This window comes from Rosa chinensis, chromosome 5 (genome assembly GCF_002994745.2).
Source record: "Rosa chinensis cultivar Old Blush chromosome 5, RchiOBHm-V2, whole genome shotgun sequence".
NCBI classification, from domain to species: Eukaryota; Viridiplantae; Streptophyta; class Magnoliopsida; order Rosales; family Rosaceae; genus Rosa; species Rosa chinensis.
The window spans coordinates 29,879,030-29,941,758 of NC_037092.1; the positions used below are offsets into that span (position 1 = coordinate 29,879,030).

The 62,729-nt window shown below is 39.3% G+C and overlaps 3 protein-coding genes across 3 annotated transcripts; 1 reads left to right on the plus strand and 2 right to left on the minus strand.

Annotated features, from left to right (window-relative positions):
• Positions 1-45,483: 45,483 nt before the first annotated feature.
• LOC112166924 (G-type lectin S-receptor-like serine/threonine-protein kinase At1g11410) lies at positions 45,484-47,669 on the minus strand. Its single transcript, XM_040506122.1, has 6 exons — positions 47,408-47,669; positions 47,011-47,213; positions 46,697-46,907; positions 46,362-46,599; positions 46,051-46,201; positions 45,484-45,957 (listed from the first exon to the last, which is right to left on the minus strand). The coding sequence occupies exons 1-6, from the start codon at positions 47,418-47,420 to the stop codon at positions 45,655-45,657; spliced, it is 1,119 nt and encodes a 372-aa protein (XP_040362056.1). The 5' UTR covers positions 47,421-47,669; the 3' UTR covers positions 45,484-45,654.
• A 1,249-nt stretch (positions 47,670-48,918) lies between these two features.
• On the minus strand, positions 48,919-50,352 carry LOC112203605 (G-type lectin S-receptor-like serine/threonine-protein kinase RKS1). Its single transcript, XM_024344544.1, has 2 exons — positions 49,086-50,352; positions 48,919-48,971 (listed from the first exon to the last, which is right to left on the minus strand). The coding sequence occupies exons 1-2, from the start codon at positions 50,350-50,352 to the stop codon at positions 48,919-48,921; spliced, it is 1,320 nt and encodes a 439-aa protein (XP_024200312.1).
• A 5,760-nt stretch (positions 50,353-56,112) lies between these two features.
• On the plus strand, positions 56,113-56,745 carry LOC112203606. The gene has a single exon (XM_024344545.1). The coding sequence runs from the start codon at positions 56,113-56,115 to the stop codon at positions 56,743-56,745; it is 633 nt and encodes a 210-aa protein (XP_024200313.1).
• The last annotated feature ends 5,984 nt before the right edge of the window (positions 56,746-62,729 follow it).

Below are 62,729 nucleotides of genomic sequence, written 5' to 3' on the forward strand. Positions count from 1 at the left end.
AAAGACCTTGGGTGAACAGATTATTGTCTCGACCTGGAGCTCGAGCACAGTGTAGATGAAAAATTTGATCCATCAACCAAATTACAATCCAGAACATGTTAAGACACTTTAATGAGGATAAAAGCAAGCACACCTATGGTCGTCTGAAGTCTAGAAAGAACCGTATCATCTTGCAGAAGATAACGAAGAGATATTGGTGCCAGAAGTCCCATATCTAAGTGCAATGGGCGCATTATTGTACTTGGCTTAATGCCCTAGACAGGACATCTCATTCGATGTGAACTTGTTAGCTAGATATAGCTCTGCGCCAACACACCGCCATCGAAATGGTATAAAAGACATTTTTCGCTACCTTAGAGGTACGGCGGATATGGGCTTATCCTATCCCTATGCATCAAGGAATGGATCAAACCCCCTTGATCCTCAGAATGATGCTCGCCTTGTTGGATATGCTGATATAAACTATCTATCAGACCCGCACAAGGCATGTTCCCAAACTGTTTATGTCTTTACCATTGGGAATACTGCAATTTCTTAGAGGTCTATGAAATAGACGTTTGTTGCTACCTCTTTGAATCATGCTAAGATACTACTAGCTCTTCAAGAAGCAATTTGTGAATGTACAGGGCTAAGAGTCGTTACAAAGCATGTTCGAAGCACATGTGGACTGTATTCCACCACTGATGAACCAACCATTATCTACGAGGATAATACTGCTTACATAGAGCAGATAAAGACAAGTTTCATCAAAGGAGACAACACCAAACATATTGTACCGAAGTTCTCCATCAATCAGCAACAACAAGAGCATCAGAAGATTGAAGTTAAGCAGATTTGATCTGAAGACAATCATGCAGACCTCTTCACTAAGTCACTACCAAAGTATACATTCCAGAAGCATGTTCAAGATATTGGTCTACGTAAACTATTTGAATTACCTAACTTGTAATTTTCAAGGGGAGTTGAAATCAGGGGGAGTATCCTGAAGCATACCCACCTGACCATGTGTACTCTTTTTGTCCTTCGTCCAGGGTTTTTTTGTCCCATTGGGTTTTGTTACCTGGCAAGGTTTTAACGAGGCACATCTTTAGCATGGTCACCCCAATTATAGTACATCCTGAAGATGATTTGATTTGACATATATGCATTTGCTCATCTTTTCCCTTCGACCACGGGTTTTTCCCATTGGGTTTACCGGGCAAGGTTTTGGTGTAGCAACTCTAATGCATCCCTCTCGTAGACATACTATCTACTTATACTGCTGATAAGAAGACTTCACCTATCTCTATTGTGATACGACTACTCCACATTCACGTGCGTTGTGCTATTTTTCTCCTTCGACCAAGCTGTTTTTCTCCCACAGGGTTTTTTGTTACTTGGCAAGATTTTTGACGAGGCAACTTAGAAGCACTCAGCCTAGGCAACACTATTGACAGGAAATATCCAAGGGGGAGTGCTGTAAATAATTATGGCTAATATAATGTAAATAGATGGAGAGTCATATATGCATTTCACTATATATTAGTGATTGATAGGATTGTGAATAGGAGTAAGTGACGTTGCTATTAAACGTTGCCTATTTGTATACATCATGTACTCCTATATAAACCCCCTCATGGTGAGATGAATGGATACAATCGGATTCTCTGTGTCCAAACTCTCTCTCTCTCTCTCTCTCAAAATTTTTTCTGTTTTACAACAATGAGGAAATAGTAGGCTAATAAAACCGAAACTTTGGGGAAAAAAAAATCAACTACAAAAAACTGAGGGCACTAGTATTTGAGGGAAAAACAAATTCTCACCTGGATATTCCCCGTAGTTACAGCCTTTGCCATGTCTGTGAAGACGAAATTTCCCATTGAAACACTCAAACATAATAATTATCACTTACAAGCAATAGAATCATTCGAGCACCATGACCCCCGTAGACTCAGAAGTAAAGGTGAAAAGCTATGAACGCAATGTACATGTATATCATGTATATATGCAAGTGCATCATCTGTAAATGATATAGTCAATTTCCTAACCACATGTAAATGAAAATTTTCCTTTCAATTTTCAGAAACTACATCAAATAAAAGAACACGAACAATCGGGCAAGAATTGTGCTAAAACAACAACTGACTCCTCAAAATTTGAACTTTAAAGAGTGAAGGTGTTCCCAATGTTAGAAAAAAGGGAAGAAGAACCAAAACCAAAACAAAAACAAAAACAGAAACATAACTTTTCCTATTTGTTAAGTAGAAGAAAAAGGCTGTCACCTGCTATGGCATTTACAAACGTCTTAATTTGAGAGTTGCTGCTTCCATCATTCTTTGCTAATGGTGCAAAATCTTGGCCAACATGTTGAGGTGTAGAATGGCCCTTCAGCGCTCCGATGGGCACCACATATCTACCTTAGAGATAGAAATTTTGAGGAATAATTGAGCTAGATTGTATTAGTGCATCCACACATTGAATCTATACTAACATATAAAATCAAGAACACCACTTCAAAAACATATGTAATTACAGAATGGATGTATGTATTTCCCAACTAACGGAATTGATCAATATGTCAACAACTTTAGAAATCAGTCTTAGGAGTGCAGACCTGTTCGCATCCTAATATAGGATTTCAGTAGAACTTGAATCCTAATTGAAATTGCAGATCTTTGATGACGTTATGATTTATTCAATTTGCCAAACCATCCAAAGTAAAATCATCACAAATAACATAAGATCTGTTGATGCAGTAAAACCCTCTAAAGAGGTAAACAACTGCGGGCACTATGTTGGTGAAAAACCCACTATATGAATATGAAAGTACATAAAGATCTTACACAACTCATCTACTAGAACCAATCTAGTGGGCAGTGGTGTCTCCTCGTCTTTGCTACTTCCAAATCAGCGACCTTGTTCTCCTTTGTCAATCTTGAGATGACACAACTCTCACCTCGGTTGTCAATCACCTCAAGTCACAAATCATGCATGAACTACCAACACACATGAAGCATAAAAATAGAAAACTTTTTGACAGAAAAAGCTTGAGATTTGATAACCCTTCAAAAGCTAAACAAGGAACAGCTTATGAAGGATTCTCACATGAAACTTTAGCTCAATGCTTTCTGAAGATGAAGATAGAAAATTCTCAAGAAGGCAACGACCAAATATTCTGATATGTTCCATGCCTTGAACAACCCTAAGAGAAACATATATATAGGAGAGGACGAGCTAGGGTTTCTGATGTACATGGGCTTCATGACTTCCTTTAAAAAGCATGGATTAAAATAGAATCATCATTTAGAAAAGCCCATAAACCAATTTAAGAAAGTTTGAATGCTTTTGATTAAACCATCTGAAACAACGCAGATCAGTACAATAGGATTGTAAAGAGCATTGCATCCTATAATAGGATTCAAAGGCAAGTTCAGTCCTAACCACTTTACAAGTATGTACATGTATGCAAGACATACTTGATTGATGAGAGTTTTGCATGAAGCTCGAAGCATTCCATTCTTCTAAGGATCCAAGAGTAGAAAGTTATTACATGAAAACATGACTCTTGATTGTTGTGCTTAGGAAATGACAATCAATTAAACATTGCACTAACAATCTCCCCCTTTGGCATTTCCTAGGCAAAACAACATATACATTTAACCATACACAATAGTTGATCCTATGCTACTATGACCCAAGAAATATGAACTTCCAAGTTGCAATCTGCACACAAGAAACATAACACTCATGAATAACATGTATGGTTGAAGTAGTGTAAGCATGAAACATTAAACTTCCAATCTCTCCCCCTTTTTGCCAGGAAAGGACAAAGGGACCAAAGATTTCACTCCCCCTAAATTCAATACCCATGCATTGGTAGCAGCGGAAACAAACATTAATCAAGGGGCTAGGAATAACATGTCAAACTATCCTGCAATAGAAGTGAACCTTCAAACACTTTTGAATATTAGTATGTTATGACAAAGAAGATAAAGAAGAATAGTGTATATGTTTGAACCAAGGTAACTTGCACTTTGTAGCAGACACAATTGAGAAGAACCAAGCAGATATGATGCATGAGACAGACCATTACCACACACAGGGCAATCAAGCAGAGCTTTTCCAAGATAACATCAACATGAACACTTCTCAAGAGCATCAACCAGCATATTTGAAAGAGAGCAGGTCTCAGTAACGAAACACTATTTATTTCAAAACCAAATTGAGTTAGGGTACTAAAAGTGCTATGCTGAAAAGTGAACTCAGATCATCAGAGACTTTAGAGAGAGTATCACGAAGAGGCACAATATATATAAATGGAGACATGATCTATGAGGGCGCATTGAGCATTAAGCAACTGATATACCATTTTTTTTTGTTGCCACCCCCTACTTTCCTTTTATTTATTTATTTTTTAATTTTTTAATTTTAATAGAAAGATCATGAGTCAAACTATCCCTGTTTCGACCTGAAACACACTAGCTTTACAAGGCAGGTGTCCCATCTACATTTGGAGATAGCCTGACTTGCCTAGACCACCACCATTTCGACCTGAAACACTCTAGCTTTACAAGGTAGGTGTCCCATCTACATTTGGTGGTAGACTGGATGTCTCCTTAAAGAACCACTGGTGCCATTACAAGAGTGATAACTCGGTCTGCATACCCCACTCAACATCTTAGGTGTACAAGTGCAAGAAACAAAGCAAGGCTTCAGTTGCTGTAAACACAAGAAGGAAGGGAAAAGAATAGGGTTTAATTTTGGACCTTTAAACACTCAAAAAGCAAGAAAAGATCACTACAGGAGAAGGCCAAGTGATGTAACTAAATCTCAGTTCATGAGTTGCTCTTGAGGTGATAATGTACTACAATGCACATGTTAGGATTGCAACAGAACACGCATCCTAAACTAGGATTAAAATAAACCTGGAATCCTAAATGCATAAATTGCAAAAAATATGTAGATAGTCAAGTAACTCAAAACTAAATGAGGACAATAGTAATCAAATCTATACTACATGCAAACACACAGCTGCTACAAGCACAAGTTAAAAATTGGGAACCAACTTAGATCACAAATTCTAATGAATCGCTTGAGATTGTCAATACATACTTAATCCAAGGGCATTGAAAGTTGGCATTCATTTAACATGAACTCAAGTGCAAGAGAACTTCTTTCAGCACCATTGAAAACACCACATGATATGTTCATATTATTAACCTTACCTGTCAACTTATCAAGGCATATTGAGTTGTTGATGCCAAAGTTCTAGACTAATGTTTTTGTTTTAAACTTCGGCAACCTAGCTTTCTTTGGAAATTGAGCATCCAACCATTCATGAATTAATCCTGCAACTCAACACTCTCAAACAAAAATACCCGTGAGGCATGGTATGGTATGATATAAAATCAAAGCATACACTTCAGTTTTTCCCTTTTTTTTATAAATAAAGTCCCTACAAAAACAAAACCCAAAAAGAGAAAAGAACATCCTTATAGAAAATTGCAGAAATAAACACAAGCTACTAAGATCTTAGGATTAAAAAGCATATTCAGTCCTAACATACCAGAACATATTAGCAATAAGAAAACTAATGTAAACAAAAAGACACTACTCCCCCTATATATGTGCTTATGATGGAAAAATCATGCTATTGGCAACCAAGAATATATTTTTCACAAGCACATATTGGAGGAGTTCACTTACCTGTATGTGGAAGCTTAGAAAGATGAGGCTCTTTTCGTATCCAGACTTGCTTCATCTTGGGCATAGGTGAGAATGGAACTGAAACAAATCTTGCTATCTTGCTTCCTTCTTTCAAAAGAAATTCAAGCTTTTCTTGAAGATATTCTTTCTTTTTGTTCATGAGTGGCTTCTTGTTGTCATTCCAAGAATTTTTTCTTAGTTGATTGCACCTTGGTCTTATATGTCCTCGCTTTCCACAATGATGACACACAGGCACAAAATTCTTCAACCTTGGTCTTGGTTCATCAAGCACAGGGAAAGTAGATTGTGATGAGGAATGATCAGAGCTTTTTACAAACTTGGTGACATGCTCTCCTTTGGATGAACTTTCAGCATCATATCCCAGGCCATGTTTATCTCCAAATTTTTTACCAATCAATAGAATTTTTTCCAACTTTTCACCACTTGAAGAATTACATCTAGCCTTAGTTTTCATTTGCTCAAGCTCATATAATAGACAAGCCTTTTCAGTGTTAAGCTCCTCAACTTTGTCACGTCTCTCTTGGTACTTTTGTTGAAGGGACTGAAAGTCCTCCACAAGAGACTTTCTTACTGCACCACCTGCCTCCAATTGGGATTGAAATCCAGCTTCAGTCCTACTGACATCAGTCTTCAAGTTCTCAACTTCATTACTCAACTCTAAATTTCTTTTCTTTAATTCTTTTGAAGCCTCAGACAACATGATATATTGTTGCATTACTTCCTCAAGATCAAATTCTTCAACTTCAGACTCATCACCAATAGTCGTTAATCCTACCAAGGCCACCACTTCAGAATCACTACCAAGCATAGAGTCATCTTCACTGTCACTCCAAGTAACATTCATTGCTTTATTCCGTTTATTCTTGGACTTCTTCAAGGTATTTGCACACTCAGATGCAATGTGACCAAACCCTTCACATGCAAAACACTTTGGAGCATTGTTGTTTCTTTTTTCATGAGCTCTTTCAAACCTTAAAACCTTATTACCCGGCTTTTCATTTATTCTTGTATTCTTGAAGCTTGAGTCAGACCTTGATTCACTTCTTTTGGATTTCCTATCCTTGATAAATTTTCTGAATTTTCTTGTGACAAGATCAATTTCATCTTCATCAGCATCCTCTTCATTTGTTGACTCATCTTCAATGTCTTTCTTCACTTTAAGAGCTATGCTTTTGCTTTTCATTTCATCAGGGAGTTCCATCTCATATCTGGTTAAGTTTCCAATCAATTCTTACAGATTATAGGTATTCAGGTCCTTCAACTCTTGAATGGCTATCTTCTTGGAATGATATTTCATAGGAAGAGACCTGAGTATTTTCTTGACTATTCTGTGCTGAGGTATGGGATCTCCTAAGTTGAAACAACCATTCACAACAACATTGAGCCTAGCATAGAAATCAACAAACTTGTCATCATCACCCATCTTCATATTTTCAAATCGTTGTATAAGTTGCTGAAGCTTGGATTCTCGAATAGCAGTAGTGCCTTCATGAGTAACTTGGATAATATCCCATGCTTGCTTTGCAGAGTAACAATGAGAAATAAGCTAAAATTTATCAGAGGATACCACTATGAAGATAGAGTTTAATGCTTTCTGATTATTTGTACTCTTGGAGTTCTCATCTATAGTCCATTCACTCATCGGCTTCTTAACTTTGGCTTCAACAGTAGAACTGCCCTCTCCAATCCCTTTTGTGTCAACTTTTTCAGTCTTAGTTGGAAACTCCTAACCACTTTCGATAACAGCCCATACAGCTACATCCTTTTCCCACAAAAAAGCTTTCATCTTAGCCTTCCATGCCACATAGTTTGTTTTGTCATCAAGAAATGGAGGGTGACTTGTTGACCCAGCAGCACGATCACTTGTGCCTTCCATTCTGTTCCTAACCAGGATCACGCTAAGTTTCTCTAGCGTCCTGCTCTGAAACCAATTGTAATTACAGAATGGATGTATGTATTTCCCAACTAACGGAATTGATCAATATGTCAACAACTTTAGAAATCAGTCTTAGGAGTGCAGACTTGTTCGGATCCTAATATAGGATTGTAGTAGAACTTGAATCCTAATTGAAATTGAAGATCTTTGATGACGTTATGATTTATTCAATTTCCCAAACCATGCAAAGTAAAATCATCACAAATAACACAAGATCAATTGATGCATTAAAATCCTCTAAAGAGGTATACAACTGCGGGCACTATGCCGGTGAAGAATCCACTATATGAATATGAAAGTACATAAAGATCTTACACGTACAACTCATCTACTAGAACCAATCTAGTGGGCAGCGGTGTCTCCTCGTCTTTGCTACTTCCAAATCAACAACCTTGTTCTCCTTTGTCAATCTTGAGATGGCACAACTCTCACCTCGGTTGTCAATCACCTCAAGGCACAAATCATGCATGAACTACCAACACACATGAAGCATAAAACTAGAAAACTTTTTTGACAGAAAAAGCTGGAGATTTGATAACCCTTCAAAAGCTAAACAAGGAACAGCTTATGAAGGATTCTCACATGAAACATTAGCTCAATACTTTCTAAAGATAAAGGTAGAAAACTCTCAAGAAGGCAACGACCAAATATTCTGATATTTTCCATGCCTTGAACAACCCTAAGAGAAACATATATATAGGAGATGACGAGCTAGGGTTTCTGATGTACATGGGCTTCATGCCTTCCTTTAAAAAGCATGGATTAAAATAGAATCATCATTTAGAAAAGCCCATAAACCAATTTAAGAAAGTTTGAATGCTTTTGATTAAACCATCTGAAACAACGCAGGTCAGTACAATAGGATTGTAAAGAGGATCGCATCCTATAATAGGATTCAAAGGCAAGTTCAGTCCTAACCACTTTACAAGCATGCACATGTATGCAAGACATACCTGATTGATGAGAGTTGTGCATGAAGCTCGAAGCATTCCATTCTTCTAAGGATCCAAGATAGAGTAGAAAGTTATTACATGAAAACATGACTCTTGGTTGTTGTGCTTAGGAAATGCCAATCAATTAAACATTGCACTAACAACATACAACAACAAAATTCAACCTTAACTTCTACAAAAACGCTTCTTTTATGTTATTGGAAAGCGATCCTAAGAATAGCTAAACAAACATAACATATTCTCAGCTGAATATCACACGCAGAATCATAATCTACTGACCATGACTAGTTTTCCAGCTATGCTTGCAGCTTGAAGTAGTGAAAGTATTATTAATGCTGTAACTGCAGCAATGGTTGATAGCCAAATTCATCTATAGAATTATCACATAAAACAAAAATGAAGTATTAAGAGATATTATTATTTCAGCTTTATTTCTTATTAGTGGCTTGAAGCAGAGAACAGAACAGGTCACAACCAGTAAATATAACCATTGGAAGAAACTAAAAGTTGAAGATTTGCTTTATCTCGACTTGGGAGTTTGGATTTTCTTTACAGAGTAGCAGAGAAAGAAAGCTGTGGCAACCAGTGGAACACTGTTAATTGTTAACCAAGACAACCCCGTCAATGGTCAATGGTGAAAGCATCCAGGCTTACTACACATATTGGATTCATGGGAGACTGCAGCATATACAAAGACCTTGAGGGACAGTGCAAGAGAGAACTTGAAGCCCAATAGTGGTTTTGATTATTTGATGTACTAAATTTGAGTGCCTAATTTTTTTTTTTTTTTGAAAAGTAATTTCATTGAATCAGATAACGATTACATCGTTTCGAATGGCATCCCTTATAAATTCGGGAGCTAGAGTAAGCCAAACTTGACTGTCACTAGTTCTTGCTGCCTGGGTTGCTAAGGTATGGGCAACTACATTAGCTTCACGTCGGACATGAGTAACACTAAAACCCCTGTTACCTTGCAGCAGTTGCCTGACCTCTTCAATCAATATATTCATAGTGGATAGATCTTGAGAAGGTGAGGTGATAGCTTTAACCAAAAGTGAGCAGTCGCTTTCGAAAGTTACCTCTTCATGGTGCAAAGACCGGGCTAAGAGAATACTATCCCGGAGAGCCAGCAATTCCGTGTGAAAAGGTGAAGTGAGTAGCCCATATGGCTTCATCTGTCCCGCTATGAAACTACCCCCATCATTACGCAGCACATAACTCACTCTACCTTGTCTAGAGGAGGCTTGATATGCTCCGTCACAGTTCATCTTGTACCTACCTATAATTGGAGTAACCCAACGTGCAGGTGGTTGATTTCTTCTTTGTGTACTAGCATTATACTTTTTAAAATCAGCAGGGGAAGAAAGAAATTTCATTTTCTTAAACCGGGAATTAAATTAAAGTCTGTAAGTTTTTCATTACTGATGTTAAAATTGCAATTACGTACACCATATACAAACTGAGTTTTCATACATCATGGAACAGGCTGTGTGTGGTTCCTTTGTTTGAAACTGTAAAGGACTTGAGAGGAGCTGGCTCAATGATCAGGAAATTATTGTCCATTGATTGGTACAGGGAGCACATCATCAAGAACCATAATGGGCATCAAGAGGTATCTATAGAAGCACATTTTGAATTCCACTGAATCTCATGGAGCTTACAAAGTTATATTGAACAGGTGATGGTTTGATACTCTGATTCTGGAAAAGATGCAGGGCGTTTTACTGCTGCCTGGGAACTTTACAAAGCTCAAGAGGATGTTGTAGCTGCATGCAATAAGTATGATATTAAACTAACCCTGTTTCATGGGAGAGGAGGAAGTATTGGTCGTGGAGGGGCCCTGCATATCTTGCCATTCAATCCCAGCCGCCTGGCTCTGTGATGGTAACCTTTTTGTTTTGCACTCACCAATCTGCTCCATCCTAATTTGATTGTTTTCGTGGTTTTGAAATGTTCGAAAAGGAGAAGTATTCACCAATTCACAAGTTAACAGCTCCTTATGTCTTGAACTTGCACGTTATTGATATGCTAGTGTAGTCAAATCATGTATCTCTTGGTTGAATTATGTAATATTCTTTCTGTAGGTTCTGAATTTGTGTAGCCTTATCTTACATGGTTAAACAAAAATGGCAAGTTTTCTGCTCAACAACCTAAATCTATAGTGCTTTCAAAATCTTTCAGGGTACTATGATCAACTGAGCAAGGAGAAATGGTACAGGCAAAAATTTGGGCTGCCGAAGATTGCTATCAGACAGCTAGAGATATACATGCACAACAGCTGTGCTGCTTGCAATGTTGCGTCCACCACACCCTTCTCGAGAACAAAAGTGGGGTAACCTCATGGAGGAGATCTTAAAGATCAGTTGTCAGAATTACAGGAGTGATCTACAAAAATCCAGAATTTCTTACTGCCTGGAGGCTACACCTCAGGCTGAGCTTGGCTTCCTCAACATAGGAAGCCGCCCCTCAAGAAGAAAGAGCTCTACTGGAATTGGACATATTCGGGCAATTCCATGGGTGTTTGCATGGACTCAAACCAGATTTGTTCTTCCAGCTTGGCTTGGAGTTGAACCAGGTTTGAGGGGGGTTTGTGGGAAGGGACACACTGAAGACTTGAAAGCAGAACATTATGAGGTCCATCCATTGAGTATTGAAACCCAATTTTATCATAATCTTCTTCAGGAAATCCCATTCCAATTTGTCATAAGCCTTACTTATATCAAGTTTTAGAGCCATAAAACCTTCTTTTCCTCTACGCAGCCTGTGCATATAGTGAGCTAGCTCTGAAGCCATGAGAGTGCTGTCTTGAATCAAACGATCCGGGACAAACACACTGTTGTGGGGAAATAATGTGTGAGAGAAAAACTTTAAGCCTGTTAGCTAGCACCTTGGAGGCTATTTTATAAGTAGCATTGCAGAGGGCTATTGGTCGCAGTTGGAACATGTGCTTAATCTCTTTCACCTTTGGGATGAGCTCCACATGCATAAACATCAAATCATGAGGCATCTCTTGATTAATCAGAAAGAAAATCACTGCCCTACTCACCTCTGAACCAACTAAGTCCCAATACTTCTGGAAGAAGAAAGGTGATATATGTACCATCTGGGCCAGGAGCCTTAAAAGGGTGCATCTGAAGGAGAGCAATCTTAACCTTCTCGACATTGTAGGGAGCCAACGGTGACTGGTTCATATTGTCCGTAACTCGAGGATTCAAGGTCTGTAGCACTAAATTTTGTGCATCAATATCTGGTTCCTGACGAGCAAAGATATGTTCAAAGTACCTCATCACCACATTTTCAACATCCTCTGGAGTCTCCTGCCAAATGCCATTACTATCAAACAACCCTTTTATTTTATTTTTCTGTTTTCGATTTGAAGCACGCCGATGAAAAATCATAAGAGTTTCTATCACCCTCTTTGAGCTAGATTGCCCTGGATCGCTGCCTCCAGAAAGTTTCGTCCATAGTCATCAGTTCATTCAGTCTTCGAGATAGCCGAAGCTTCTCGGCTTGGTCATCTTGATTGAATGGCTTCTGCAGCAATACATCTAATTGTCTACAGACATCCTCCGATTCCTCCCTTTGACCTTTGAATGTGGTACGATCCCACACTAGAAGAAAGTTACTTATATCCTTAATTTTAAGGCATAATTACACCATAAGATCACCATCCTGAGGCACCGCCCACGCTTCCTCCACCGCCTGTGTAAATGATTCTTGAGAGCACCACATTTTCTCAAAACGGAGCCGTCTTCTCCTATGATCATTAACCGGTTGCTCTTTTCTGACTTCCAGAAGCAAAGGAACATGGTCAGACCTATTAGGATGTAGGTTGACAACTCTCAAGAAGCCAAAAGCAGATAACCAAGCCGGAGTACTGACACCCCGGTCTAGACGCTCCTTTGTGTGAGCATCACTCCATGTATACAAACCCCCTGCAGCCCCTAGATCCGCTAGGTTACAATCCAACAAAGCTTGACGAAAAGCGTCCATCTGTTGCAAGCTACGAATCCTCCCACCAGACTTCTCCCTTGACCCTAGAATCTCATTGAAATCTCCCGCCACAACCCACTTCTCCAATTGATTGCGAGCCAAAGAGCAGAGGAGATCTCAGGAAATATGACGTTGACCTGTCTCCAGGTGATCATAAAAGCCCGTGAAACACCATTGGATGTCTTCTGATCCTATCACGTCTACATCAATGAACAAGTATTCAACTATTTTTACGGACACCTTCAAAGAGTCATCCCAGAGAAGAGCCAAGCCTCCAAACAGATCAACACGATCAAAATGGGCAATATTGGGCAACCCCACTACCCTAGGTAGCGAAAGATGTGTTCCTTGGTACAATGGGTTTCACTCAGAAACACAACATGCCTTTGGTGCTTCTGATGAGAAGTTTAAGAGCATGGTGAGTCCTTCGATTCACTATTTCTTGGCAATTCCAGATCAGGATGTTCATGGTCGCAAGAAGACGGAAAGTCTTCTCCCTCTCCGCCATAAGCGGCGTATACAGAAACCCTAAAAACTAGGCGGTAACGTAGGTTTCAAAGTTTCGCATTTTTTTTTCACCTATCATTAGATTTAAATTCAAGGGTTTATACTAAATGAAAGTATTTTAATCTGAACCTTCAGTATCTAAATGCAATGGTAGAGTCAAAATGCTTCATCACCTCATTATAACTAGGTGAACAGTGCTATATTGTTTTTTATTCTAATTTATCACCTAATTATAACGAAGTTCATGTAGCTATAGTGTTTTTTTTTTTTTTATTTCTAATTGTGTTTAAACATGGACCTTTTTTTTTTTTTTTATTTTTTTCGATAATCGAGCCAGTAGGGCAAATTTAATTCATCAAAAGCCAAAATAGGCCGTTACATACCATTCTGCTGCCATTTAGACAGACAAGAAGACAGTGGTAGTACCCACAATGGTACGTAGCAAATAGACCTACTCATTGTACAATCGATACGTAGACATAGCGGGAATCCCCCTTTGGTACTACGCCGTAGGCGCTAGAGAGATCCAGCCCGCCCAACCTAATTCTTTAACCAATAAACCTAGTTGCCTAGAGACCTCAATTGGTATACAACTAGATCCACTGAGACTTAGTAGACAGGACCAGACCAAATGCAAAGACTAGATGCACAAAGGTGCCTAGACTGTCCCTGAAAACGGAACACTACTGTAAATAGACAAAACTAAAAACATAGAAAATGGCTTAGGGCTAAAACAACCCTAGCCTAAATAGAAGGCCCACTTAGGGCAGCCCCAAAGAGAAGAGCCCAACTCAAGGTCCAGCAAGTCAGGGTTGACCCAAGCCCATACCACCCGTCCACCATGCCTGCAGCCGCCTGTGCAACTCCGCCCAAGGGTCCTGTCACCACAAACCCGCGCTGCCCAAGAGCCCCGCCACGATGCTAACTGCACCACTAGCCATGCCGTCGATCTCCACCAAGCGAGCACTTCCCTGAGCCCCGTGAGCCACAGTCGATGCACCAGCCCCAAGATCCACACGCCACCCCATCGTCCAGCCGCATCCAGATCCACGCCGATGGGTCTCGCCGTCCCTACACAGAAGCCATAGACGCCCAGAAAGGCCTTCCAAACCTTCCATCAAAGCCAACTTCCCAAACCCCAAGCCAAACGCCTCCTCTTCCGATCGCAGCCCCGGGCTTTGAAGTACCCATCCGGCAGTCAGCCAAGAGACGACGCGGCGAAACCGGTGCTATCCATGGCCGCCGCCGGACAGGGAACAGTTTGTCGGGGAGGTTGTGCTCTCACTTGTGGCGCTAGGTTTTTCTCTCCAGTTGAAAAATTACTTGTTTTAACATGGACCTTTTTGTTGAAAACTCAAAAAGGAAAAAAATCAAGAAAAGAATAGGGGTTATGACCACTTACACAATTTTAGCTTAAAAATTGCTCACTTACTCCACTAAGAGTTTTTTAACCCCATTTACCCAATATAACATCTGTTGACATTTTTACCCCTATAATTAAATTGAAACTCATCCCTCTCTTCTCAGACTCTCTCTCTCCACCCCACCAATCTCAACCTCCAGTCTCTCTCTCTCTCTCTCTCTCTCTCTACCTCCTGTTGACTGCATCGCCTAGCGGATTTCGCCAAACCGCTTCATCATCCTTCTGCCACCGTCGTGCCATGGATCACCACCCCCGCTAAACAACGCCTTCTCCAGCTCAGATCCAAGAAAACCAACCCAGATCGGGTTCGTCCAACTGAGATCCACCGACCGCGCCGCCACTGACCTCGCTGAGTTCTTGTTCTCCTCTAGATCTTGCATTAGTATAACTTGGGTTGCTTCTTCACTTGCCACATACACCAACACTCCAGGGGCCTTGTATTTACTTGGGAGGAAGTTGCATCAGAAATAGAGAGCGGCGAAGATGGTGATTGGACACCAAGATCTTTTATGGGTGCCCAAATTAACTTCTTCTTTTTTTTTTTGCTACCCACAACATTTCTTTATTTTTTATGGTAAACTGTGAACTATGAGAATGGAATGAAATTTTGCCAGTAGTGATTGCTTTTTTTTAAATTATGATTTGGTTGGTAATAATAACATTATTGGAAGACAATAATAAGATTACTGAGTGGCAATAAAATATTTATTGGGGCAATAATAAGATTATTTATTTGGATAAACCTCCAAAAGCTTTCAAAATTCAAAACACCTTTATTTTTCACTAATTATTGATCCACAATAATCTTGTTATTGAGGAGCAATAATATGTTTATTAGGGACAATAACATGATTATTGGGGGGGGGGGCAATAGTATGATTATTGGGTATTATTGGGGGGTAATAAAATCAAACGCCGGAATCCGGTCACCAAATCGGTAGCCAGATTCTGGAGTCCGGTCACTGGTTGCCGGATTCCCATCACCAGAATCGTCGGCCGGCCACTGGTCACCTGAGTCCAGCAAGGTGGAGGATGACTTCTCCCTCTAAGTGAGAAAGAAGAAGAGGGCAAAAAAGTCCCAAAAATAAATAAAAAAGAATAAAAAAGAATTAATTGGGTATTAGGGAAATAATCTCTTAGAGTGTTTTGGGTAAACAGGGTTAAAAAATTGTTAGTGGAGCAAGTGGGCAATTTTTAAGCTGAAATTGGGTACATGATCATTTCTGGACACAAAAGCTACAAACCAAACCGATTTCAATTGGTTTTTTTTTCTTTTTTCGAAGAAACTGTCAACTCAAATTAAACTAGGAGGAAAACTCCTTTGAGAGTACATCAATAATATAGATGGAGGCTTTGAGCCCCAAACTAAAGAACTAGAAGATGAAAAAGCAAAAATAGCTAAATTGTGAGCCACAACATTGGCTTGATGATAAGCATGAGTAAAATAAGAACCTTGCATCTGTTGAAGATGGAAGATAATGTCATCATACACATGACCAATGAAGGAAGTATGGGGAATGACTCTCTGCTTAGTAGCATGCAATAGAGTAACATAATCTGTCTCAAAAATCACAGGAGAAAGGCCTCGCTGAAAAGCAAGTGAGAAAGCCTCTCTCCCAGCCAAAGCTTCTACGTGCTCAGCAGAAGAAACATTAGAAATTGGAGCATAACAACCACCAAACACTTCCCTATATCATCTCGAATAATCATAACAATCCCACCAGTACCAGTAGCCCCATGATAAGCTCCATCAAAATTTATTTTCACCCAGCCTGCACTTGGTGATTTCCAAGGTACATCTCTTCTGTGCACCCCACTCCTATTTTTACTATGGTGTCGTTTGTACTCCTGAAACTTGACAGAAAGAAGCATCACAACATTGGCCACCACCGCATGCTTATTATCCCATACCCTTGCATTCCTTTCCTTCCATATTCCCCAGAAAGTATGGACAAAAATTTCCCATAATTGAGAAGACAAAGTAGAAACACAATACCACAACCAATCCACAAAATGGAACTGCATTGCTGCACTAGAATAGCCAACATGTGCTATTCCAGGCACTACTGCCAAAACCTCCATCACAAAAGGACAATACCTGCATAAAAGCTTAGCTGTTTCATTCTCCATCCCACAGAGTATACATGTCCGTGACTCCAATGGAACCTGTTTCTCAATTAGTCTCTCCACAGTTGCAAGACAATTATTCAACACCTTCCACAAGAAAATTTTAGCTGTACCTGGTAAATTAGCCGACCATAACTTCTTCCATGAGTTACGCATCTGGTTAGGTACAGCCTCAGTGCTAGCTTCCTCCATTAAAAGCCGATAAGCACTTTTAACAAAGAAAAGACCCTTAGTATCAAAATGTCAAATCCAACGATAGTTACTCGCCGGCTACTTAAAGGAATAGAAAGAATAAAAGGTATATCATCACCATGACAAACCTGATATACCAGCTCCTCATTCCATCGCCCTTCCCTAGTCAACAAGTCACTAACATGCCAACTTAAGTCCCTCCCACCCTGAATAGGTAAAAGCTGAAGCGGAGCAGCCCTTGGAACCCACGGGTCAGACAACAAAACATCCTTCCCATCCCCTATTTTCCATCTAGCTCCCTTTTCCAACACACTCCTTGCTACATAGATACTCCTCCACGAGAAAGAAGGTGTGGGATGACTCAGCTTCCCAAAAGGTCGAATTCGGAAAGTACCGTGCTTTATACATTCTTGCGATCAAAGAGTCCGAATACTGCATAATCCTCCACCCCTGTTTAGCCAACATAGCCATATTAAAAATATGTAAATCTTAAACCCCATACCGCCCTCCTCCCTAGGCTGGCACAAAAATTGCCAAGACTTCCAATGAATTTTTCTTTTCTCTGTTGTACTTCCCCACCAAAACTTAGCACACAGCTGTTGAAGATGATCACAAAATTTTTTGGTTAATTGAAAACAGCTCATAGCATACATAGACAAGGATTGGGCCACCACCCTGATCAAAATATCTTTCCCAGCTCCACTCAACAGACAACCTTGCCAAGTTTTAAGTTTCTAATCCAACCTTTCCTGAATATATTGAAAAGTACTAGTTTTATTCCTACCCACGTAAGTAGGTAACCCCAGGTACTTTTCATGAGACTCCACTACCTCAACCCCCAAAGAAGAAGCCAACAACCTCTGATTCACTACCCTAACGTTCTTACTGAAAGTAACAGAACTCTTGTGAAAATTCACATGTTGCCCAGATGCTTTGCCATACACTTCTAACACATTACTGATCGCCTGACAAGCCTATAAGTTGGCCTCAGTATATAGCATGCTGTCATCTGCAAAGAGAAGGTGATTCACCAGAGGAGCACCCTCACAAATAGAGGTGCCTGGTAACACACCCAACTCAGCCTTCTTAAGAAGCAAAGCTGACAAACCCTCAACCCCAAGTAGAAACAGATAAGGTGAGAGAGGATCACCCTGCCTTAAACCTCTTGCAGGAACCACATATCCACGAGGCTTACCCCGCACTAGAAATGAGTACCTAACAGTAGTAACACACTGCATAACCATCTGGATCCAACTAGTAGCAAAACCCATCCTTTCCATAACCTTTTGTAAGAAGCACCACTCTAACCGGTCATACGCCTTACTCAAATCCAATTTAAGAGCCATGAACTCATCACCTGATCTTTTATTATGAATAAAATGTGCCAACTCATTAGCTACCAATGTGTTATCAGTAATCAGTATGCCTGGAATAAATGCACTCTGAAATGGTGAAATAATCTGAGGCAATAACATCTTTAGTCTATTAGCAATAACCTTGGAGCATAGCTTGTAAATCATATTACATAACTCTATAGGTCTCAAATCTGCCATAGTCTCAGGAGAATCAACCTTTGGAATTAGACAAGTATCAGTGAAATTAATCTGTTTGAGTAACTGACCAGAATGCAAAAAGTTATGAACAGCCTCTGTAACATCTGTTCCAATACTCTCCCAATAGTGCTAAAAAAATAAGGGCGACATTCCATCCGGTCCAGGTGACTTGGTTGGATACATTTGAAACAATGTTTCCTTTACCTCCTCACTACTATAATGAGCACAAAGAGATAAATTCATATCTTCCAAAACTGAAGGAGTGATGTCCTGTAAAGTCTCCTCCAATGCAGTAGAATCAACAGCTCTTGCTTTATACATATTCTCAAAATAATGCACAACAATGCTTTTGATTACACGCATTTATATGCATGTAATTGTATCTAAAACACTAGAAATAAGCTAATCATTGAGCCAATTATAATGTAATTAATCCAATTTTTATTTATTGTGTAGGAAATAAGCGGAGTTGTAAACTTCTGAAGTGTTAGTACGAAATTGGAGTGAAATGGGGTTTCCGACATAAAAGATGAAAAAGTCAACATTAATCAACCGTGGTCAACATCAACGTGAATGAGGAACCCGATCACCGAAGAATAGCGTGCGCAATTGTATCTTAATGGGAAGAAGATTATGAAGAAAAAAATAAAAATAAAAGATATAGAAAGAGGAGGCAATTAAACTTTGGTTTAATTGCTTTGGTTTAATTATGGAGGATCTGCACGTGCTATCAATCATCAGCCATCACTCTTCTTCATTTTCTTCACTTAAACCAATCAGATGGTGACACCTCACCATCACCTTATCTTTCTTCCTTCATGCACAGCCATCCAGATTGAGATGATAATTCTCTCCCCCCTCTTGATATATATATAGCCCACAACCATTCATATCTCGACCGGAGAGACTCACCCTAGAGCAGCGCTGCACAACAACTTTGGGGAGGGCTGCTGCCCTCTCCCTCCTTCCCTTCAATTTTTCTTATTTTGTTTAGTTTTCTTTTGGATATTTAGAGAGCTACTCACGCAAAGCTTCAATGATCCATCAAGGGCTCAATCTCCACAAGATTCAAGATTTGGGTATTTTGTGGGGTTGTAATTCAAGGCTAGTCATGCTAGCTTCATTGTTCTTTGTGACTATCCATGTTTTCTCCTACACTTCTCTACTCTTTGCTATTTGAATTTTGTAATTTTGATGTTCATGAATATGGGTTGTGAGTAGTTACGTTTGGGAGCTAGGGTTTCTAACTCTAGCTCAATTTTGATGTAATGAACATATTTTCAAGTGATAAATAATGTATTTTCATATGGGTGCACTCTAATTACTATGTCAATTGATTCTTGATGCATAAATTTTAGGGAATTGACCACTCTATTTGTTATGTTTTGAGATTTGTGTTGTGTGATACAATTGGTGGTTCTTTTGTTCACTAGCTTCATGTAATTAGTGTGGTGTGTCAAGTAGTTGTTTAATCAAGAATTAATGATTGCCTAGATTCCTATTTTCTTGAGCCCTTCGCCTTTAATCCTAGATGTTATGGCCCTAACAAGGCATAATGATTAGGGTTAGAGAGTTCATTCTTGCCTTAGTCGGAAGAATGGATATCAAATAAGAGAAATTGACTTAGTGGCCTTAACCGGCATTAGGTAGAGAACTAAGCAATCGCTACATTCTAGGTTGTAACTATTGCATGCTTAAATCCCTAATTTCTAGAGCTCTATGCCTTTAGTTCATGTTTTGGTAGCCCTAGTAAGGTACTAATTCATGAGTTAGAGAGTTCATATTTGTCCTAACCGAAAATGTGAATACCCTTAAGGAAATTCGGCTTAGTGGCCTTGACCAGCATTAAGTACAGGATTTGGTTCTCATGAAGATATGTTTGTTTGCTTGAAATATGTTCGTTGCATTGAAATTGCTAGAGAGTGATCCCTAGTACCCAAAATCTCTCTATTTTATTTTTCTTCATTTTTAATTGTTGTTGTTCATTTAGTTTTTGGCTTAGTCTTTTAGAAAATTACAATTACAATTTCGAATGACAATTTCTATCTCATTGTAAATAGCCATCACTAGGCTCTTAGTTTTTATTAGGCTTTTGGTGCAAACCAAAGCCGAGCATTGTTAAGGCTTGGTGCCTTAGATTAGCCTTTTTATTTGTTTTACTTTCCTTTATTTGATTGTGACTTTAGTTCCGACTACCCAAGGATTGTGGGTTAGCCACTAATCCCCGTGGTACGATAATCTTGGGCTTAATACTTCCCTATCTTGACAACTATTCGTACGCTTGCAAGAGTATATGAATCAAGTCAGTTTTCCAACCCTTCATTATCCTCATACCAATCACGTGCCTCATCATACAGTCCACGGATAAAAATTTTCCGTTTTCTATTGGACGCTTTACGGTGAAAGAATCTTGTATTCCTATCCCCATCCTTGAGCCATGAGACTCTAGCTCTCTGACACCAATAAGTCTCCTCCTCCGAAAGCAAAGCTTCTAGCCTTTCCAGTAAAGCATTCTTCTCTGCCTACAAATCCGGTGAGCTAGATAACCCCAGCTGCTCCTCTAACCTACCATGAATTGCATGGATAGCCTTCTGCCTATCCCCAAAGAAAGGATGTTGCCATTTATCCAATGCAATGCTTGTTCTTTCAATTTTCTTGGCAACCAAAAACATTGGCTGCCCCGAGACCTATTTGTGCCATTGTTCTTGTACCAGTTCATGGCATCTGTCATGCTGCAGTCAAAAAGCTTCGAACCTGAATAGATAGAACCTTTTCCTCACTGCAATCGGACTCGCACTAACTCGGAACAAAATTGGAATGTGATCCAATTTACTGGTCGGCAGATGGATCATTCTGGAATGCGAAAAGCAATCAAGCCAGGCCGCCGTGAACACCACCCTATCCAACCGAACCTTGGTTTCAGAATCGCTCCAAGTATACGGACAACCATGAAAACCTAAATCCACCAACTCAGCATAACTCAGGGCTTCCCGGAAACGTCGCATCTGACTTTCCGGTCTCAATCTCCAATCCAATTTCTCCGACGAATGCACAAGATATCTCATTGAAATCACCAAGAACCACCCAAGGCAGTCAATCATCGTCACTTAACGACTGAATCAAATTCCACGATTCTTGTCGTTCTGCTGCTGAAGGATTGTCGTAAAAACATGTAAGTCTCCATGGGATCGGTCCATTGTCATCGTCCACCATCGCGTCAATGAACCGCGCATGTGAGGGCTGACGAATATGAACCCTAGTCTCCTCGTTCCAGAACAAACCGAACCCACCGGATTGGTCTACACTTAAGAAACCCTCTGCATGATCAAACCCTAGAGTCCGCTGCTGCCTCCCAAACTCATCCTTCTCTCTGATCTTCGTTTCAATCATAAAGACAATCACTGGCTTGTGTTGTGAGATCAAAGTCATCAACGCAGGCCTTGTAGAGGGATTGCAAATCCCTCGGCAATTCTAGAACTGAATGTCCTTGCTACTTTCTTTTTTTTACAGGATGCCATCCGTCCATCTGTAATTCATTGATTGCTGCCGGCACAATCTAGAGAGATTGGTTGTCTTCAAAAAAGAAAAGAAACAAAAAAAAACTAGAGAGATCAGTGGTTGTGAAGAAGAACGACTGAGAGAGAGAGAGAGAGAGAGAGAGAGCGTGTGTTTGTTTGGTTTGTGCGAATAGATAGACAGATCAAAGTGAAATTTTCATCTTACCATCTGAGTATGGGGTGAATTGGGTTTTGATTTGACCTTATTTATACTACCTGCAGCCGTCTCTCAATTTTTGAGATTTTTACTCCTTTCTGATTCGTGTTTTTTCTTATATTGGTTTTGCAGGGAAAATTTGAGGAGATCTTTTTGTTCGCCGAATACAAAGAAAATAAGCGAGACCAAAAAAAATAGAGAGGGAGAATAGAACGGGAAAGAAGGAAGATGAGGAGAAGAGACGGACGGGAAGCTCTTACGTAAAAGGTAACTTCTTGATATTAATTTTTCGGTCAAGTCCACTTTATTGCAGCATGCTTTATGAATTTCTGCACAATATATATGTAGCGTCCAAATGTAGAAGTGTGATACACTTTTTGCATATATTTACAACATGGAAATGCCGTGAGTTTATATGGTTGTTGTATTGAACGAATAGATGGGAAATAAAAGTTTTGCACATTGTTTGTTTGCTAAGGATATCTGGGCTTAGGAAGCCTTTGAGAACACCGTGTGATTGACAAATCAAAAAAAAAAAAAAAAATCTAATCTAGAGACAAAACGAATAGATGGAAAATACTAATGATTTTGTTAATTAAATAATGAATTGATGATGAAGAGGTAAAAAAAAAGAAAAAAATAGTAATAAATGCAAATTTGGGTGGAGAAGATGAAGATTAATGTTATCCAATGAGAAATTAAGTAATCTTTCTATTTAATTCATTGGTTATTTATTTATTTTTCCTTACAAATTTGGATTTTAGAAAAGGGAAAATTCTCATACACCCCAAATCCACCAATATACTTCCCATACACCCCACCAACTTATTTTTCTTCCCACTCACACAAATCTTTTCACTTTTTCCACTACTGTCCAAAATATCACTTCCTACTCATCTCACTTTTACCCTTCCCTTTTATTTTTGTTTTTCTTTTTATTTTAAAGCGTGGTGGGCCCATCTTGAAATTATTTGTCTAGATATAATTGCAGCTAAATTGCATCCTCTATTCGACGGTAAACAGTAAACTTTACTATTCATAATTTCGATCGTTGATAGACTTGAATTAGTTGCTATCTGTAAAAATACTAGCAAATAATTGCAGAAAGAAAGAGAAAAATTGAGAAAATTGAAAGAATATAGAGAAGGTCTTAATAGAGCAACTCCCAATTATTGGGATATCATCTACAGACTTCAAACCAGAATTTATAGAATAGAACAAGATATTGATAATCTTTTATATGTGCTTGAAGAGGAACAAAAACCTCTTGATTAGTTGAGCATTGGTTAGATCCGCAACTCACTGGTATTAGAGTTTGTAAAATAGCTCAAAGGGGAATCCCTCCTTTATGGGGACAATGTCAGAATTGCTATTAGAGAAAATAAATTCTCTATTAAATTCCTCTGATGAGAAATATCAGAGGCTATTACTAGAATTATCTAGACGTCAAACTCATCTAGAAAAATTACCTGCTATAATCCACCAATTGGAAAGATTGGAAAATAAACTGGATTATATCAAGGAACTTCCAAAAACGGAAGAAGAAAGACTAACAACTGTTAGTAGAAAAATCAATGAACAGCAAAAAATGCTGGGTTCTATGAAAACTATACTGAAGGACAAGAAAGTGCCTACAGTAAAAATAAAGAAAGCTAATGGATTCAAACCATTAGAAAAACCAGACAAGAATCTTGTTCCAAACATGATTTTTCTGGAACCATCTACTAGTCAGACCAGTATCCGGTATGAAAACCCGGAAAAAAGAGATATCAAGATGTTAAGCATCTTTGGAAAAAAGAAAGGAGTACAGCTCCTAAATGCTGAAGAATTCGAATTCAACAAAATTGAACAGGAGGTAAAAACCTCCTCAATCCCAAAATTAGATTTTAAACAAATCTACAAAAGGGAAACGTTTGATCTAATGGATAGCCATTATTTCAAACTACTGGAAATTACAACTCCCACTACAGTAAGAGGAGAGACTGATCTTCTAATGATCACTCCTTCAGAAGTTGCCAGAGCTCAAACAAAAAAATATCAATTTATGCATATTGGAGCAGTCCAAGTAGGCATAAATTTGCTTGCTCGTGAAGGCATAGACTGTTCAGTTCTATGTGTCCTACAAGACAATAGATTAACAGACTTCCAAGCTAGTCTGTTGGGAACGCTTGAAGCATCTTTATGTGGTCAAGTAGCATATTTCAACTGCTTCCCAAATTTCACCACCAGCTTGAAAGATGCAGCTCACTGTCTACAACTGAGAGTCAAGACAGATGGCATATCAATGAAAGAAGATATGCAGGAACTCGCAATAGTATACAGAATATACTATAAATTGATGAGCACTACAGTAGCCCCCAAGACCAGAATAACAAATATTCCGGGTCTGACTACTGGTTTCCTCACCAATCAGAAGAACCATTCACAACAGATCCATAAAGTTACTTGGAATGAAGTGACTTTTCCTCTTGAATGGAAATTATCCAGTCCAAAAAAGCTACTGGAAAGAGCAAAAGCGAAGATTTATGAAAGTAGAAAGACTGGAGAAATCAGTCTCAATTTTGACAATCACAGAAAAAGTGATGTCTGTCCTGAGAACCTCAGGATAAATAAAAATCTTCTCAGGAGAAGCTTCAGCACTAGAGAAGCTAGTGTCAGTGGTATAAAACCCACTATAGAAGAACCAGTATCGGAAGAAGAATTGGAAGCTGATCTAAACAGACCAGTCAATATGTTCAGAACAGAAAGGCTCTATGAACTCTATGAAGAAGCAGAATCTCGTGAAAATCCTGAACGATTAGAAAAACTAATCAAAGAAATGAAAGAATTCAAAATCAGAAAGACGAGAAAAGTCTTTCCTTACCAAGATATTGAAATGGAAGAAGGAGAAAGCTCCAGAACTTTCATTAGCAGAGAAAAAGGGAAAATAAAACTCCCAGCTCAGAAAGCCCCCACGGGTAAAAAAGGGGAAAGAAATTCCCAAAGATTTGTCCCAGAGGACAATGTGCCTAGAGTTCCGATCACGAACTATGGCATCTGGTTAAATCTAGACAAGAGTCTAGACAAAAGAAAAACCATTGACCAATGGGTAGACAGCCTGATGATGGCTTCTGCACTAACCCTTGGAAAATTTGAAGCACCAGATTTGCAGGTGTACTATGAAACTACTCTTACTGGAGTAGTAAAAAAGTATTACCTATCTTTCAAAGAAACTGCCAGAGGAAGAGACTGGCTAGAAGAAATCAAAAATTCAAAATCTCCATATGATTTTGCAGTACCCCTGTATGACCAGTTCTGTGGAGATCTCTCAAATCTGAGTGAAAAGGCTAAAGAAACAGCCAAATCGAATATCTATGCTCTCAAAATTTGGGACATGAGATATTTCGAAGAATACTTGAATGAGTTTCAAGAATACTACTGTACAATTGGTGAACTAGAAAATACTGATCTAGTTAATCTGTTGCACAGAAAACTCCCTGAACCATGGAGAACAGCTGTGAAAGAAAGCATAGCTGAAAAACCAATTGAAAGATTTTCAGTTGGAGGAATTGCCGACAGAATCAGGCAATTACTAAAAGAGCAATGCAAAGCCAATCTTAGAGCAAAGATGGCCAAGAAACAACTCAAAGGAGTTGAAAATTTCTGTTATAGAATACTGGATATGGCCACAAATTGGGGATGTCATGAATCCAAATTCCACAAAAAGAAGAAAGAAAAATATTACTCTAAAAAATTCAAAAAGTGTAATCAGAAAAAGGATTGGAAATTCAAGAAAAGTTCCAATTACAAGAAACAGGAGGATGAAGATCCAAAAAAGAAATTCTTCAAGAAAAAGAAGAATACTACTCATCAACATAAACAACCAAGCAAGAAAGCTTGCAAATGTTGGTTATGTAAAGCTGAAGGGCACTATGCCAATGAATGCCCAGAAAAGGGTAAAAGATCTACTAAAGCTCTCTTTGAAGAATATGAGCAAATAGTAGAAGCAAAAAATATGAAAGGCTACGAAATATCCTATTCTGATGATGATGAAGACGACAGGTCAGTTTACTCTACCTGGTCTGAAGAAGAAGATTCATCCGAATCTGAGTCAGATTCTGAAGTAGAGTACTTCGAATCAAGACAGATGAATGTTCTAAGAATCAAGAACTGGGAAGAAAGCAAGACAGAATCTTTAATGTCTGCTTATCAGGTGAACCCTGGTACTTTCGTTTGTGACTACTGCTTGTGTCATGAATAGAATGGTCTCCCTATGTTTTGTGAAGAGTCGAAAATGACTTATCACAAAGAATGCTTCATAGCTGAAGCAAGAAGAAAAACCAAGAATGGCCTCGTCAGCCAATTGGTTGAACAAGAATATGAAGAATACTTCTCTGAACAAAAAGAGAAAGAAGAAGAAAAAGAGGTAGAAACTCTGTTCCAAAAAATTATGGAACCTTCTCCTCCATCTTCCTCAAAAATAAAGGAAGAAACCATCGATGAAGAAAAAATCGATGAAGATATTGAACTGGTTGAACTACTAGAAAGTGTTCCAGAAGAATGTAAACCATTCATTTGAAAGGAACAAGCTCAAGAAAATGAGCTTCAACAATCGAAAGTCGTCTCTACTAGTAGATACAGCAACTACATAGAGATTGGACTAAAATTTCCTGATCACAAAAAATACCATCTACATGCCTTTGTAGATAATGGATCAGGATTTACTGTTGCAAAGAGATTTGCAATTCCAAAATGAACTCTGGAAAGAAGAAAAGAAAAGAACCGCTACTGGTGTTACATTTGATGGAAGCCATCTCACCATGAATAAATTAGCAAAAAATGTTCATATCACCATTGGTGGAGGAACATTTATCATCCATAATGTTTGGCAATCTGAAGGCCAAGGATCAGATTTCCTGTTGGGAAATGATTTTATTCTCCAACAGAGATTCATTCAGGATGAAGAGGCGATAGGCTTCAGAAAAGGAGAACGGGTGTTCTGGGCAGACCGACTTACACAAGCAAAAAGTGTAGCAGGTCCTGGTTTTATTACTCAGTATCAGAGATCGCAACAGAATAGTGGTGATCTTACTCCCTACAAACCCAAATTCTAGCCTATACTCCAAATCAAGCAACAAGAAGAATTACTTGTTGAAGAAGAAGAAGAAGAAGAAGAAATTAGTGAAGATGAAGAAACTAGTTTCATCCATGAGCATAACCTCAAGCACTTTCAGAATAAGCTTGAGTCTCAGAAAATTCCCACTCTTGATAAAATCAAGAAACTACTCGAGCAAAATATCGATGTAGTCCCTCAAAAGTTTTGGGAAAAAGACCCAGTGGTCTGTGAATTGAAATTACATGATATGATTGTCATCTGTCATGTCAAAGCTATTCCTCAATACAAAGAGGAATACCAAAAAGAATTCAGAAAGGATATTGAAGATCTCCTGAACAAGAGATTAATTCAACCTTCCACTAGCCCTCATCATGCTCCAGCATTCTATGTGAGAAATCATGCAGAAAATCTATGAGGAAAAGCTAGAATGGTGATTGACTATAGAAATGTCAACAAGAAGACTGTCAAAGACGGTTATCAAATTGCTCAAGTAAGAGTACTGATCAACCAGCTCAGAGGAGCCAAAGTCTTTTTGAAAATAGATGCAAAGTCGAGTTTCTGGCAGGTCAAGACGCATCCTGAGAGTGTTCCTCTCACTGCATTTGGAACACCACAAGGCCATTAGGAATGGTTAGTAATGCCTTTTGGTCTAAAGCAAGCTCCCTCAATCTTCCAGAGAAAGATGGACAACATCTTCAAGCATGTTGCAGAGTTCTGCGTCGTCTACATAGATGACATTCTCGTCTTCTCCAAAAACAGAGAAGAACACATGAAACACCTCCATGAGGTTGTAAAGCTGATAGTTCAGCATGGAATTATCCTAGGTGAAAAGAAAATCTTCTTTATCCTCGATGAAGTTGATTTCCTAGGAATAAACATCAAGAATGGAGTAATAAAACTCTAACCTCATATCCTTGAGAAGATCTAGAAATTTCCAGATAGAATTCCTTATACTAAGAGTCTAGAGAGATTCCTTGGTGTCATAAATTATGGGAGAGATTTCATTCCCAAAATATCAGGGTTAACAGCAATGTTATCTCCAAAGACAAGTTCCAAAAGAAAATGGAACTTCACAGAAGATAATGAAAACATCGTGAAGCAGATAAAAAAAATCTCTGCAAAAACCTCCCTCCTCTTCAACAACCAGAAGAGAATGATGAAATTATACTCCAAACAGATGCGAGTGATAATTATTGGTCCGGTGTGGTTCTGGCAAAAACGCCTGGAACTAACATTGAAAATATCTACAAATTTTGTAGTGGCAAGTTCAGCCCTGCAGAACTGAATTATCCCACAGAGGAAAAGGAAATTTTGGCTGTCAAGAAAACAATTTTAAATTCTCCAGCTTTTCTTGGAAAACCCTTTACTGTTCGCACCGATTGTGCCAAAGTAAAGAATTTCAAAATTTTCAAACTTGATAAAGCTGCTGATAGAGGAAGGTTAGCCAACTGGAAATTATTTCTTAACCAATATGATTATAATGTTGAAATAATTGCAGGAAACAAGAATTATCTTCCAGATGCATTGACCAGAGAAATGGCAATGTTCAGCCAAAGAGATGACGACGAAGGTTGTAATCCCAGAAGCAGAAGAACTGGGAAAGAACATGAACCTGAAGAGGATCCCAAAGAAAAAATCCTCAAAAGGTTTCTACTAAGTCCAAAAGGACTAGCCACAACTGATCAATCCCAGGGTAAAGGATTGGCTAGCCCGTCTCAAACGGCAGACGGAGGCTCATCAAGACGGTTGATGGCTGCTGCTTTGCCAAAAAGCAGACCAACTCCAACTGGAGTTATAAATGTTTTTAATTATGAATTAAGAACCTTTGCTCCTATATTCAGAACTGGCAGGAGACTAGCGTATCATCAGAAAGCAATCTTGGATAATCTCCTTTTTGCTTTTCAAGAAAGAAGCAGTGGTCTGATGTTTCTAGCTCTCTTTGCTTTAGCTGAAGAGCTCTACGAAAATGGCATACCACAGTTTGAAGAAATTCATACACAGCAGAGTGTTGTAAGAAAAGAAAAAATTCACTTCCTTGAAAGCCCTGAAAGTGCTAGGGTCCCGATCATGGCACTCAATGAGTCAGACTGGCATGAATTCCATAGTCTGATAGGAAGTCATAATTCTGATGATCGAGTTCCCCCAACTCTCTTTATCATTGCAGGACCTTATGTTGGGAGATACTTAGTCAATGTTCAGAGTGAACATCCTCAAGAACACAAGCTCTGGCTTGTTGAAAATGGTTTTGTCCATAACCTGTGGACTAAAACAAATGATGATCTGAAGGGTTTGCCGCCTATCATTGTCAACACAGTCAAAAACATTAGAAAAAATGATTGTATGCTTCGTCTGAAGTTCAGATCTACTCCTCCAGAATGGATCCAAAAGACAAACGGTAAGGTTGAGTATATTTCTCCATATCATTATGTGAGAATTATTCAAAGAAAATATCTTCAACCAGCCTGTGTTGGATACAATGGGCAGCCAAACTCAAGCATCCCATGGATGAAAGCCATGACCCTGGAGTATATAAAAAAGATCATCTCTGAAGATGTCAACAATACCTTCCTGGCAGCAGGAGAAAAAACTATTATCACTGCGTATGATCATCCTGACGTAGTCAGTAGTGACCTATTCTTATCTCTTACTAGAAAGGAGATAGATTCGACACTGGCATGCTTACAGTGGGTGGAAAGACTTGAAACAGACAACCACTACAAGATGTATGCTGATACAGACGTCGAAGACAACGCAACAACTGCTCGAATGGCCCAGGCAGATAACGACTCGTTTGTCCTTAGTCACTATTCAGAAACTGACGAAAACATGTGAAGCAGCAGGTGTAGAAAACACCGAAAGTACTTTTGGACTTTTCCCAAAAGCTACTTTTGCTTTTCAAAAAGCAGGTGAAAAACATTTCACCTAAAGGAATCTGCTTTTCCCCCGTCCGACCTCCACCAGCAGGAGCACTCAGGAAAGCAGGAAATCACGGAGTCGTTTTGTACATTTTGTTGTTTTGAATTGTAATTTGAGTTCCGCTCCCTATATAAGGAGCTTTAGCTTCTCTTAGAAGGCATTCGAAAATTCAGTTCTAAAAAAAAAAAAGTAGTAGTAGTAGTGTGCTTCCCCTCCTATCTAGAAGTGAAGCAGTGTGCTTTCATTATAAGTAAGTACCTGTTCTCATTCTTATGGATATCTAAACAGCCTTTTGCTGTTTACCTGAAGATGAGGCTATGAATATCTCTTTAGTCTGTAATTATGTTTAAATAAAAAATTCCAGATTGCTCATCCACCTTGTCTTTATATTTTTGTTTGATGTTTAAAATATGTGTATCTATCTCTGCCTTGATTCCTAAACTATTTTTAAGTCTAAATCTTCTTTTTCAAAAGAAATATTGCCTCAAAGTTAAGATAGAAACAAGCAGCAGTGATTCCGCCTGTTAAAGTAACCGCTAGGCAGGGAGTCGTTAGGTGAAAAACTTGGGCATGTTGAAGGCTAGATTTGTTTTTGTTAAGAGTTTGAACAAGATTTCTTAAGAAAAAGCAAGGGTTGGACCTAAAAGGTCAGCATAGGACATATTAGGCACTAGTTTAGAAAAGACTACCCTTATAGGTCTTTTCCCCAAAAGAGTTGTGTTATTGGGCACAATACAAACTTGTTGGTGCAAATGGGCAAAATACTTGTGATTTCTGGGTAAACAGGAATTAACTCAAGACTCTTTAGAAAATTAATGTACATAGTAGTTATTTTACACTTAGGTAATATAAATTTTCAATAATTCAAATGCTTGTAGGGTGAACTAGGCCTGATCATGGGCCGGGTTAGGGCCAGCCCTACCCTAAAATTTAGGGTTTAGGGTAGGGCTGGGGGAGGGCTTTGACCAAGTCAACGAAAATTAGGGCCTGGCCGGGGCCTCAAAATGCAAACTCTTACCCGCTCTTAAGGCCCATTCCGTAAGGGCCAAAAGGACCGGGCCGGGCCAGCCTTTCCTAATCGGGTCAGGCCGGGCTTTTGTCTAACTCACATAAAATCAAATTTTGCTAACTACAAAAAAAAAAAAAAAAAAAAAAAACATTCATTGATTCCCTGATTCACTGAATACTTTGATATCTCAGAACCCTGAGTTAATTACAAATCCCACATAAACTCAAATCTCAAACTCACATTCTCACTGATTAATTGCACTGAGGCACTAAGCCAGTAAGCCACTAAGCCAATAAGCTACTGAGGCTACAAAAACTGGACTACTGAAGTGTTAAGTGTTTGTTACAAGATCTGATCAAGTCCTATCAATTCCCAAAAAGTTATAATGTTTGATACAAAAATTGTATCAATTCTCAAAAAGTTGTAATGTAATTCAACACTTGCAAAGGTTCACACAATCAAGTCTTCACCAAACAAAAAACCTGCACAAAAATAGCAACACAATTTAGAAACTGGTCATATATTGCAGTTCACACAAATAAATCTGAAGCGTCAAACCTATCTAAAGACATAAGCTCAAAATAAATCTGGACATATTCCAGTTCAAACCTCTACGAAATAAAGAGAAAGAAGTTAAAAATAACTTGACCCATTTAGACTTCCAATTCAGCAACATACACATACCAACTTATAAAACCAAAAGCATTTCAGGGCTATTTGTTTCTTTGTTTGTTTCTTGCATCAAAATGCGGCTCAAGGGAATGTATGTCGTGGGAGTAATACTCGAGGAGAATAATTTTAATGTTTCTTTATGCTTGCTACCTTGATCTCATTTGATTTGATCGATATTGAGAATGTTAGAGGAATTACAAACAAAGTAGTAGGCGTCGGTCTCTGTTTTCGCTTTGAGAATTATTGATCAAGGAAGAACTGTGAGATTGAGATAGAGAGAGAGATTCAAACCCAGAAGGAACAGAAATCAAGAATGAGGTCCTCACCTTGTGCGTTGGATAATTAACGCGGTGGATGCATATGAAGACCGGGAACTGATGTTCACACCTTGTGCATCGATTCGCCTACTCCACTGCCGCAGCTCGCTTCGGAACCTCGCCACTGTCAATAACATAGCCTCAGCTCGTGTCGCGTACTCCGTCTACTCGTCCTCGATCTTCAGTCCGACTCTTTGCAAGCCTACCAGAACAATCTCTATTGAGTCTGCCAGTCAAACCGCCAGAGGTGGCTGGCGGCGGAGGACTGGAGGAGTATACTGAAGACTCTGGATTATGAAGGAACAGAGTGTTTGAGGACTTTGAGAGAGACTGAGAGAGGTGGCCTACGTTTGAGAGGGATAGTGGGACTGTGGGATAGCATTTGTAGTCTAGGTTTTTCTTTTGCCCTATTGCTACTTGAGTTGGGCTTCGTACCTTTAGCTTTGGGCCTTAAACAGACAGACTCGATATAAGAGATCCATTTTGTAAGATGACAGATTCAAATAATTCATCAAAACTTCTATAGTTTTTTAGACATGTAATATTGTAAAAAATATAATATATATTAATTTTTAGGGTTGGGTTAGGGCGAGGCCTAGCCCTTACAGGCTCAATCGGGCCGGGCTTCATTTGTATGACCCATACACTACCCTAATTTAGAAAGGGTCAGGCCAGCCCGCCCTAATGGAAGGGCCGGGCCGGGCAGGCTTTAGGCCCAAGGGCCATATGATGAGGTCTAGGGTGAACTAAGAAAATAGTAGGGTGATTATAATATGACAATGAGTATTACACACACACACATATATATATATATATATAATTGTAAAATGGTTTTTATTTTATTTTTTTTATTTTTTATTTTTTATCAAAAAGAGGTGTCAATCCATTAAAATATAGTGAGAGATATACTATACACAAAATGTTAGGCATGTTAAAAAATAAGTCATCACCTAGAGGCCCTAGTAAACTAGAAATCCTATGTAAGAATGTCTTGGACATCGATGTTCCTTAAATAACGAAATACCCTGACACAGCCAAAGATTAAACCGAACTAGGTCCAATATTTATTCATAAACTCACAGGACCTTCCTAAGCAAAAAGGGCGTCCCCGGGATGCCAACAAACATTAAGTCTCTGCTTCCTCCTCTTCAAGAACTGGGGCACACTTGAATCAGTTGAATGTACGCTTCTTTCTTGGTTTCTTCAAACGCACTGAGATCGGCTTCACCTTTCAAGGCTTGACATCATTGGCCTTAGGTTTGTTCTTGCTATCTACCAACACACCCCCCCCCCCCCCCCCCCCCCCCCAAAAAAAAAAAAAAAAAAAAAAAACAACTTTGTGCTTCTTTATCGGTGACACCACCAAAGGTCCTTCAAGTTGAGGCGGCTCTAAATTGGGTTCAAAATCCGAATGAATTGGTATAGAAAAAGAACTCACCAATTGTTTGGAGCACTTGCTGCAAGTGACAAAGGCAAGAGACACTGGCCTCTGTCCCCAAAAATATTGGAGACATCTGGACTAGGTTTAACAACCATTGTCTGAGGGTTTGAACCAAAAGATTCGACCTGAGCTTCAAGTGCTTACGCTAACATTCCCATAATGGTGAGGAGAAGAGGAGTGGGTGCATAAGTAAATAGACTGGGAGCTCAAGCTTGATTTACTAGTTCTCTCAGGCGCTTTCTTTGAACCAACCAACACCGCCGGTAAATCCAGCATTGCTGAAACATCCGATGGCTATGGGTTGATACGTGAAGGACTCGCAGTGCTATGGTTTGATACGTGAAGAACTCGCCGTGCTGTTGAATCTACCTTTCTTAATTTCAATCTTTTAAAATTTTTATATCTATAAATAGAATAGAAAATTATTTTCATTAAACTCATGACACAATTCACATTTGCAACTTCATTTTTCGCCCCTACATTTTTAATATAAAATTAGATATGTGGACACTTAATATTGACTTTACTACTTTTAGTAAACTCCTCTGTTATAAAGACTTACTCAGACAATAATTATCTATAATAATAAGTATTATTAAATCATATTTCAAGAACTGTAGTGATTCAATATACTAGTATTCACCTTAATTAAAGTATTATAAGTCATTATGTCGTAATGTTGGTTTAACATTTTAATTTGAAATATGGTAGATAAATGATGAAATAAACATCTCTTAAAGTTTCATTTCAAAATTTCATGTTTTTCTCTAAATTTCCGTCATTTTTCTCAAATATTTACCAATATCAATATTTCCTCGATATCCATTGAAATTTTCATTTTTCAGATCGTCGATATTTCTTCGATATTCGATATTTTGGTCATTGAGCATACTTATGAATCCCCTTTCTTTTTCCTTTCTTTCCACTATTCCAGTATTGTTGCTGCCACGTGGCATCATATCTTCCTATTCTCTATTCTCTCTCTCAACCAATGACTGAAAAATCAATAATTTCGCCGAAATATCGACGAAATTTTCATTTTTTTGAGACTCTGATATTTTGGATCCCTACCAACATTATTTCGTGCGATATTTTTAGAGTTTTGAGATATATCCCGATATTTTAGGAAATGTGTGATATTTACGAAATTTTAGGGAATATTCGAGAATATTCCTCAAATAAAATAAAGGAAAAACTTGACAAAGGCGAACCTGTCCCTTCCGATATCAAGTCAAAAAACACCCCAACCAACTCGACTGGGGTTGATTTTAGTTCTTGTGTACTTTTTTTATATTAGTACTTTTTCGATGGAATAGATTACTAATTCCTTTGGACAATTAATTTAAACCTCTAACTTTTAAGATATAATTTCTAGCAATTATAGATTTTTAGTTTTTTGACTCTAACATTCCTAAATACTTTTGCCACGTTGTAGTAATATTAATTCAATTGAATTTAGTGATTGAATAGTTTTACAACTTTATAAAATTTCTTATTAGACTTATTTATTCTAAAAGTACCAAATATTATACGGGCGACATCAAACATTTACTCTAAATTACTATAATTCACTATGAAATGAAGAAGCTTCACCCTTTTTTTTCCAATATAATAGATAATTGATCAAGTAAGTAGTTCACAAAGTTTCACTTAAAATTTCAATGATTTTCTCCGAATTTCCGTCAATTCTTTGAAAATTTATCGATATCGAAATTTTTATTTTCCAGACCATCGATATTTCCTTGATACTCAATATTTTGGTCATTGCTCTCAACCACACAGCGTTGCACCCATTTGTCTTCTTACTTTTCTCTTTCACCACAAGACCATATAATCCATTTCATTCCATTCTCTCTAGAATATATACCAGCCGACCCACCCATGTATTCATTCTCTCTTCTCATTCCTCTAGACCAAAAACACTGTAGCCTCTCATTCTTTCTTCTCCTTACCACCAAGACCACCATCTCTCTCTCACCTCTCATTTATTATTCACTATAGCTCAATCAAATTCCATCATTTGGTCAAGCATTCGGGTTTAGGTCCAAGAGAGAGTATAATTCCAATCTTGTCATGCTCACTTTTTAGTGTTGTTGTGATTAGTGTTGATCAATCTCTTCCTCTTTTCTTAACTCACCTTAATTTAATTTCTTGTAATTGATGAATTTCATTGTGGGTATGTTGGTGGATTGTGAGTAGTTTCTTATTTGGGTCTAGGGTTTGAAGCCCTAGCAATTTTTACCATGTAATGGCATTAATTTTTTGTGCTTAATGAAAGTGTGTTGTGGTTTTTTGTTGATGACTTGGCGTAATTTACAATGAAATTAAATTTGTTATAGAAATTAGCCAATTTTATGACTAGTTTCTTGTCTTTATCATGAAATTCATTTAATTAATGGCTTAATTTTATGAATGAGCATGTTGTATGGAGCAAATTGTTAATCTTTAAAATTGAACTTAATGCCATTATATGCATATTAGGAGCCCTAGTCCGGTCTTAATGTGTATGTTGATGAGAATGTGAATGCCCTAGCCCGGATTTACATTATTTTTGTACTATGAGAATGTGAATGCCCTAGTCCGGATTTGCATTATCACTCTAAGGCTCTAGTCCAGCTTAGAGTTAGGGATTGTGCCATTTCCCTTTTGCTATGTGCCAAAATTGTTTTGTTACGGTAAATGATTGCTGGAGTGGATGCCTTAGTGCCCAATTCCTTCCATTGTCTTCCCACCTTTAAATTTCAAGCACTTTACTTTTTGCAATTTTTAATTTCCTAGTTTTTAATTTACAAAACCGAAAGTCGATTCCCCCAAATATTTGCTCACATTTTTCATTGTAAATACCATAAGGCCTTGAGCCTACCAATTTATTTTGGTGTGTTCTTGGCTACTTTTTAAGCCTAGTGAGACCTAAGCCTTGTATGCGTGAGACTTGGTGTCTCACTTAGCCATTTTCCAATTTTAATTTAGTTTAACAAGTGACTTTTGTGATCCATAAATCATTGGATTTGAGTTAGCTCAAGATCCCCTAGGTATGATATTTTCAGGTTTAAATATTTCCCAATTCTTTGATGACCGTGTCCTTATTGCACGTAAGATGCATTTAAGCACAAAATCACATCATATCAGACTTATTTTTCTCTCTATAGGGAAAGAATAAGTCCATATCTATCGTATCCTTTAGGTATCGAAAAATATTCTTTGCACCAGTCCAATGGTGTCACGTTGGTGCAAACCTATTGTCACGCCCCTGATTTTACACACATGAAAATCGATATATATATAACCCCATAATTATATATGCGTGAACGTCCAGTCATCAATAGGAAATACCTGAAATCTTTTTCCCTTAACTTACACACATATTGATGCCCTGAACCCCCAAAGTTAATATACACTCGCTCCAAAGAGTTATATATTACACAAGCTTACGAATTAAATTGTCAACAACAAAATAAAATGTAAAGGCTACTCAGAGTAACTATACAACGGAAGTCCTTAGAACGGTAAAGTCACAAAATTGGCTTCCTACCGTAAAGCTGCAAAGGCGCTACCTCAGCTTCAGCGCGATTATCCTAACCTGCAGGATTAACCCCTACACCGTTGGAATGGTGCACCGGGTTGCCACACAACAAACCCGGTAAGCTTTTGCAAGCCCGTATGAGTAACTCAAATCACACATGCACCACTCACGCCAAAAACGAGGAAAACCTTTCAACTCGCGAATAAGGAAAACATATCATGCTTTCAAAAACAATACTCTTTTCCCAAAAGAAACAACGAAAGTCACACCGTGACAAAATCATATAAATCGTTAACCTAACAATTCAAATATGATAAATCGATCCAACCTGGATAAAACAATAATTGGGTCCAACCTGGACAAAACAGCAATTAGGTCCAACCTGGACAAAACAGCAAATAGGTCCAACCTGGACAAAGCATCAACACAAATAAATCATACCCATTGTTAACCTAACAAGTAGAATATGATAAATCGATCCAACCTGGATAAAACAACAAATCGGTCCAACCTGGACAAAACAACAAATCGGTCCAACCTGGACAAAACATCAAATCGGTCCAACCTGGACAAAACATCAAATCGGTCCAACCTGGACAAAACATGTACCCAGGAGTCTTAAGTAACCTACTTAGATCCCTAAAGTACGATGGCAGACAGACTAGAGCTCTAACTGAATATATTGTAACCTGTCACCCGGCCAAGGTTCAATCTTACGATATAATATTGCCATGAGGATGCAACCTGCAACCCCGGATCCTTAGGTCAACCTGACCCTCAGATCAAAATGTCAAATCAAATCAAAAGGAGAAATCACAACCTGTGACTCTCAAATCCTCAGACCACCGGTCGTCAGATCAAAACGTTAAATCAATTCAAAAGGAGAAATCACAACCTGTGACTCTCAAATCCTCAAACACTTTTCAAAACAATAGAAATACCATTTCCCACCAATTGTTTTCCAAAAGCCACAACCCAAAACAATAAAAAGCATCGTTCATGCATATTGTTTCACAAATCCACAACTAATACATGAATACGTATGTATATATATACATCCCATAATATATATATATGTACACACATAGTCACCTACTCATAAATGTCACTAATACCATCTATAGTTTGCAGTTAACTAAATAACTTTCAAAACAGTATGGTGAACCCGTTCGTGATATGAACTTCGTGAGATTACTCACCTCGAACTCCTGCTGCGTCTTCAATACAGAACCGAACCAAACTATCACCAACAACTCGTTCAAATACTTCGTCAAGTACCTAATCACATACGGTTCCAACTTAGTAACGATTTATATTTGATTTAAGTTCGAAACCCCTGTTTTGAACTAAAATCTTCCAAAGTGGTGCCAATCGAGGCGAAACCACATCCGAGACCTCCCAAAGTCTCTGGAATACGCCCACGATCGATGTGACCAAACCACAAGTCGATCGGACGCTCGAATCCTCACGGATCGAATAAATTCACCGATATGAAACGGCAAAAATCATAACAAATCCATTCGAACTCCAAAATTTGCATATTATATATCAAAACGCTCGTATCGACGAGTACAAGACATATAATACCAGAAACAGTCCCATACATGGCCGGAACACCGCCGGAACGCCACCACAGGCGGTGGCGCACCGCCGCCGGCCAAAAACGCATTATTTCACAAAACTCCCAACATCAAAAAGCTTCATCTAAGCATGCTTGTGAATTCTCATAACTGGATCGAAGTCAGAAAACAAGCCTAAGGGATCGAAAACTACCTCACAAGCCGTGAACAGTGATCCAATCCGAGTTGATCGAAGTTTCACGTGAATCGATCCAAACAACCACCAAGGATCGATCAACGAGGCCGCTCTGAGCTCAACCAAGGAATCGTTGAAGCCATGAAGTCGCCGGAGTTGTGTTTTCCGGCCGGGTCCGAAAACACCAACCTGCACCGCCTTCTACCGCCGCTACCACCGAGAATCGGCGCTAGAGAACACCACAGGGACCACCAGACGGCGGAGACGATCCTGTCTGGAAAATTTCGTCGCCGGAGATGGCCGGAGCTCGCCGGAAACGTCGGGTCGGATCGACCGGGTCCGGGTCGGGTCAGTCGAAAAACTTCGACTCTGAAGACGCGGACGAGAGAGAAGAGAGAGAGAGTGTGGTTTCCGGAAAAGGAAAGTGGAAAATGAAATATTTTTCTGATTTTTCCTATATATACTAAAATGGAAACTTCTTTCCATAGCCATAACTTCCTCATACGAACTCCGATTTACGCGTTCCGCATGTCCACAAACTCGTATCGACGCGCTCTACAACTTTCGTGAAGGAAGTTTTCGGAGAATCTCAACGTATCAAAAGTCAACCTTGAAACCCCCCTAATTCCACACTTTACGAATAAATAATTCGTCCGAAACACTTCCACTCCGTCCACGAGCCACGAAACCGTCCGATACCCATAATTTAAATTCCGGAAAATCCTCGGAAAATAAATACGAATTTCTGGGGCATCACATTCTACCCCCCTTAAAGAAATTTCGTCCCGAAATTTACACGTACCACACCCACAAGTACGCATAAACCAAGCTCAAATCCAAATCTCATTTCGCAACAACCTGTTCTTGTCTCACATTACAACATACCTAGCTCATTAATGGATACAGGTACCCTACCTAGTATCACGACATTAGGAATCTTTACCACACCACTTGGTGGTAACCCAAACATTTCATGGATCTCATCCTTGTACACTATCTAACAAAGCCTCTGTGGCTGTAGCACCACATTACAGACCACACAAGAGTCCAGAATCCTGTCATCACGGCAGTATCTGTATCACATTATCGTTAATGTAAACCTTACATTACAAGAATTGAAAATGAAACCTTCATTTCAACTCAAATCGTGCCTTTGTTTCACAACCTAATAAGTGTCTACCCAACCTGGGAACACAAAATCAAGCTAAGGTCCGGCACCGCCTGACCCCCACATATCTCATCACCTGTCATTGTAATCACAACCAAAGTGGTATAGATCCCCTACTACCACAACAATGAAGGATGCATCACACCATGCTACATGCCATACTCAAAAGTCTAACTATAGACAACAGGCAAAACCCAACACAACACACAGAAAGAAGTACACAATTATCACACATCAATCTAACAACCCAAGTAGAAATAGATAAGGTACCTCCTTCCCTAGCACCCTGCTGACCAACAGCAAACACCCTCGCATTTCCCTGAGGTAGTTGCCTCTGTTGATTCCCTTGTCCCCTACCTTGTGCTTGGGTGCAATCCCTGGAGTAATGCCCTGCCTGGCCACATCTAAAGCATACAATGTTCTTCGGTTTCGTGCAAAACCTAGAAGTATGGCCCATCTCATTACAATTGAAACACCTCACGGGTGCCACCTGCCCTGCAGGTGCAGCCCCTACAGGTACAGCTGCCTCCCTAGCCGGCGCTTGAAAATGAGTCCTCCGCCTTTTCCAGGACCCTCCCTGATTATCAGTCCCTCCATCGCACTCAGCAATTGCCTTTCCCTTCCTTCGGGAGTCCTTCTCAGCCGACTCCTGCTCCTGGAAGATCAGGTTCTCCTGCTCAATGGTCATAGCCTTAACGAAAATGAGCTCCACCGTCTTCAATTCCAGAACAGCGACATCGCGCCGGATCGAAGCATTCAGTCCCCACTGAAACTTCATAGCTAAGCTCTCAGCATCCATCTGCCTCACAAAGCGATACAACCTTGAGAACTCAGCCTCATACTCCCTCACACTCTTAGTCCCTTGGACTAACGAGACAAATTCCCTTTCCAATCGCTCCCTCACAGAAGGCGGAAAGTACTTCTTCCTGAACAGTTCCACAAATTCATTCCAAGTCAAGGTGGACACATCCATGACTCTCTGTGTGCCGCTCCACCAAACTCGTGCATCACCTTGGAGCATAAACGCCGCAATCTTCCTCTTCTCAATGTCGTCGCAGACGACCATCTCGAAGTAGGTCTTCATGTTCTCGATCCATTGATCCGCCAACATGTGATCCGTACCTCCCTGGAATGGAACTCCTCCCAACCTCGAAATCTCCTTTGCCAACTTCGACAAACGAGTGGGATCCACAACATTCGCAACCTCCACAACAGGTGGAACAGGCAGCTCAACATTCGATGCATCGACCTCATCCTCGAATATCTCCTCAACAGGAGGAGGAATCCTGCCCCTACCTCGGGCTCTACCCCTGCCTCTGGGTCTACCTCGACCCCTAGCTCGGCCTTCCTGTGAATCCATCACCTAAGAAGCATAACAACCTGTGATTAATACTTGTACAACTTCCAACTACAAGTAAAAGTCAACGTTATGACTAAATCAACCACACACAACGTCGGAAGATACAATTCTATCCCCTACTTAAATCTCGAGTTAAATCTAAAGGTCCTCATTCCTCAAAAGACTATAACTCCTAGAAGCTACCTTAAGCTCCTACACTTCGTTCACCGAGCCAACACTACCCTGAAAACTCACAATCCACCGCTCATTGCATACCCAATGACTATATCAATACCGAAGAGCATCAGATGGGGATCCGCTGCAGACGGGCCATCACTCGAGGAGTATTGATTGTCACCAAATATGCACCTTACGCTCTGATACCAAACTGTCACGCCCCTGATTTTACACACATGAAAATCGATATATATATATAACCCCATAATTATATATGCGTGAACGTCCAGTCATCAATACGAAATACCTGAAATCTTTTTCCCTTAACTTACACACATATTGATGCCCTGAACCCCCAAAGTTAATATACACTCGCTCCAAAGAGTTATATATTACACAAGCTTACGAATTAAATTGTCAACAACAAAATAAAACGTAAAGGCTACTCAGAGTAACTATACAACGGAAGTCCTTAGAACGGTAAAGTCACAAAATTGGCTTCCTACCGTAAAGCTGCAAAGGCGCTACCTCAGCTTCAGCGCGATTATCCTAACCTGCAGGATTAACCCCTACACCGTTGGAATGGTGCACCGGGTTGCCACACAACAAACCCGGTAAGCTTTTGCAAGCCCGTATGAGTAACTCAAATCACACATGCACCACTCACGCCAAAAACGAGGAAAACCTTTCAACTCGCGAATAAGGAAAACATATCATGCTTTCAAAAACAATACTCTTTTCCCAAAAGAAACAACGAAAGTCACACCGTGACAAAATCATATAAATCGTTAACCTAACAATTCAAATATGATAAATCGATCCAACCTGGATAAAACAATAATTGGGTCCAACCTGGACAAAACAGCAATTAGGTCCAACCTGGACAAAACAGCAAATAGGTCCAACCTGGACAAAGCATCAACACAAATAAATCATACCCATTGTTAACCTAACAAGTAGAATATGATAAATCGATCCAACCTGGATAAAACAACAAATCGGTCCAACCTGGACAAAACAACAAATCGGTCCAACCTGGACAAAACATCAAATCGGTCCAACCTGGACAAAACATCAAATCGGTCCAACCTGGACAAAACATCAAATCGGTCCAACCTGGACAAAACATGTACCCAGGAGTCTTAAGTAACCTACTTAGATCCCTAAAGTACGATGGCAGACAGACTAGAGCTCTAACTGAATATATTGTAACCTGTCACCCGGCCAAGGTTCAATCTTACGATATAATATTGCCATGAGGATGCAACCTGCAACCCCGGATCCTTAGGTCAACCTGACCCTCAGATCAAAATGTCAAATCAAATCAAAAGGAGAAATCACAACCTGTGACTCTCAAATCCTCAGACCACCGGTCGTCAGATCAAAACGTTAAATCAATTCAAAAGGAGAAATCACAACCTGTGACTCTCAAATCCTCAAACACTTTTCAAAACAATAGAAATACCATTTCCCACCAATTGTTTTCCAAAAGCCACAACCCAAAACAATAAAAAGCATCGTTCATGCATATTGTTTCACAAATCCACAACTAATACATGAATACGTATGTATATATATACATCCCATAATATATATATATGTACACACATAGTCACCTACTCATAAATGTCACTAATACCATCTATAGTTTGCAGTTAACTAAATAACTTTCAAAACAGTATGGTGAACCCGTTCGTGATATGAACTTCGTGAGATTACTCACCTCGAACTCCTGCTGCGTCTTCAATACAGAACCGAACCAAACTATCACCAACAACTCGTTCAAATACTTCGTCAAGTACCTAATCACATACGGTTCCAACTTAGTAACGATTTATATTTGATTTAAGTTCGAAACCCCTGTTTTGAACTAAAATCTTCCAAAGTGGTGCCAATCGAGGTGCAACCACATCCGAGACCTCCCAAAGTCTCTGGAATACGCCCACGATCGATGTGACCAAACCACAAGTCGATCGGACGCTCGAATCCTCACGGATCGAATAAATTCACCGATATGAAACGGCAAAAATCATAACAAATCCATTCGAACTCCAAAATTTGCATATTATATATCGAAACGCTCGTATCGACGAGTAGAAGACATATAATACCAGAAACAGTCCCATACATGGCCGGAACACCGCCGGAACGCCACCACAGGCGGTGGCGCACCGCCGCCGGCCAAAAACGCATTATTTCACAAAACTCCCAACATCAAAAAGCTTCATCTAAGGATGCTTGTGAATTCTCATAACTGGATCGAAGTCAGAAAACAAGCCTAAGGGATCGAAAACTACCTCACAAGCCGTGAACAGTGATCCAATCCGAGTTGATCGAAGTTTCACGTGAATCGATCCAAACAACCACCAAGGATCGATCAACGAGGCCGCTCTGAGCTCAACCAAGGAATCGTTGAAGCCATGAAGTCGCCGGAGTTGTGTTTTCCGGCCGGGTCCGAAAACACCAACCTGCACCGCCTTCTACCGCCGCTACCACCGAGAATCGGCGCTAGAGAACACCACAGGGACCACCAGACGGCGGAGACGATCCTGTCTGGAAAATTTCGTCGCCGGAGATGGCCGGAGCTCGCCGGAAACGTCGGGTCGGATCGATCGGGTCCGGGTCGGGTCAGTCGAAAAACTTCGACTCTGAAGACGCGGACGAGAGAGAAGAGAGAGAGAGTGTGGTTTCCGGAAAAGGAAAGTGGAAAATGAAATATTTTTCTGATTTTTCCTATATATACTAAAATGGAAACTTCTTTCCATAGCCATAACTTCCTCATACGAACTCCGATTTACGCGTTCCGCATGTCCACAAACTCGTATCGACGCGCTCTACAACTTTCGTGGAGGAAGTTTTCGGAGAATCTCAACGTATCAAAAGTCAACCTTGAAACCCCCCTAATTCCACACTTTACGAATAAATAATTCGTCCGAAACACTTCCGCTCCGTCCACGAGCCACGAAACCGTCCGATACCCATAATTTAAATTCCGGAAAATCCTCGGAAAATAAATACGAATTTCTGGGGCATCACACCTATATCCAGTTAATAAGTTCACAGTCAAAGAGATATCCAGTCTTGTGCATTATGCTAAGTACAACAATGCACCTATTGCACTTAGATAGGATACTTCAACCTCTAACACGTCTTCATCATCATCCTTAGGATGAAACGGATCCTATTTAGGGTCAAGACTTCGAACGACCATGGGAGTGCTAACAGGCTTGACTTTATCTTCATTAAAATGCCTAAGCATCTTTTGTGTGCAAGCCAATTAATCAAAATTCCATCAACACGGTGTGCAAGTTCTAAACCACAGAAAAACTGAGTTTTCTCAAGATCTTTCATCTCGAATTTGAGATTTCAAGTGCTCTGCGGTTTCCTTTAACTCATCTAAAGTTCTAATTAGGTTCATTTCAACTAAATATACCACAACTTCTCTTATTAATGAAAACGCATGGGCATAATTCATTGTTGACATATCTCTTCCCAATCAAGTAATCGCTTAGACGGTTACATCTTTCCACATTGATTTAATCTGACGTTGATGCTTACAAAACAAAAACAAGGCAAAATATCATCAAAGCTTATTGAAGTACTGTGGCATTTATGAATAAACAAATTGAGTTGCCATTCAACAAATTATGAATTATCTTGGGGGTACAATATATAGTGGTTCGTCTCCCGCTTTGTGGGAGACACTTGAACTTTTTACTATATGTTTGGGCCTCGAGGCCCAAGCTCATTACAAGATGTAATGGGATGCCTATTATGAAGCATCCTGGATATTGGTCTTGGCCACCTTCGATCACCATGGGGTAGCTTGGATATTGGTCTATGAGATCCATGTTTTGGTCGGGTCGCACCTTGTCTCGTGCACTAAAAGGGTGTTACTTATTCTTGGTGACATAGTTATACTATAGGTATCAAAACTCACAATTAAATATATTAGGGTGCAACGGGGTAGAAACTAACAATCAATATTCATTTGGATAGAGATCACCTTTATCTCTATATGCTTCAAGATAACACCCTAATTACATTCTTTATAACTCAGAAGCCCAATTGGAAGATAATAGAATCTTCCATACATTGCTCAATTAGATTATCATTGCACTAGACATACAATAAACCTTTAGCGAGCTTCTACAATTGTACATGTGACATCATTTACTGAACAACCTCCTTTGTTGTTGGATGAGTCTCCACTAGGACTCATTGTCTTCAGTAAAAATGCGGGTCGTCTTGGTGAAGGAAAAGCTGCATCATTACTTAACATTGAAACAACTGCCGACATGGTTGGCCGGTCAGTTGCAAATTCTTGCACACACAGGAGTGCGATTTGAATGCACCTTATTATTTCACTAACAAGGTAAGATTCACCTATAGATGAATCAATGATTTCCACAGCTCTGCCTTCTTTCCACAACTCCCAAACCTAAAAATAGTTTGGTCATTATCAAGTCAGCATTATAAGTAGGTGTATATTATAACAGTCATTGTTTGAAAATAGATAGACTTGCACGCTTACATGTCCAATCAAATTTGAATATGGATACTTCTCATAGGAACCAGCATTCTTTTTGCCAGTAATAATTTCTAGCAATAAAACACCAAAACTATACACGTCAGACTTTATTGAAAATAGTCCTTCCATTGCATATTCCGGTGACATATAACCACTGTAGAACACAAAAATTGAATGTTAAGCTTCATTCAATAACAGTTATATTGGGTATGCTTGCCACAAGCTATTTGTACTTCTTTAGTGTTTGTTAAGAGTTTGATAACACATAGACCAAAAAGTTATTTTGAGATTTTCTAATTTTAGGGGAAACTTACTATGTTCCAACCACACGTTTTGTATTTGCTTCAGTTTGCTCCCCTCTAAATATTCTAGCGATACCAAAATCTGCAATCTTTGGGTTCAAAGAATTATCCAATAGAACATTGCTGGCCTTTAGATCTCTATGGATAATTCTTAGTCTTGAATCTTCATGAAGATATAATAAGCCTCTAGCAATCCCCAAGATAATCTCGAAGCGTCTTGTCCAACTTAAAATTGCTCTCCTTGTTTCATCTGGATAGAGTAAGAAATATAGAGTAACTAATTACTCTTGCTTGCTTGAAGAAACTTACAAATAATAATTGTAGATATATAACAAAGAAAGACTTACTAAAGATGAAAGAGTCCAAACTTTTGTTTGGCAAGTATTCATAGATTAGAATCTTCTCTTCACCTTCAAAACAACAACCTAAAATCTTAACAAGGTTTCTATGTTGGAGTTTTGCAATCAGAAGAACTTCATTCTTAAACTCTTCAACTCCTTGGCCAGAAAACTTGGATAGTCTTTTTACGGCTATTTCTTTTCCATCGTAAAGTATCCCCTGAAATTTGAATTTGAGAAATCAAAGAGAGTAGCTGACGCAACGTATGAACCAATTTTTTTTTTTTTTAACTTCATATATACATTATAACAAGGGGAGCTACCTTATAAACGGGGCCAAACCCTCCTTCTCCAAGCTTGTTTTCAATGGAGAAATTGTTTGTGGCGGTGGCTATGGTGTTTAGATGAAATAATAGTAATTCCGAGTTTATTCTACTATCATCAAGAACTAATCCACCAGTAGCTTCTTCGAAGTAGGTTGACCCAGCAGTAAGTTCAAATGAATATTTATTTTGCCTACGCTTGCCTATTATCAAACACAAAAAAGTAAGTTCAAATGAATATTTATTTTGCCTACGCTTTCCATATTCATAGCTTGAGATAGTCAAGCTTAGTTAGCCACATGAGATGATATTTCATAATGCAAAACTGGGGAGTTTACATAAAAGTGAGGTGAAAAATGTTGATAAATGAATAGAAGGAAAGATCTAGTTTATTTACCTTTCATCTTCATCCTTACCAACCAATAAAGGGTAAGTAAGAGAATAAAAACTGTGACAGATCCAAGTGAAAATGCCAGCCTTGCCTTCTTGCTAAGAGAACCACCTGACTTTGCATATTGAGCTACGAAGGTATGAAATAAGTAAACACCCAAAATCCAAAGTACCGAAAAAAAAAATCCAAAGACATGAAAATTAGGAAATCATCAGATTTGGTGATTATTGAAATTTTATGGTTTAGAGGCAGAGAGGAACATTACAATAATGGTCGCAGTGGTTTTGATGGCAGCTTGGATGTCGGCAATAACGGCTGTTAGAGGATAGAGTTGGCTAGGTTCCTTGTTGGGTCTGGTTTAGTTATTGACTTTTTGGGTTGTTGTTGTTGATGTTAGGCCTGCAATTTCTTCTGTTTATCTATCTATCTACCTATCTGAGTCATGTTCTGGTGCTCAATTAATTAGTAGTTAGTTGTGTACAACTATCCAACTGACGTTTGATGTAGATCCAAGAATGGAAAATAATTAATATATAAGCACTTGAATTGCCTTATTATTTTTCATCACTATTGAGCACGACTAAGCATAGAAATCAACTGACCAATTGAGCAGGTTGCTATCTATAGTTCTATAATATAAAGGGGACCAGTTGAGCAGGACTGCTATCTATAGTTTATAATATAAAAGGAAGTGCTTAGACTTCTCCAAAATATAGATTGAGCAAAACACCCTGTAGTCTAGAAAATAGAATCTCATAATCAAAGCATATTAATAGTTATTCTAATAAAACTAAAAACGCACAAAAAGCATAAATACAATTTTTTTTTTAAAGACCTACACCAAATCGCGCGCACATTCATTTCATGAGTATGAAGGTAGCGTAAATGAAAATGACCCCTCCTATTCCTAAGTATGTGGTTTCAAGAATTACGATATTACCACAATTAAATTGAGTATGGATTGTTAAATTGGAGCTACCCAAATAAGGAATAATTTTTTAGAGAACGTGAGGTACAATTGCATCTGACGGCTAAGGGTAAATACAAGTTTTAAGTTATTATAATTTCAGTATTTAAATTTAGAGTTATTATCACAAATGGTACCTGAACTATACCTCAATCTTATCGATGGTACCTGAACTTCAATTTTGATCACAACCAGTACCTGAACTTTTCGATTTCATTTTAAATGGTACCTAGAGCCACCTCCGATTACTATTCTGACTTAAAACGGCATGGGAGGCAATCATAGTGATGATTTTTGATGATTTCGAGGGTTGCGATCATATATAGTGATGAATTTTTGGTAATAGACTTGCCTTGAACTTGTTTTTTTATTTTTTATTTTTTTTAGATTTGGCTTTTTTGGCTGGAATAGTGATCGAAGGTGGCCTTAGGTACCATTTAAAATGAAATCGAAAAGTTTAGGTACTGGTTGTGATCAAAATTGAAGTTCAGGTACCATCAATAAAATAAAGGATAAGTTCAGGTACCATTTGTGATAATAACCCTTAAATTTAATACATGTGGTTGAGATCCATTTGTCTCTCACATTCCCTTAAAACTGACCCTTAAGTAAGCAAACCTAAATGTTAAATACTCGGAATTCACTATTTTTCTATGTTTGTTTAGACGACCACATTTAGCTCTAGCTAGTGTAGTATTATAAACATAAAGAACGTACCTAAAGAAGTTACATCGACTCGAACATATAAATCTTGACCAACATCGGAGACAGTCCTCATGTCCATCAAGTCCCCGTGCCATGTCACACACCCGATCCCACCTCCTCGGTCATCCGCACTCGTGTAAGCTGTGCAAGAACAATCCATCAAGCACTTTTGTTTGCACTCTTCCAAACTCATACTCATGTTCACATATGCCATAGATGAGTCCGGTATTTTTACACACGCCACCTTCACGAACCCTTCTCCATTTTGACATATGGATGCTCCCGCTTTCCTAATGCATCCACTTTCACCAACACTCAAACTAGGTGATTTGGATTCGAACCCAGGTAGGCATGTGCAAGCCAACTTATAGTCCTTCTCTGAGTCACAGTTAGTATTTGGACCGCACTGTCCATAGTAATCACACCACTCAGTCGGGTGGGAGTAGAATTTGATCCATTGATCATTCCACACGAACGCTTGAAATATTCCTGATTCATCTATCACCACCCTTGTGATCAATGACTCCTTAGCAACAGCAAACACTAAGGATATCTCGTCTTCATTGTTGACAAAACTTGCATTGTAGACGGTAGCCGTCATTACAGGTAGAGCGCTCAATCTGTCCCCGATCCAAGGGCCGGCCCGCCACAATGCTTCTCTACCTTTGCACAGAAACAACTGCGGAAACCCCATCGGGTCTATCCCATATGTAAAACTCCCAGTTCCGGGGTCATCTTTTGACTTCCAAGATGTTAGGTGCCACTCCAACCCGGACCGCCGGTTCAGCCCCATCTTCATAAAGGAAAGCAATGTATCTGAGGGGTAATTGAAGCCTTCCCACACAACTCTTTGGCTACCATTCTCAAGTAAAACAAGATTTCCTGTATCCAAAAGTTTGGCTATAAAATTGTATGGTGAAGAGAGAGTAACGTTTGCGGACCAAAGAGGACTACTTGGGTCCTTTCCATGTATGACAAGGCCTCCATCACCATTGATCGATAGCACTCCATAGGAATCATTGACTGGGTTGTCTCTGTTCGCAACCCAGACAACGGTTTGCTCTGGAACTTTGTTATACCAAACTCCAACATAGCGGTGCTGAGGATTTCCAGGGCTGAAGAACCCTAGTGCAAAGATTTGCGCGCTAGAGACTAAAATGTCACCGTCTCTGATGGGATGGTTTGGCTTAAGGGCGTCAAGGGAAAGCTGGCAAATGCTAGAGGGGAGATGAAGGAAGAGAAGTAATATCTTGATAAACGCTTCGATACTGAAACTCATGGTTAGTTTTTCTCAGTGAAACTTTTTGCTTTGGCTATTTCTATTTGAGCATCACTTATTTCCATTGGACTGAATTTATGTAGTCTATCCAATTGACTAGTGATTAGAGGGCCCTTAACCACAAGTTTGAGTACAATAATTCTGACATATCGCCCCCCAGATTAGAATTCTAGGGACAAGACTAGGTAGACATTTATTAAGTGTTGGGTCTGCAGGAAGAAAAATGCTCACAAACCTTATTTGAAAAATTACAAGTGTTTATTTGACAAGTCTACTAGGTCAACATCTTGTTGTATGTGTCAAATCTAGTAATGTATTTTTGTATATTCAAGCACATTCTTACATGTTCACAATTCTGCTCTTATAGAGCTGCTACCATAACTATCCTAACCTTCCATAACTATCGTACTAATATTACAGGTGGAAGTTTACTGATACATCATCAAGGTCCAGAAAAATAAGTCAAGGCATTAATGTAGTATTGACAACTTTGTCAATTGTGGAGATATGGTGATACAGAGCTGATCTCTTTGTCAAGGTTAGTGTGCTGAGCAGCCCACGTAACACTCCCCGGCCCCTCATGTTGGGGAATAAATGCCTCGCATACACAACTTGTGTAGTGAGCTGTGGAACACTTTTCCAAAAACAGTTTTGGTCAGAATATCTGCAAGTTGATCTTCAGTAGGTACATGCGGCATGTGAATGATTTATGACTCCAACATCTTGTTGGATCATAATTCATATATATATTTGTGCCATCAAACATAGAAATTACTTGTTCTAAAAGTTTAATTTAGTGTTGACTAATCTAATTCTATGTTTTATAGAAAATCTTGACAAGAGGAGAAAAAAGTGAAATTCCGGCAAATTTCCATGCACCAACACTTTTGGTAGCATAAGTACTTCGTGAAGAAATCCCAAAAAAATAGGAGTTTAAATGGAGAAATAAAGCAATGGACCATGAAGTATTGATTCAAATGACTAAGTTTGATCACTCCTTTGGCCAAAAATTACAAGGGAAGTCCACAGAAATCATTATGCTAAAACAGTTGCTGCAAAGCAGGAAACTGCAGTTTCAAAATCAGCTTTTCGGGAATAGTATTAGAGAGATTTTCTTGCAACCTTCCAAGTGGACTTTTTCATAAAGGGCTAGCATTCCTTGAATACATGATGTTGTTGTACAACATGAGCCCAAGATCTGGTTAGAAACATCATCAAGGCAGCAAGAATTAATGCTTAAAATAGGCTTCTTGGGAAGGCAGAAACTGTCAGCTTTTCACGAAGCTTTTTGGAAGATTTTTCTAGAAACTTACTTGGAGTTTTTCTTGAAGGTTGTTGATCATTATAGAAGACATGATGTCATAGAGTATGTAGGACTTGAGAACCATCCAGAAACATGGCAATAGCAAGTAAAACCTAGTCCAAGAAAGAAGTTTCAGAAGCAGAAAATGAATTCTAGTCAAATAAGTGTAACTTGGCCTAGAATCCTTTTTGGACGGTTTTTCTGTACATCTTTGGAAGGTTTATGATGATAAGATTATAAAGGAAAGTTCTAGAAGAATCCTACAACATTATGGCAAGATTAATCCATCATATTATCGTTTGGATAATAGGCATCCCTTGCATACTTTCTCTTCCATGCTTGTCACCTAACCTTGACTTTGGTGACCCAAAACCACTTCAACACGCTTCATTTTCATGCTTCCCAATCTCATGCAAAATAAAGAGAGCTAGCCGCTCCTCTCTTCTCCCTTAGCTATATTTTTCTACTCTACTCTCCTTAATAGCTCATCATTTCCTACTTTAACATTCACCATCACTTCCATACTCTTTTCCCTTATTTTTAGGATCTATTACCACTCTCATGCTCTACCTCCATGCTTCTTACAAGGCTATGGCTATTTTCTTTGATTTCTAATCACTATTTCACACATCTCTGTGCATCTATTTAAGCATCTCATCTTCCTACAAGTTTCCCAACACTCCATTACCCATTACATCTTCTTTCTTTCTATCTCCACCACAAAACCTTCATCTCCACCTCCTAAAACCCAAATCCATAATACTCATAATCCATACTACCTCCATCACCACCACCATTTCTTATCCTCTATCTCCATTAACACCACCACCACTACATCAATTCTCCACTCTCTTTTCTATCATCACTTTCTCTATCTACTCCACCTATTCACACAATGCATAATTCAAGCTTCACTCTCTTTTATCATCAACAATAAATTCTCTATAAACAACATGGTTCTACTCGGTAAAAAATTGGAGCAAGGATCGTTATAACTAATATGTGTTTATCAAATCCAATTAAGCTTAAGCTCAAGCTCGTCAAGCCAAGTGAAGCTCAAACACTAGTAATTAAGCTCAATCAAGGACTTATCTGGAAATCTGGAATGAACCAAAACTATTTTAGATCAACAGATGCCGTCAGTTTAGCCGTGACATTGACCAGGTCCAACGCGCATAAGACAGGGAAGATGAAATTGTAAGGCAAAACTTTTTGGTGAGGGTGGAATCGGGAATGGCGTCGAGTATGGTGAAATTCCTAATCAACTCATCGTCTGCCTCGTTAGAAGTCACACCGCCAAATGGATGCAGGTTTCTTTTCTCAGCTTTACCCAATTGTTTTTTTTCTTTTTTCTTTTAAGTATTGCAATGATTTACGGTCATCTATATTTCGCTTTTCGAATTCAATTATGCCGAAAAGGGCATAGCTTGTGGGTGTTGTCATCTTAGCTTTACAATAATGAGTGTTCTGCATAAGAGAATAGGTTCCCCCTTCTTCTTCTTCTTCTTCTTTCACGCTTTTGCACCTTTTTGTTTGCTTCTGATTTTGTCTTATTTTCCGATACCTTGTTTGGTTGCTGATGAGGAAAATTGAAACGGGGTGTTTTTGTGTTCAGAGTGCTTGTAGTATGAGGCTGGCGAGGATGGAGGATACGGTGGAGCTACTGGAGAAAAGCTAGCGTTGGAAATTTCGAAGATGAGCTTAAAGGAGGCACTCACTCTCGCTCGTGCTTTCAGCCATTACCTCAATTTGATGGGCATTGCTAATGCTCATCACAGGTCACTCAACGACTTGATCTCTCTGTTTTATTTTAATTTTTTATACTAAATTTTTTGTTTTATGAAAGAAAAAAAAAAGGGTTAAATTTCATATATGTGCCTGTGTGTATTTATACTTGTTTGGAAATGAAGTAGGAAGCACCAACGCTTGAGGAAATAGTAGTGTCTATCAAGGATTGAGTTCTAACTTTGGTTCTACAGTTAAAATTGTGACATTCTTAGCTGCCGAAAAGATTACATGAAAAAACAAAAATTGGTTGAAATTCTTTCAGCTATGAATTTTATAAGCATTTTGGTGAATATAAATAAAGTGTTGATTTGTGTAGGGTTCGTAGACAAAAGAATGTGGCATCCCTATCAAAATCTTGTGATGATATTTTTAATCAGCTTCTGCAGCGTGGTGTTTCCCCAGACCAGCTTTACGATACCATTTGCAAGCAGGTTGGTTCTTTTCCTTCTATCCTTTGTCTTGATTTGTATGCCTAGACAAAAAATAGTGGGGAAAATATATCACATGTTTAGGTTTCTGTAAAAGATAAAACTGAACCAATTAAATGATCTTGTTTTAATGAGCTCAAGTTGTTGCTTCATTGATGTTGCCTCGTTTTATCAGCACACTGTTGAACATAAGATGTGTGTGTGTGTGTGTGTATTTCTACTGTTGTTGAGTTATTTAGATGTCTTGTTCTCAACCTTAAATTCTTCTTGCTGCAGGAGGTTGAGATTGTTCTTACTGCACATCCTAGTGTGCTTTCATGCTTTAACATTCATTTTTACCAAGCTCTAAACATTATATTATGACATAGCAAACACACATACTCAAAGTGGTAAAGTCTAAGCATATGCATTCAACTCTTGAACTAGCATGTAGGCATATTAAAGAAAATTGCATCACATAATATTATAACATCAATTCATACAAGATTGGCTAGGGCTTTCAACCCTAACCCCAACAAAGTACTACTCGCTCATAATTACATATACTAACTTCATAATAAAATTAAACACCAAAATATAATCTAGAGTAAAAGGGATAGAGTTGGCATAGTGGTGTGTTGGATGGTCCCCAAGCTCACATCTTGGTGGTGACGGTGGTGGTGGTGATTCCCTCTCATTCTTGCTCTTGAAGATTTGATAATAAAAAATAGTGAAGTTTGTATTATGTATTGTGTGAATAGGTGGAGTAGATGGAGAAAATGATGATAGAAAAGAGAGTAGAGAAATAATGCAATAGTTGTGTTAATGGAGGTAGAGGATAAGAAATGGTGGTGGTGATGGAGAAGATATATTAGTATGGATAGTATAGGTTTGGATTTTGGGAGGTGAAGATGGAGGTTTTGTGGTGGAGATAGAGAGAAAAAAGATGCAATGGGGTGGTAAGGGTGATGGCTCTTCCTTGTGAGAAGAGATGCTCAAATAGATGTAGATAGAAGTGTGAAAATGATGATGAGAAGTTAAGATAGCAGCTCAAGCATTGTAAGAAGCATGGAGGTGGAGTATGAGAGTGGTAATAGATCCTAAAAATAAGGGGAAATGGTATGGAAGAGATGGAGTGAAAAAAGGGAAGTAATGATGAGCTATTAAAAAGAGGAGAGTAGAAATATATGGCTAAGAGAGAAGAAAGGAGCAGCTAGCTCTCTTTATTGTGCATGGAAGCATAAAAATGAAGAGTGTTAGAGTAGTTTTGGGTCACCAAAGTCAAGGTGACAAGCATGGGAGTGAAAGTGTGCAAGGGATGCCTATTATCCAAAATATAATATGATGGATTAATCTTGCATAATCTTGTAAGATTCTTCTAGGACTTTCCTTCATAATCTTAGCATTATAAACCTTCCAAAAATGCACAGTAAAACTGTCCAAAAAGGATTACCGTACAAGTTACCCTTATTTGACTAGGATTAGTTTTCTGCTTTTGAAGCTTCTTTCTTGGACTAGGTTTGACTTGCTATTACCATGTTTCTAGATGGTTCTCGACTTATCCATGATCTATGACATCATATCTTTAAGAATGATCAATAACCTTCTAGAAAAATTCCAAGTAAGTCACCGTAAAAGATCTCCCAAAAAGCTTCATGAAAAGCTTATAGTTTCTGCCTTATCGAGAAGCTTATTTTGCACTTGATTTACTGCTGCCTCGTTAATCATTCTGACCAGTTATTTGGCTCATGTTTAAGTACAACATCATATCTTTAAAAAATACTAGCACTTTCTGTAAAGGTGCCATTGGAAGAATGAAAGAAAGGCTCTCCAAAAATGTTCCCGAAAAGCTGATCCTGAAACTGCAGTTTTCTGCTTTGCAACAACTGTTTTGCATAACGATTTCCGTGGACTTCCCTTATAATTTCCAGCCAAAAATTTATCAAACTTAGTCCTTTGCATCAGTCTTCATGATCCATGGCTTAATTTCTCTATTTAAACTCCTATTTTTCTGAGATTGCTTCACGAAGTACTTGTACAGCCAAAAGTGTTGGTGCATGGAAAATTCGCCGGAATTTCACTTTTTCTCCTCTTGTTAAGATTTTCTACAAAATATGGAATTAGATTAGTCAACACTAAATTGGACTTACTGTTATCAACTAGCACTCTAGCACAATATTAAGAGTCTTTCAAAACCTAGCCTCTCCTTTGCTCTACTAGGGTTTACGAAGACTATCTTCGAAAAACCTTGTTCCTTCAATCATGACAGATCCAATCTCCAGCCTTGTAGCTGCATTTACTCTTAATGATAATGCTCATGTCGATCTTGGCTTAGCCAAGGAAGCAGCGCTGCAGGACTCTCACCATTACCTGGTGGGACAATTGCTTACTCAGAAGCCAAATCTGGTGGGATTCATTAGATCGATGCCCACCATATGGCGCATGAAGGGGGGTCTTTCCATCAAAGTGGTGGGGACTTGGTTTGTTTTCCAGTTTGTTCGAGAAGAAGATCGAAATCATTATCTGCACGGAGGCCCATGGTTTTACCGTAACACTATGTTGCTCTTAGCCCCGTATGATGGGATCACTAATGTGGATTCAATCCCCCTTCATTCTCTGGAGTTGTGGATTACTGTTCGAGGGCTTCCTCTGACACTTCAGAACAAGTTGTCCCTCTCCATGATCGGATCTGCTATTGGTAGGGTTTTAAGGCTTGACACGGTAGCCTTGAAGCGAAAGGATGTGGAACAGAGGATCAGGATGGTTATTGACACCAAGAGAAGGTTTAGGGTTTTCAGAAGTTTTTCTTTCTCCTCCTCGGTTGAAGTGGATGTCACAATCCAATATGAGAAAGTCCAGGGCTTTGTTGTGATTATGGGTTGTTTGATCACCTAATGGAGGGTTGTGATCATCTATTCATCAAGGAGGAGGAAGCCCGCAAATCTGCTGCAGTTGTGGATGCTATGGCGGGGCTGACTCTCTTCAATTCTGCTAGGACTTCTAGGGGTCGGACTGGTATGGTGCAAAGAGATACGAATGTTAGGGCTGGGTTCCTGTCTCCGAAGGTGGCTAAACATGCGGCAGAGCATTGTGGTCAAGCAGTTTTCTTCTCAGAACACCTCAATTCTGGACTCAAGGCTGCGGGTCTGCTTCAAACTTTGGTGCAACTGAGACCATCGGTGGAACTGAAATGTATTCTGGTTAGCTGTATGCTTAATGGATCACCTGGGGATTGGTTCTTATAGCATGCAAACAAGGAGGCCTTCAGCTGCCAGCGTTTGAGACTATCAAGACACAGGAGGCTTCTGTTGTTATCAGTGGCCAAAAGCGTGGTGCTAATCTTTCTCTTGTGCGGCCTGGCAAGAAGTTACTAGCCCTACCTTCTCCTACTATGGAAGGGATTGGGAATCTATCCCTGGCTTGACCTCAGAAGGATGATCTCCTGATCATTTTGCCACAAAAGAATAAGGTAGGTTGCCCCAAGGGATCAAAGAATAAGATTAAAGGGTCTGCGGAGAAGGATGCTCAAGTCAAAGTGAAAGGACGGAAGCGTTTTCTGAAGCTTCTTGAGGGGGAGGAGGGGACTGATTCCTCTCCGGGGAAGGAAAAAACTACTCAAGCTGATGAGGTGATGACTACAGTTGTGGGGAAAGCTTCGAGTGAAGAGGTGATTACTTCAATTGTTGTGATGGGGAAGCCTGAAGGTGAGCAGGTTTCGATGGAGGAGATGGAGGTGAATACGACAATTAGAGAGGGCCAACTTCCAATTAGGGAGGTGAAAACCTCAACTATGGGAAGTGTGGCTTTATCTTCTGCTTGAGTGGAAGGAACTGGCAGACAACAAGTGATTTCGTATGTAGTTTTATTTAAATTCGGAGTTTATTTGTTGTTTGTTTTTGTGCTTCATGGTTAAAAGGTGGGTGTGCTAGAGTTGTACTTAGAGGTATACCTCTTTTTGGGTGTGCTTGTTGGGTGTACTCTGTGTAATGGCTTTTTCTGATGGCCCTATGGGCAGGCCATTATTGTACTGCTTGTTGAAATGAGTAATGAGATTGACCTCTTCAACTCAAAAAAAAAAAAAACACTAAATTGGACTTTTAGAACGAGTAATTTTCATGTTTTAGGGCACACACACACACACATATATATATATATATATATAAATTATGATCCAACAATCATTGTTTCTTTGACCAAAAGAAAATTGAATCTGAATAGCTAATGCAAAACAATGGTAGTCATTTGACTTCTTTCGGTAACTCCAAAATAAATATGACCAGATGAGTACAGAGATGTCGGTACTTATCTCAAAACCTTCATAGACATCATACTTCTTTCGGTAACTCCAAAATAAATATGACCAGATGAATAGCTTAAGTACCACTTATCTCAAAACCTTCATAGACATCATACTTACTTTGGATGAGCCTAGTTGAAGAAAAATTAAACCATTGGCATTTACTACAAATAATATATGGCAAGTGCATATTACATCTCTTGAAAAAATAAAGACTTTATTCAAAATCGCCAATCTCTTGATCTTGGCTTGATTTGAAGTCTTCAACCCTTAGTTCTAGATCACCTTCTTGATCTTCTTGTTCTACATAGTGAGCTTATCTTGCTTCACAATATGCTTTGTAGGTAGTGGCAATACTCTCACGAGCTCTACAAATGTGTGCCCAATGACCGGATACTCCACATCGAGAACATGCATCTTTGTGCTTAGGCTCCCTTGAGTTAGGTGCTTTAAAAGCGTTATTAGGATGGCTCTTAGTGTTGGTGGCACCACCAACATGGCCAGAGGCGTTGCCTCTCTCACTATTTCCACGTTGACCTCTTCAGTTCCGTGTCCACCTATTTTGGTGGTTACCTTCCTCATTAGAGAGAGACTATGTACCAGAACGTCCAGAATTGTCCCTAAATTTAGGGTTTCGCTCTTGGCGCCCTCCCTTAGGGGCACGACTATAATTGGACTCTGGAATAGGCTTTGTTCCCACTGGTCTCGAATTATAGTTCTTCACAAGGATGTTGTCATGCTTTTCAGTGACATTTATAGCTCTAATGAGCTCATGAAACCTTGTGATCTGTCCGATAGTAACATCAATTTGATAATTCATAGCAACTATCAAAGCATGGATGGGAGAGGTAGAGAAAGTCCTCTCAATCAACATCGCATCTGTGAAATTTTTTCCACATAATTTCATTAAGAATTTAATGCGAAGTGCGACCAAGTTGTAGTCAAGAACTGACTTGAAATCACAAAAGCAGAGATTATGCTATCCCACTTCTAGGTCAGGAAGCAGAGAGTCACGGACATTGCCAAAGCGTTCTTTGAGTGAGATTCACAGCCTTCTGGGGTCTTCTTCATTCATATACTTGTACTGGAGCGAATCATCCATATGACGAGTCATTAGGATGACGGCTTTTGCCTTATTTGCTTCTAAGGCTACTTCATTTGCTTCTGAAGTTTGAGCTTACTCAACAGTTAGCATGTCCTAGCTAGGCTCAAGAATCGTATCCAGGATTTCTTGGGCCTTGAGATGCTAGTGGACATCACAATCTCACTTGCGATATTCAGAGCCAGTTGTCCCTAATAGAGCAAAGTCCAGTTTGTTCAGGTTATTCATCCTGAAAAGGAACAAGAAAAGGGTTAGTTTTGGAGCAAAAATGCTACCACGAAAACAAAAGAAATTTTTGAACAGAATCGCTCCCAAGAAATTATGAATTTCTTAGAGTAATTGCTCCCAAGAAATACAATTCCAAGAGATCATGAATTAGATCGAAATAATGATGTAAATGGTCGATCATAAATTCTCTAGAAACTCTAAGTTTGGAGATAGCATGAACCCCCACAGTTTGGCTTAGTCTTCCCACAAAAGAAGAAATGGGAGATAGAAGAAGGGATGTAGGAAGTCTTCGAGAAAAGGAAGAGAAATTGAAAAAACTCAAAAAAGGGGAATTTTTAGAAAAATTTACCTCGAAATAGGGTCGCCTGAAAAGTCGCAGGAAAAAGCCACTGGAGATCGCTGGTGGCTGGCGATGGCTGGTAGTGAGGTTAACTTGCTTGTAGGGGCTAGTGAGCATGCTTACATGCTGGTGTGTGCTTGAGGGGCTGGTAGAGTGTGCTGATGCGTGCATGAGGGGCTGCTGGCATGCATTGATGTGCTGTAGTGAGGGGGTATGCGTGGAGCTGATGTGCAGGAGCGCCAAGGGTGCTGGGTGTGCGTGGTCGAGGCTAGCAGGAGCGAGGGTGTTGTGCTGTCAAGGCGAAGCGAGACTAACAGCACTGGGGTGAGGTGAGGCTAGCAAGCGCAGAGGCTCGCGCAAGTACCAGTATAAAGCTGAAGCGAGGCAAACCAAAACAGTTCGGAACTTTCGGTGGCCGGTTCAGGGCTTTTTCGGCCTATTCTGGATGCCTGGGATCAAGAGCTTCAAGGTATGCAGTAAAGACAGCTAGGATTTCAAGTTTACGAATTTAGGGTTTCAAGGTTAGGGCTTCGTGCTGATAACGTGTTTTCAGGAATCAGAAATTGGGAGAGAATGAGTTGTGCTTTCATTGATAATAGGGGTCTCTTTATATAGAGGACTACAAGCAGAGAATATGAGTCTTACATGTAAACTGAATCATACAATAAATAAGATATCTCCGAGAATATTTGTAAGACTAACCCTATCACAACTTGGAAAGTCACTAGAGTTTGGGCCAGACACATAAATTAGATGTCCTTAAACATAATTAAGGTTACTCCAAGAATTTAACATTAGAGTATTGAGTAGATTCTGTTACTAAAAAGTAAAAGGAGATGCGAAAGTGTAGGAGATCAAATAAGAAGAATTTGAGATATGACTAGAAAAACTCATATATAGTATAAAAGGATTAAATACTTGTTATTCCCGGTACATACTTTGCTCCGTAAAATAGTTCAGTTCCTCACCTTTCAAATTAAACAGTTTAGTCTTTATTCTCTCTAATTCTCACACTATATGTCCAAAGTGTCTACTATACCACTCACTTCATCTTTTTTCTATTTTTTTTATTACTTTTCTCCCTCTTTTTATTTCTTATTTTTTCCGCTTCTCTCTCTCTCTCTCTCAGCTTTCTCTCTCTCCCCTCTCCAAGCAACAAGCCGATCAAAATTCGAGCCGTCTTTCAGTCAAATTCATCATCTGGGTATTCAATTTCGCCTTCTTTTTAGTCAAAATTGCCATCTACGTATTCAATTTTCTCGATCAAGAATTGGAGATTTTTGAAAAGGGATATAAATCCATCTATGGCTACCAATTCGTGTTCTCTCTTCTGGTTAGGTGAGATAGACAACCAGCCCGACGCCATCGTCTCAATCGACTCACACATGTGAAGGGCTAGGTACCCTAGAAGCTTCCGAAGGACTTTAGTAAATCTATCAAGGCCAGATTGATAACCAACCTCGTCAACAAGACCATTTGACTCAGACAGATGATCAGAACCAGAATGGCGAGGGGAGCTTCAAGTTCGAAAACATGAAGATCAAATCGAAGCGAGCAATGACAATGAAGAGAGTGCGATCGAATTGGATTTCGAATTTGAAAATTGACGAGGGAAGCGATAGCCGAGAGGACAGGGAGGGATGGATGAGTGCAGTTCCTGATAAGGATAGTCCAGTGTGGGATGAGAGTGTTGAGCAAAAATAGTAAATAAATATACTCAACACAATCTCACTCTATTTCATTAAAGGAAATAGAGTTTTATTATGTTAAGTTCGGACCCATTCGAGATAGATAACATCCCTTAATTACAATCCCTTGCTTCAAGGGAAGACCCTTTGATTCCAAATACGAAGACAAGAATTCCATGGAGAGGAGTGTGTTTGTTTGATTTTGTGGCTGTACCCAGAGTGTTTATCAGGCTGCCTACGTACCCCAGAAGGGATCAAGCCACTCGTAGTTCAGATTTTTGGGAAGGTTTGGATGCTTCGATGAGTAAATGACCCACCAAAGAATTTTGGTTAAGTGTTTGGGTGATTTGAATACGGAAATTTGGATGACTTCTGTGGTCACAAGGATTTGGTGTTTAGGGAAAACCATGGATTCGGTTAAGGTCGCGGTTGCATCCAGATTTAAATCCAGACTGCCTACATACCCCGTGAAGGGATCAAACCACTGTAGTTCAACATTTGGGATTTTCGGTTTTGTACCAATTTTTATTCAACGAGTGTGAATTTTGAACTCGTCGAGAAAACATATTTTGGTGGACACCCGATTTTAGTAGAGCGTCCACTGATTAGGCACCCGTATGTGCCGAGCTTCATAGCGGGCCTTGACATTTGAAATGGGCTTTTTTTTTCGCCATTTGATCTCTCAAGACCGGCTAATTCGGATACCCATCTTTCCTTTCCGGGCCTCTAGCTTCATTTTGTCAGTCCTCATTTATGCTCTGACCCATGTATCAGGCCCAGCTGCCTCATGATAGGCCTTGTTCCCCTTCCGGCTGAACTACTTCTTGGTGTGATTAACTCGAGCTGATAGAGATCAAATCGGAGATGGGTGTGAATTTCAATTCTCCCTCTCCAAGAGTCTTGATGTCCGGCTTTATACAAAAGGGGAATCTATTGCCTCGATCATGCACTCTTCACCGAAGATTAGTGGGTAAGGCTCCTCTCCTCCAGAACCTTATTTTCATTTGGGAAAACTTGAACTAATCTTCATGGTCTGCCTTCGTCAGCTCTCGAAGATTCGAAGCTTTCGTACTGTACACCTTTTGGTCTCTGGTAGAATTGCATAGGAGCCACTCCTAAAACTGGTAAGAGACCATGCCTTTGCAACCTTCCACCCCAAACTGAAGTTGATGAAACACAGCGCTGCTTCAATTTAGCATATTGACTGCTTTTATGTTTCTTTAT

Coding starts and splice junctions, on each gene's coding strand:
- LOC112166924 (XM_040506122.1), bottom strand. Junction 46,908..47,010: donor GGTTTGGCCCCGTTTATAAG/GTAGCTCCCCTT, acceptor TTCAAATTTCAG/GGGATACTTTACGATGGAAA. Junction 46,600..46,696: donor TTTGGACTCTTTCATCTTTA/GTAAGTCTTTCT, acceptor TACTCTATCCAG/ATGAAACAAGGAGAGCAATT.
- LOC112203606 (XM_024344545.1), top strand. CDS start 56,113: ATGACAGATCCAATCTCCAGCCTTGTAGCTGCATTTACTCTTAATGAT.
- LOC112203605 (XM_024344544.1), bottom strand. CDS start 50,352: ATGAGTTTCAGTATCGAAGCGTTTATCAAGATATTACTTCTCTTCCTT. Junction 48,972..49,085: donor AGTCGATGTAACTTCTTTAG/GTACGTTCTTTA, acceptor TGCTTACTTAAG/GGTCAGTTTTAAGGGAATGT.